The following is a 56,238-nucleotide window of genomic DNA, read 5'->3' on the forward strand; positions in this document are numbered from 1 at the left end:
AGTAAGTTTTCTTCTTTTTCTTTAATGTGTTTGTTTAATTAGACTTCTAGTCCAAAACAGGAAAACACTATTGTAGTTATATTATTAACCTGCTAAACTGACGATCATACTTTGTTCGAGCACTCTATTGTAGTTGAATGCTTGCCATACAAATAATTGGACATTAACCAGGGTACCTCTGAGTTCTTCGTACCTTTGAGTTCAGCCGTTAAGGCCTTATACCTGCATTGTCAGTAGCCGTCATGCTGAAACATGTCGAGTTCTATGTGCAAGGTTTTATGTCTAGTTGTTATAATGGTCATCCGACTATTTAACTGGGCCTACTTCGCGAATTTGGTATCAGAGCCAAGTTTAGCATTTTAATAGTATAATTATAATAGTAAAGTACATGGAGGACGGAAGTTATTAATATAACTGATATCACACTTGTTTATTTTGTATGAACAATAGATATTATTGTTTTTGTAGACCTTGTCAACCACAACTACCAATCATTTATTGGGTGCCTAAGAGCCCAACTATAACTTGCATAAAGAGAAGATTAGCATATAAATTCAAAAGAATTAGCAGGACTTTGAAGAAGCATAAGTTTTATCTTGGTTATGTTGAATATCCTTCATTTATTAGTAAATATAATAATACAAAAGTGCATCATAAAGTTTTAGAAGCAAAAAGAGCAACATATCAAGTTTTAGAGACCTTGAGAGAAGAAAGAGAGTTTCTAAGAAACCAGTTAGCCGTAACTTTAGAGAAAGATAGACTGTAGTTTATTATAGATTATCTTAAATTATGAAATTAGTGAACCACAAAAAAGAAAAATAACTTTAGACCAAAATGGTTTAGTTTGTTATTTTCCATTGAGAAAGTATAATCATATTTTGCATAGTGAAGAAAATTCACAAACCAATAGTATTGTAGATCTTATTATTAGTCAAGCAGAAAACATAAAATTAGAAAATAATAAGTATAATCATTTGTTGAACCAGTTGTTAGAGCATTTTCAGAAAAATTCCATAAAAACAATTAGGCAAAATTTATATTATATTACATCTCAGTTACAAGATAATAATAAAAATATTCAAAGGTTTCCTAGCAAAAGAGAGATAAAAGAGCTTGTTGACCTCATAGATAGTAAGCTTAAGCAAGTAGAACTCAGATCATTAGAAATAGTTGAACAATTAAAATTAGAAGTTCAAAAAAAATCAACTAGTGTAAAAAGAGTTGAGTAAACAAGTAGATAAGTTGCATTATAAAATAGATAGATTATTAGTTTAATGACCCATTCTAGAACTAGCAAAAAATATATCCAAGCTTTGAAAGAAATTAGTAAGCTAGATAAAAAGCCACTAGGTTTAACAGATTTTTCAACACAAATAGCTAGTAGTAATATTTCCATTAGGCAAAATAATTTAATTATTCAATTAGTTTTAAGTTTGGTAGAAAAATTAGATAAAGCTGAAGAACAAATAGTAGAAACAAATCAAGTTTTACATAACGCATCTTCATCACTTTCACCATCTTTGCTAGAAAAATTAGAAAATTTAACTTTAAGTGCAAATAATCATATTAGAAGACCTAAGATAAATCCTTTTGATAACATAAAATGGAACTCTTTAGGAGAAAAGGAAAAGAAGTAGTTAGAGTTGAAGATATTTATCCAAATGAAGAAGAAGCATAAGAATTTATTAGAAGAAGGTTTTGAGAAAACACAGAAAAATAAATACAATTTTTATCAATTAGGTTTATTTGAAAATAGAAGTAGAATTGTAAGTAGCAATAGTCAATATGAAATTCGCTGTATTGATAAAGAAGTTACACTTAATTTACTTAGTAAAGAAGCCGTTATCCATTTGAGAAAATCACATTTCAGTCAGATGCACATAGGAAAAATATTAATTGGAATAGTAGGATTAACCATAGCACAAGTAAGCACAAAAGCTTTAGTATACATATATGATGATAGATGAGATGATCACCAACAAGCAGCAATAGTAACAGCTGAAGTAGACTTAAGTTCAAACTTAGCAGTTATAGAATGTATTCCAAATTATATTATGACAATAAATGAATTTAATAAATATATTAAAGTGAGCATAAGAACAAAAAATTATAATATGAAAGGAGAGTATAAAAATTTGTGTATTAGCTTAATGTATATTGGTAGAGTGTCTGATAAATATAATCATAAGTTTAATTTAGAATTTCAAATTTTAGTTCAAACATTTGGTAGTAAGCATGTAAATATGATATAAGCAAAACCTGTAGATAATAGTTTTTTTAGAAGGAACTCAGTGGACATTATCAAATTTACAAGTAGCAAAAAATAGACAACCAGATAGAGTACAAATATATGAAATTAGTACATGTAAAGCAACAATTAGGTTTAATAATTACAAGCAACTAGAAAATATAGAAGAGGATGAAAGTGAGATAAAAAAAATTAGAGTATTCATACGGCTTTTGATATTTAGATATTAATTTAGTTGAACAAAATTTTGATCATACTGTAGATAAACTCATAGAAGTTATTGATCACTTAGATGAAGAATAATATTTAGAAAAATATAAGACATATGATTTATAACTACATAGAATTTTAGATGAAGAGATGAAAAAATTAATTTTAGAAAGAAGAGTAGAACATATTTTAGGATCAAAATAATATAATAATTTATTAGAATTGAAAGTAGAATGTAATCCAACAAAAGAAAGTAATACATCACGAGTAGAAAATCTAAGATACACAAGTAGAATTGATCAACAAATGAACAATATAAAGAACAAGCTAGAGTAGATTACATAGAAGAAAGTATGATAAAACCACCTAAAAAAAATAGGATTCCTATTTTAAGAGGATTAAAACAAATTAATATAGCATGAAATATATTAAATTTAGATAATGTAGATCAACAAGATTGGGAAAGAACGATTAAGAGATGGGAGAAAGGTTGCGTACATGCAGCATTAATGTTAGATTTTAGTAATTCACAAAATATGTTAGATTACTTTGAGCATACTTTAGATGGTTTAGTTTTTTATTAATGCAAGTTATAGAAAGTTCAAAATCCAGAACAACATCAGGTACCTAAAACACATTTTAATAATGATGGTTTTGTTACTTTGATTAAACAAGGATTTTAAGATTATAATAGGTTATATAGTAGAAGCGAAGAAGAACAGATAATAGCAATTAGAAATTTAGAACAATTACAAATTTGTGATTTACAGTATATAGTTGAGTATACTATAAATTTCTTTAAATATTTAGAAATACCATGTAGAATTAGTGATATTAATTTATTAGATACTTATATGACAAAATTAAAAGGACCAATAGGAGAAAAGATTTGGAATGAATGACAAAAGCATCCAAAGAAAAATGATATTGCAATAGGACCTAGAATTCAATATGTATATGATATACTTAGACAAGAGTGTAGTCAAATAAAAGTTAAGAAACAAATTAGGAAGCAATTTTATATGAGTTGTAAAAATATAGATTTACCACAATATTATGGTTGTCATAAGAAAAATAAGTATAAGGAAATATATAAAAAGAAATATAGGTCATATAAACCATACAAACAACATAAGAATTTTAGCATAAGACCTTCAAGAACATATAGGAAGAAAAAATATATTTCCAAACAATTTAAGAAAAGAAGTGGTAGACATTGGATTAGAAAATATAAAGCACCAAAAGATAAGAGTAGTTGTAAATGGTATTTATGTGAAGAAGTTGGACACATTAGACTTAAATGTCCAAAATTAGCTAAACAGTTAAGAGTAAAAGTACATTTAATAGAGTTGTTTAAGTTAGAAGAGGATGAAGATATACAGTCAATATATAGTTTAGATGATTAAAGTGATAATGAGAGTATTTATAGTATATAAAGTATAAATACGATAGATTCAGATTCAGAAGATTCAAGTAGTTCAAATAATGATTCAAAAGAATATATGTGTACATTCATAGATAGCAACATGAAGAAGAGTAAAAATATATAAATTTAGGTTGGCTAGAAAAATGTTATAAGTGTAGCAAGTTAGTTGCCAATAAATACAATAATACATATTCAATATTATGTGAAAAATGTTATAGTAATGGGTTATTAGAAGTTAATTTAGCAGAATCACAAGAAAGTACTAAAATATTAGGAAACACTGTTCATAGTATAGAAAAGCCAAAAAATAGTTCTTTAGTTACCATAAATTGTGAAATAGAATTAGCAAAAAAATATAAGATACAAACAACGGCTATGATAGATACAGGAAGCACAACGAGTGTAATAAGAGAAGAGTTAGTACCAGAAAAATATAGATAAAAATTAGCAAAATCAGTGAGAATAACACAGTTTGATGGGAGACTAGTTTATTTAACACATTGCATTAATAATGAGTCTATTAAAGTAGAAAAACAACAATTTAATTTATCATTAACATTTGTTTCACCAGTAGGATCATACCCATTCATTTTAGGTTTAAATTTTTTGAAATGTTTGTAAGGTTTTTTATTTATGAATCCTAACATAACATTTTTCAAAATAAGCATTACAATAACTTATTAAAGTAGTACTGTAAAAGCATACAAAAGTATAAGTATAGAAGAGTCTAGTGGCCAAGATAATTATTATTTAGAAAACTCAAAAGAAAATGAAAAGCATAATAATATAGAAGAGTTTGATGAAAAGATATTTGAACATGAATATTCTATTTTAGAAAAAGAAAAACCTCATATAGGTCTATCTAATTGTAATAGACCAAAAATTAGCAGAACAAACTAGAATTATAGGAGAAGACCCATAATTACATTGGAATAAAAAAAAAATATTATCAAAATTAGATATAATTAATTCAGATTTAACCATAAAGGCAGCTGATATGTCTTGTAGTTTAATAGATAAACAAGAATTTGAGTAGCAAATAAAAGAGTTGTTAAATTTAAAAGTAATTAGACCCTCTAAATCTAGACATAGATCAACAACATTTATTGTGAGAAAACATTCAGAATTAAAGAAAGATAATGCTAGAATAGTTTATAATTACAATAAATTAAATGATAATACATATGAAGATAGTTATAAGCTATCAAATAATGATGAGCTTATAAATAAAATTCAAGAGAGTAAATATTTTAGGAAATTTGATTATAAATCAGGATTTTGACAAATACAATTAGCAGAAGAATTAATTGAGTTGACAACTTTTACTTGTCCATAAGGACATTTTGAGTAGCTTGTTATGCCTTTTGGACTTAAAAATGCTCCATCGATCATTCAAAGAAAAATGGACCAAATTTTCAATAAATATGATAATTTTTATAGTGTTTATATGGATGATATTATAGTACATAGTAAAAATAGAAATGAACATAGTAAGTATTTAGAGATAGTTTTACAAGAATTTATCAATAATGGAATTATGATTAGCAAAAATAAAATAGTATTCGAAAAACAAGATATGGAATTTTTAAGAATGCATATAAAGTCAGGTACAATACAATTACAAGATCATATAGCTAAAAACGTATTAGAATTTTCAAATAAGTTAGAAGATAAAAAATAGTTGCAAGCATTTTTAGGATTATTAAATTATGCAAGAAATTTTATCCCTAATTTAGGAAGAAAAATAGTAATATTACATAGTAAAACTAGCAAAACAGGACAAAAGTATTTTAATAGTAAAGATATTAAACTAGTTCAAAATATAAAGGAATAAATTACTCAACTTAAGCCATTAACATTACCATTAGATGATAGTTGCAAAATAATTAAAACAGATGCTTCATCATTAGGATGGGCAGATATATTGTACCAGAAAAAGCATAAGGAGTCACCAAAATCTGACGAACAAGTTTATAGATATTCATCAGGACAATTTAGTAATGTACAATTAAGATTGCTATCAACAGATTTAGAAATTTTAGGAATAATTAACTCACTTGAAGCATTATCTTTATTTTTACATAATGAAGTATTTACTATTAGAACAGATTGTCAAAATATAATTTCTCATTATAAAAAATACACGCTAATAAACAGACAGCCCGAAGATGGATTAATTTTATTGATTCAATTACAGGAAATGGTTTTAAACTATTTTTTGAACATATAAAAGGTAGTGAGAATACATTAGCTGATATCTTATCAAGATTAATTCGTTGAACAAGAATGGAATATCGTGGACCATCATCTTCAAATGGCACAAGACCACAATGCAGAAGAGCGCCTTTCAATAGCATAATGATGTATCATGGACCTCTACCATTTATTAGATTCCAAAATAGCATAAGCAGATCAGCATCACCACCAGTACCCACTTTCAACTTTAATGGTAATATTGTTGAAGGAATCAGAAATCCAACTTTAAGATATAGGCCAAGAATATCAGGATTTTCTGATAGGTAACAGGTTCTCTTAGACAATTTTTGGAATATCCAAATCAAACAGCCAAACATGAGGTTAGGTCATGAAAAATTAATTAAAACCTTAGAACAAGAGTTTGATAGTTTCAATTTTAATTTCCATCAAAGCCAGCATCATGTTCATTCTCTTGAACACAACCTCCAAGTCATTTCTAGAGACTATGAGTCATTACTTAGTAAGTTTACCAAAATGAACCAAAAACTCCAGTTACTTATAATGCAGCAAAAGGCAAGTGACACTTTGAAAAGAAAATTGAAAATAGGTTTGGAAACTGATCAGCATAAGAATAAAGAAAAAGAAGTTATTGAACCCATAGAACAAGAGGTTAATGAGTCCATAGAAGAGATTAAGATTGAGCTCTTAAAATAAGACATTGAAATGCCGCACCATCAAAATAATGAGCAGCATCAGCATCTAAGTGATAAAGAAAATCAAGAAAGATATGAAAGTTTTCTTAGGAACATATCTTCAGACTTAATAATAGATAATATCCTATTAGAAGAAATTTCAAAAGCAAAATTAAGAATAATGCCACTTGATATGCAAAATGAGATAATGAGCAGAGCATTACAATCCGTGAAAGAGTTATAATTACAATGTACTTTGTATCAGTCCATCTTTGATCCAAAATCAGGGATGCATATTATTACAAAGATGTATCCATCATGTCTTTATGATAATACAGAGAATTATATTTGTAAACCAAATGTTAACATAGTTGTGGCCAGGATTAACATAAGAGATTATAAATCATGGCATTTTAGTTATGAGCATCAGAAAAAGCATAATGTGGTAGAAGTTACCCTAGCCTTACTATTAGAGTTTGGCTATCTTGATAAAATATTCATTGATCATATTTCCCAACTATAATCATTTCCTTAAAAACTTATAAAAGTAGCAGAAGATTATCTAGAACAATGGAAACAAATTTGCATAAATTTTATTAGTAGTCCTCCAGATTGGTATGAACATATGCATAAGGAGAAAGTTAAACATATAACCATGAGTAATGAAAAGTCTTTTAGAATATCATCTATTTCCCCACATAGGTAGTCTTCTTCATACAAAAATATTCTAAAATTTCGAGGAATCCAAATGTTAGCCTTAGATAAGTTTGAAGATTTTAGGTATGATATGATATTAGTGGCAGAAGAAGAAGAAGAATTGCATATTTACAGTAAGACAAAAATCAGTCATCAGCCATACTTGAAGCCTCAAATTTTCAAAGGAGAAACAATAGACATGTACTACAAGGTTAAAGAAAATAGAGAAAGAGATGCAGAGCTAGTAGAAGGCGATGAACAGTACTGGAATAATTTGACAGAAGAAGAGCTGCATAACATTGACAACATGATGAAAGCATGAAGAGCTAGCATCAAATTAGCATAAATTGAATAGCATCATGTAAAATAATGTATTTCCAGACAGAAATATCAACATCATTGTGGACCGCGCTACAATAATGAAATAATGACATAAGAGTAAATAAAGAAAAGAGTTTGACTCATTGTGGACTTTTCATACACAAAATGTCATTTTGATTAAAAATGAATAGTGCTAGGCCCTTTTCATTAAAACTTTTTTTTTTTTTTAGTGACACCGACACTTAATAGCTAAGTGAAATGCTAAGAAGACTCTCTTAAAGTGGGACTCTCCGTGTACTCTTTGTCACTTCACAATTTAATATCAATTTCAATGCTAATATTATTAAACATTGTGTCATGAAGAGTCCATGAGTTGGTGTATCCTTAGCATTCTCTAACAGAGATGGATTGTCTGCCCTCCTATTTCCATACTCTCTTCATGCCCTCCTCTGATGTGTGGTCACGATTAAGTCACGCCAATATTTTATATTAATTTTTTTATAGAAATAATAAAACAAAAAGTAATAGGAATATAAAATGTTCACATGGTTTAACCATGATCACACAAATAGGAAGACATGAAAAGAGTATGAAAATGAGAGGGCAGACAATCCACCTCCTTCTTTAACAGTTAGGCCTAGTTTGGTACGGAAATGATTCTGAAAAAAACTGGCACAAAAAAAAACTGGGAGCTATTTTTGTGTTTGGTAAACATTCAGCTTCAGCTTTTTTTCACAGTTTTGAGTGAAAAAAAGCTAAAAACAAGAAGCTGCAAAACCCAGCTTTGAAAAACTGGTTTTTTTCACATCTGTTTTACATAAAAGTTTACCAAACATTATAATACTACTTTTTTTTTTTTTTTTCAAAAGCACTTTTACAAAAAAGTTTACCAAACACTCTGCTGTTTTATTTCACAGCTGATTATTCTCACAACACAGCAGAAGCAGTTTTTTTTCAAAATACAGCAATACCAAACTAGCATTTAATTCGTCAAAAGGCGTCAAATGTGATGGAATCCCTGCACTTGAGGAAGGTGTTTATCAGTCCATCAGTCCATCAGTCCTTCAGTTGCCGTCACCTTCTGTTAAGATGTCCATCGATCAGTTCATTTATCAAAATGTTGGAATATTAATCGTATTCCAGCGCAGCCATGTGGCTCTGCGCTCTGCATGCTAAGACTCAAAGTTATTTTGAATGGCTTGTCTATAAGTTTATAACCTCCCCCAGAAAATAGTACCTGAAATCCCAAATTTAAGCATTTTCTTAAACTTTAGTAAGTCATATAAAATAATTAGCATTTTTAATTAAGATTTAAGAGAACGTGTAAGATGTTTACAAACACCAAGAAATTTCTATACTCTTCGAGTTTATGGAATTAATATTGCCAGCCCAATATCTATTGTTTCACCTCGAAGATTTTAATTATTATGTGTCTTTTAAACCCTATAATAGTGTACTATTCCAACAATAAATTAAAATTTGGCTATGTTTTCAAATAAGATGTTTGAAAGGGGTTTAAAAGAAAAACTGCTGGAACTTATTTTTATTTCTATTACCAGATCAACACTAATCTAAAGTACTAAGGAGATAAGAAAATTTTGAACTCGAAATATAATCTATACAAGTTTATTCTTTTTAACCTAATCTGAACCAATCAATCACAAATAATTAATATTAGATAGAGATAATTAAGAATATTTTGTTAGTGTCTGCAGGTGTAGCGTTTTTTCGGTGAAAATTTGCCTGGGCAATGGGTTTTTCTAGATATGGACCACCCCAAATTAAGCAAGAGTTTTGTAATATACGCATGTTTTGCAAAATTCGAGGAACGTGGTGCGTAGCCAAAAGATACTTCCAAACTCAGAGGCTTTTCATGGAGGCCAGCAGTATATAAACCGCTGCTCACTCCCTGCGATCTCAACTCAATCCCTTCCAACCCTTTTCTCTCTCACGGATAAAGACTCTGAGAGCCACGATGAATAACAAACTCTCAGTGCTGCTGGTTCTGCTATGTGCAGCCAATTTCCACGCCACCTTATCATTTGTCACAGATGGTAAGCTCTCCTCTGCCATTTACGCTGTTTTTATCTCTTTATTTATGGACGGATCGGATAATTGAACTGAGTTATGAGATAGTTTTAAGAAGGTGTTTTTGCGGTTCGTTATTTTTAATGAGGAGTACTTTGAAACTTATACGTATATATATGACTCTGCCCAGGGAAATCCATTCCTAGTACTTGGGTTTACCAATTTCAAGTCACTCGGTCATGCTGAAAAATAGATTCTTTTTATTTTTTGTGATCACTATGCTCAAATACCTAACAATATTAATATGTAGCCTTTCAATTTTATATTTTCATACAGCTCCTAGGTAGGTTGTCATAAATATTGAAGTCTTGTTTTTTAAGTGATCTCCATGTGCCTGTAAGTCCCTATGCAATAAATGAGAGATTTCTTCAGTTTATTAGAAAATTGTGAAATATACCCTTTGAAGTTATGTCATTCATTTATATTAGAGTTCCTTAGATATAAGCCCGGACAAATTACATTTCATAAACAAAAACCCATATAAATTTAAATCTCTAAATAAAACCCAATTTTCAAACAAACTGACATGTAGGCAAAAAAGTGACCTATTATTACAATATATTTACAACTCATGCCACAACAAGCTCCTATACTGTTAATATATTATACCAACAAATTTACCTATATTTTGTTGATTAAATAATAAGTATATTTATCTAAGAAATATCAATAGTATGCCTAATAAGTGTATTTATATGAGAAATACCCATAATATGCCTACTAATAGAGGCTCAGAATGCATGATAAACATGTATGAAGTATTATCCTAATTTACCTATATTTTGTAGATTCACTAATGTAAATAATAAAATATATTTTATTATTTACCTAATAAGTATATTTATATGAGAAATACCAATAATATGCCTACTAATAGAGGCTCGGGATGCATGACAAACATGTATGAAATATTATACTAATTTACCTATATTTTGTAGATTCACTAATTTAAATAATAAATATATTTTATATGAGAAATATTAACAATATGCCACCTAATAGAGGCTCAGGATCCATGATAAACATGTATGAAATCTTATACTAATTTACCTACATAAATTAATTTATCTATATTTTCCAGATTCAAAAATTTAATAACAGGTGCATTATTTTTCAAAATGACCAAAACTGTTAGTACTAAGTAGTACACTAATCTTTTCAAAACAAAAAAAAAAAATAGGTACATTGATGTTCGAAAAATAAAACAAAACATACTAGACACATCATTTTTTGCCCCTTTTGTTTTAAAGAAAACAAAAGCATGGTTATTATTAAATCGCAATAGGGTACATTAATATGAAAATTTATTGTTGAATTCAAAACGTTTTGAATTTTTATTCCTACGTCAACTAAAATTTCAAAGCCATTACACACGTTACAAGAAAATTAAAAAAGCTTTCCATTTTAATTTTGATATCAAAATAAACTGCTATAATGAATTAACTGAGGGTAATTTGGGGAATCCAAATAATATTAAATATGCCGCACAATCTCGATTAGGTAATTTGCTTACGTGGAGCCTAGTCATTGGGTTTTTGTTAGAAAAATATATTATTGTGGGTTTTATGTAAACAAAATTGAGTTTGAAGGGATAAAGTCACATTTTCAGTTTATATTATAATACATGGTATACTATCTTATATTTTTAGTATACAAAACTTCTTACAGTGAGTTCAAACATCTTTTAACTCAATGAAGAGGTTGTTTTCATTGATTTCTTACTTGTCTAGTCTTGCGAATAATAAATTTCGTCTAAGTTTTTAATAGAGCAATAGCATTCAGATTAAGTCACATGAATGCTAAGAAATAACACCAAAACGTAAGATTAGTTAGTAATTTCTTTTTCTAATTTGAAAACACAAAATATAATTGAAAGAAAAAGTAATATGAAAATGGCCTTCTATATGGCTCAGAGTCTAACTGAATTCTCATCATATCATGATCGGTCGACACATAACATGTGATCCTCTCGTGGCACCAATGATATGATTTAATATTAGGAACAAAGGCTACGTACAATCTAGCATGCTATTAAAACTTATTAACTTTCGGTCTTCCTTTTCTTTTCATATTATTTCATAAAATATGTCATTTTCTGATAATTACTTGATATCAATAAATGTCGTACAAACAATATTACTTCAAAGTCGTTAAATTTAATTTTGTTAAGACTTTTTGCCTTTAAATCATGCGGTGTGTGACAATATGCGAATAAATCAAATATTGTCATGCCAGTCAGCAGTCACAACCGTAAGATCTGTTGAATGAATTTACCTGTTATGACACTAACCCTATTCATTTCGCAGGCTTATTACCCAACGGCAACTTCGAGGACGGTCCAAAGCAATCAGAACTCAAAGGCACAGTAGTGACGAAACCTCATGCAATTCCCAACTGGGAAATCTCAGGCTTCGTCGAGTACATAAAATCAGGTCAAAAACAAGGTGACATGGTGCTGGCAGTCCCCGAGGGCGGCTTTGCAGTGAAGCTCGGCAACGAGGCCTTGATCAAGCAGAAGTTGAAGCTCACGAAAGGCGGCTTCTACTCCACCACGTTCACCGCTGCTCGGACTTGCGGGCAGGAGGCGAAGCTGAACGTGTCCGTTAATCCCAACCTTGAAGAAAATGACTGGGGAATAATACCAATCCAGACAATGTACAGCTGCAATGGATGGGATTCGTATGCATGGGGTTTTAATGCAGATTTTGATGACGTTGAGCTTGTGATCCATAACCCTGGGGTGGTGGAAGATCCTGCTTGTGGCCCACTTATTGATTCTGTTGCTTTGAAGCTCTTGGAACCTCCTAGACGTACTAGAGGTAAAAAGATGTGGTCTTTTTTTTTTTTTTTTTTTTTTTTTGGGGGCTCTTGGTAATTGATGAGTTTATTGAGATTTTGCATTAAAAAAACCGTAAATTTTTAGCCAACAAACAAAACCCATTTCAAATTAATTAATTTGCCATAAAACCCAAATTTTCTTTTTCCAACTCTCTTATCTATACTAATTAATAAAATACTCATTGTCAACCAAAATCCTATGAAATTACTAGTTTAACCCTCTAATTAAAACAGAACATGAATTAAGAAATATAGGGCAGAAATGTAATTTTACACAACCAAATTTTGCTTTTTTTTTCAAAGCATCACCTACATGTAATCCTAATATATCTCTAATTAAAAAAAATTAAAAAATTAAAAAAACTTCCCACTCCCACATTCTTTATCACTCTCTTCCTCTCTCATTCTATTTCAAAAACAAAAATATTTTTTTTTCACACACTTTGTGTGTGCCCATATGTTAGTATATATGACATGAGTGAATCCACGTGGTCTCACCCACTATTCAAAAAATTCTCGCCTAATACCGCATAGGCCCCACCTAAGCGTTAAGTAGCTGACCATCGTCCCGATTCATTTTTAGGCGTTTGAAAATTAAAAGAGGGCACCTAGGCCTGTCTAGACACCCGCTTAGGTTGCGACTCTCACTTAACCAAAAAAATAGATAACTTTCATTTTGCATTTTATTTTTCAATAAATTACAAGAGACCTGTTAAATACTTGGGTGAACTTCCCACGTTTTCAATATGTTATAATACATTATAATCTATATGTTATCTATTTTGCAATTATGTATCCCAATACAATTATGTAATTTTTAAAGTTTACTTTATGTTATACAATAAATTTAATTAGAATTAAAAAACTGCCTATGCCTGTCACATCCCGACCCGGGCCCCCACATCCCGGGCTCGACTCCACTGTAGCACGATATTGTCCGCTTTGGGCCCCTACCACACCCTCACAGTTTTGTTTCTGGGAACTCACACGAGAACTTCCCAGTGGGTCACCCATCGTGGGATTGTTAACTTTGGAGTTCCGATGAACTCCGAAGCTAGTGAGCTCCCAAAAGGCCTCGTGCTAGGTAGAGATGAGAATATACATATAAGGCTTACAAGATCCTCACCCTTGGACTATGTGGGATGTTACAATCCACCCCCCATAGGGGTCCGACGTCCTCGTCCACACACTTTCGGCCAGGGATTGGCTTTGATACCAAATTGTCACATCCCGGCCCAGGCCCCCACCACTTCCCAAGCTCGACTCCACCGTAGCATAATATTGTCCTCTTTGGGCCCTTACCACACCCTTACGGTTTTTTTTTTGGGAACCCACGCGAGAACAATCCCTGACCGAAATCAAGGCATGCTGGCCATCACGCCGTGATTTCGATCAGGGTGTGTCAATGCCCCCTGTCCACCGCCTAACTATTGTCTAGCGCCTAGCACCTTTTAGATCCTTGTTCTCACCTAATCGAGAAAGTTGTTAATATGAATCATTCAAAGCATCAAGTATATCGTCCAAGTGATAATTTGGTAACATAACTTGTCAGAACTAAATTATTATTTTTTAAATATCATAACCGAATTTAAGAAATTTTTTATTGCTGCTATATTAATACATTTTTTTATTGAGCCATATTAATACATTACTAACCACATTATCGATTTATCTTCATTCTGAGATTGAATTAACTTGTAACCCAAGTAAATTGTTCGTGAATATGATATATATGACACATAATAACAATATGACCTATACATATGCTACAAACGTTTAATGTTGTCACATTTTGTACCAGAAAAAGTTACTTATCATGTTTGTTCAATTATTATTTTTCCAGCCAACTTGTTGAAAAATGGAAACTTTGAAGAAGGGCCCTATGTGTCGCCCAACACATCATGGGGAACCCTAATCCCACCCCGCATAGAAGACGACCACAGCCCACTCCCAGGCTGGATTATCGAGTCTCTCAAGGCCGTTAAGTACATCGACTCCGAGCACTTCTTCGTCCCTGAAGGTCGGAGAGCCATCGAGCTCGTCGCCGGCAAAGAAAGCGCACTGACCCAAGTCGTCTTCACCAAGCCCGGCAAGCTCTACGCCCTCACATTCTCCGTCGGCGACTCCAACAACAGCTGCGAAGGCTCCCTTGTCGTCGAGGCGTTTGCCGGCAAAGACACCCTCAAGGTGCCGTACCAGTCCAAAGGCAAAGGTGGGTTCAAGCGCGCGAGGCTCATTTTCACCGCTGTGGGGCCGCGCACGAGGATCATGTTCTACAGCACGTTTTACACCATGGTCGCCGACCACTCTGGGTCTCTGTGCGGGCCCATCATTGACGACGTGAAGTTGCTTAGCGTTCGTAAAGTACGCGTTTGATTAAATGCCTATGAAAAAAAGTTATGCGGCTGGTTTGGTCTCTTAGCTGATTAAGTTATATATGTTATGTTATACAGGAAGGAGGGTTTCTGAAATTTTACTTCTGTTGTAATAGAGGTATAAGACAAACTTTACTACACGAACGCTATCTATATATGTGATGTGGACCAATATTTAAAATATGGACGAAGTTGTCAATATTTATGTCCAAATATTCGAGAAATAAAAAATTGATATGCAAAGCGGGTGTGAAATGCAAGCTTCATTCTTTACCAGCTAGATATTATAAATTTATGAATATCAATGATATTGGTCAATTCCATTACGGAAATTTCACCATAACTCATTGCAGATTTAGAACTTTTGAAATTTTTTTCTTTCTAATTTCGGCTAAATTTGAATAAGTTGATGTGTCCAACCCAAATTATAGCTTTCCATCTTCAAATTGGCACTTGATCTCTCCATCTTCAAGTCTGTGCGTTAGTATCCTTCGTCGCTTATCCTCCATCTCTAGAACGTGTCTATAATCTATATCACCGACTCAGAATTTCAAATCTTTTAACATCTTTATGTATTTATTTAATATCTTAATCGCTATCCCTTATTACAATTAATATTGTTTTATATAATTACCTAATTAAATGTGTTGAATTGGAATTTTCTGTTGAGATTGTTTTGGTTTAAATTAAGTTATGTATTATTTGAAGATTATCTGAATTGTAGATCAATGGAATAAGATTCAACAAAAGAAAAATGATTAATTGGATAAGGACACCACTAAGCCATCTCCAACCGAAGGGTTCAAAGGGCCAGAGGGCCGAAAATAGTCCGAAACCCATCTCCAACCGAGGGCTAGGCCAGAGGGCTATGGAATCTGAGAGGGCCCCATGGAATCGGAGAGGGCTAGAGAGCTGGAGGGCTAGCCCGGGGCTGGCCAGAAAATATAGCTTTTCTGTCGGTTATAACCGACAGGATTGATTAAAAAAAAAAATTTGAATACAATGGCTAGTCAACTAGCCGTTGTATTCAATTTTTTTTTTTTTTGGGTTTTTTGGGCCAATTTTTTTTTTTTAAATTCTTAAAAATTCTATTTTTTTTTCTTATAAATACCTAAACCATTCATTAAATTTTAATTTTAATTTTTTTGGTTTTTTGGGCCAGTTATCGTTGTAATTTTTAAATTTAAGTTGTTGGATTTGAATTTAAGTTGTTGTAGTTTTTAAATTTAAGTAATAAATTATGTTTGGCCCTATGACTCTTTGGCCCACGGTTGGAGACGGTTTTTTGTGACAGGGCTAAAACGAGCCCTTTGGCTCTCTAGCCCTCAGTTGGAGACGGAATCCTCTGGCCAGCCCTCCATTAGAAATGACCTTAGTCTCGTATCTGTCAAAAGATGGACATGATATATGGTAATTAATCATTAAATTGTTATTAAGACATGTATTGTGGTTTTTTTTTTAAAACAAAAGACATGTATTAGGGTTGATATTGTTGCAATCTTATTAGATTATGAATGTGATTACGTAAATTTTAGTGTATCTAGCAGTACCTTTGAATATTCCTTAGGATTAGATATTATCCTATATGGTTCGTTTGTTTGGTTTCACTAAGTTTTATTGGATTAGACTGAACTAACTCTAGTCTAATATAAGGATTAGTCCAGTTCAGTGTTTGGTATCACGCAAGACTCATGTTAATGAGATTAGGTAGAATTGGCATAGACTAAAGCCTTCATTGTAGGTTCTTAGCGAGAGTCCCCAACAACCATGGGACTAGCTAAGACCTGCTTTGTTCCTCCGCTTTGCTCGTCTGCATCGCTTCGTGAACTCTCTCTTCTTCGCTCGTCTGCTTTGCTTTACGTCGAATTGCCGACCCAACACGCCAACTCCCCCAACGGGTCTCATATCGCCGGACTCCCTCTCCGAGAAGAGTCTAGGTCGGCCGGATCTGGAAGATGACTGTGGTTTGATTTTGTGTTTCTCAACAATCTGATCCAATTATCTCTCGAAGCCTCTTGAGCCTTTCAAAGGCGTGGTCTTTCTGTCTTATTTCTTGGTAATTACGTGTTTGTTTGCTAGGAAAGTGTTGGAAAACTGATTGATTTGGTTGATGTTTGAGATTTATAATCAATCAATTAATTTGGTTGTCATCTATTTAGATGCGAAATCAGGAACTTGGAAAGAAAGTTTGCCTGGAATGTGATTTTTATTTTCAATTTTTATGAATTATGGGTTGTTTGGTATTATAACTCATGGATCTGCATATCTTTTCAAATTGAAATTAAATTAAGCTTTGTATCAATTTTGATATGTAGATTTTATTTTGCATCCGATATCTGATTTGAGATTTGTGGTTGATCAATCAGTTTGCTATTTATTTATTTTTATTCCGCAGGGAATTGTGGGGACAAAGTGAGTACTTTTGGAGGAAATTTGTGTTTTTTATTTGTAATTTTTAAATTTTGAGAATTTGGGTTTTGAAAATCAGAGGCTGTGTGGTTGGCGTTTTTTTTTTTAAGGAGGAGAGAAATGGTAGGTGTTGAGGAAGAGGACAATTGGACAGATAGATGCAAATTATCACAATTTAGTTCCATTCAAAAATGGATAAAGACACCAATATTGGATCTAAAATATGTTAGTTCGAGGTCTAGTTTAGCACTGCACCAAATACTTCACTATTTTTATCATGATTAGTCTAAGCCAGTCCAGCTTAGTCTCTGAAGCTAGTCCAGTTTAACAAACGCATCTTTAAAGTTGTAATCCTCTTAGGGTAAGGATTTAACCTTCCCTACTACATATCTTTATCTTCTTTCTCTGTGCCGTTGGCCCCTCTCTCCCTAGCCCTAAATACAGTTCATTAAATTAGGCCTACAACATATATGACATTTTCTAAAGTGTCATTTTAAATTTCCACGTTTCTAGCAAATTTCCATCATTTCCGTCGATAGCAACCGATATTGATATTGATATATCCACGATATTTTCATAAATTTGCATATAAATATTTCCACCAATATCGATATTTTAAACACTAATGTGTACGCAAATTTCATCTTGGTTCTCATATATTTCATCTTCATAATGTTTTCCTCAATCTTGAACTCCTGAAAAATCTCTTGTTTGTTGCTCGTTTTATTGAGGAAAATCATGCCTTTCTTATTTTCACTCCTAATGTCTATCAAATTTACGACTTGCGTACTATTTTGTTACTTTTCAGGTCCCATGTAAGGATGGACTTTATCCGTTGTCCCTATCATTTAGCCCAAAAATGTCACTCACCAATCCAACTAAGTCTCAAGGCCCAATTGTCATGCAAAGCCTACATTCAAGCCCAAACACATGCCAAGACGCGAGATCGATGAGAAACATATTTACAAACATGCCATGCCATATAGATTAAGTTGGATATTCATGTCATGCTCAAACCCATTCATCACACCATGCTTCCTCATGATAGTCACTATTCATGCCAAGCCCAAGTCATACATTCAAAGCTTGTCAAGTGGATTGTGGTGTGGATGGTTATGGAAGGTTATTGGGCCTGTTTAGAATTGGGGTTATGGAAGACTTTGGGCTACTTGGGGGCCCAAAAATCCAAGCCCATACCCTTCCTATTTCACGCAGTTATCATCGAGAGAAAACTAACCTAATTTACTATTTCCTAGCAAGCCAACCCCCTTAGTTAGAACTAAACTAGATTCCTGCATTAAATGCATACTAAACCTAGCAAGTCAAGCGTTTAATGCTGACTTTTCCTTCCCAGCTTACACAAATAGCCAACGCGCAAAAGCCATAAAGCGCACTACCAAAAGTAGCGCTTGCGAAAAGTCGGCCTGGGAAAGCCACGCCTTGGGAATAAACAAACTGCATGTCTCAATAGTGCGATATCTTACACCAAAAGGGAAATAATATGGTGGCTAGGGAGAAAGGAATGTAAGACTAAGCAACAAAAAGAGATTCATTTGAAGCCTAGAGAAGAACCCTTCATCTAAAAAATGAGGGCGAAAAGCCATTAGAGGGGGTGACAGACATGAGGCAACACAAAGAGATAGAGAGAACGTTAGAGAGAGAACCATCCGGGAAATAAGTCCAGAGAGTTCCATCTAGCCCAAAAACATACTTCAAGCCTCAAGCATCATAATCCATGTAACCTTAGTAATTTCCACAGCCTTCCATTAAACATACTAGCCATTAGAAGTCTTACAATCCCCCTGGGCAAGCCCAAATTATCCAGTCAAGAATGTCATACAACCATGCAAATCCCTCATCTCTCATGTTAAATTGATAATCTTCTAGCTTCCACACCATGCTTCACTTAAGCAAGTTATTATCTTGATCAATAAATTTATGTTCGAGCCGTTGATGTTACTAAGATATTTCCTAAGACAAACTAACTTTTTCGATATATCCGGGGACTTGGTATGAATCCACACTAAGAAAGAGAAGAAGATGTTCTCAAAGCCCAAGTTCACCTCGACCTAAAAGTCCCCCACAACTACCTTCACTGTTCCTTACGCCTTTGCTACTATCTCTTCTTCCACTTAGCATCAACGACTTGGCCATCTTTCATCTCCTTTCTCATGTATGGTCTAGCCCAAGTTCTGATGTTAAAATTGTATGGTTTTTTTGCATGGGGTTGGGCCCTTAGCAAGTCTACCAAACTTCAATTTATTCTAATAATAATAATAATAATCATTTATCTTCATTATTTAATATTATTCTCCTTGATGTATGGATGCCTTCAGTTACTTCTACTAGTAGGTTTCAACATTATGTCATTTTTATCGATGGCTCGTTGTTCCTAGATATATCCCATAAAATGCAAATTTGAAGAGTTTTACCACTTTCAAAATTTTGTGGCTATGGTTTGCAACGTTTTTCTCGCCACTATTATGGTTCTCCAAAGTGACAATGCAACAGAGTATGTGAATCAATATTTTTTTTCCACATTGTGTCATGAGTTAGGCATTGAACAACGCCATTTTTACTCTCATACTCCTCAACAGGATGGGCTTGTTGAACGAAAACATTGCCATATTGCCGGCCGCTCTCACTGCGTTTCACCTTATTGACCGTTTTTCCCACCTCGTCTCACATTAAGGTTTTCGGTTGTCTCCGTTTTCCTCCCCTCAAACCTTGTCTCCCACAAATCTTAGAATCAGTCCAAACCCTGTGTTTTTATAGTTTACTACAGTCGTCACCACAAAAGTTATAAGTGTTTGATCCATCCACATGTCTAGTCTATGTATCACAGCATGTTATTTTAACGAATCATGTTTTTCTTATAGTGAGTTGTAGGTACAATATCCTGCATAGTACATTGATCTCCTATTACACAACTCTCTACTCCGAACTCATGTACAAGTCCATTTTGACAACCTTGCTCCTTGTGCAACACGCCACCAATTTAGCCTACACCCAATGTTGCTATTCTTCGTGTGTATGAATCCCTAATTTGTGCCCAATTGTTAGGCCCTTATTCCACTTCTGTGTGCCCTAGCTCTGTTATGGACTTTATTTCATCTCAACCTATTTCCATGACCAACTTAGATCAATCTCAGCCTAATGCCTCGTCCCTCGTCCAACTCTATGCCGGCTTCTCTAGTCGTTTGGTGTGCCGAGACTACTGCATGACTCCAGTTTAATCTCAACCATGTCCACCTACTGCACCACTCCAGTTTGATGTGTCTCTTACGCCCAACCACCATCTTTCACGAATTCTCATGAATCAATTTCTCCAACAGCAGTCAACTTCTTGTCAACTCATCTAATGGTGGCATCTCCAAACCTAAAACCCAAAAAAATGACACAATTTGGCACCATCTTCCTCTTGCTCTTTTAGCTTGTATTGACTCAGCAAACCTACATGTTGGTCTCAGGCTTCTAAACATCCTAAATGGTATCATGCAACGAATGAGAATATCTATGGCCATATTTGCAATCAAACATAGTTTCTTGTTCCTGCTCGCTCTAGCCAAAACACATGGTTGCAAGTGAGGTTTTTGCATTAAGCGAATTCCTAATGGTTTCATCAAACGCTACAAGGCTCATCTTATTGCCAAAGGTTTTCAACAATGTTTCGGTATTAATTATGTTGATGCTTTCAATGCCATCTTCAAACTAGGTATTATTCACAATGTACTGGGCATGGTAGTTTCGCGTGGTTGTCGTCTTTCGTTAGTTGGATGTGAAAAATGCTTTTTTTACATGGTTTTTTTTTTAATTCTATTTTATTTTTATGAGGATGTTTATACGCCTCAACCTCTTGGATTCATAGATGTCAATTGTCTTGAATATGGATGTCGACTTCATAAGTCACTTTATGGTCTCAACCTCCTGGATTCATAGTTAATTTTTTACTAGAGTTACTTGATTTCTCCTGGTTATTTTTTGGCATTCCTGTCACGCCCCGGATCCGAGGTCGGTGGAAAAAAATGGACCTACCTCGATGCGTGAGTGTAAAATTAAAACGACAAAACTGGACCTACCTCGATGCGTGAGTGTAAAATTAAAATGACAAAACTAACTTCTATTATTCAATAATCTGAAAACCCTTACAAGGTGTACAAAATAAATAAAAACTCTTAAATCCCTCGTCTAACACAAACTCAGCTCATCTACCCTTCATTAGTCTTGTAACAAACATGCAAGGTCTAAAATGTATAAGGTGAGCGAAACTATAGCTTAGTGGGGGTACATATGTCTTGTCAAAGATAATTGTCAAGGCTAAACCGAGTGTCAGGCAACACTTACTGAATCATAACATTATGACTAGAAACCATTTAAATGATAAACATGAATGCAGCTTAACTTCAATTACTCAACCCATTAATTTATACAACAAAACACGCAGACCTGCACGTCTCATACCATGCATTTTACCATTAGAGTAGTGGTCTATAAGCTTTATCATATAAACTAACACCCATAACTTTGTCATTCCGAATTTCCCCTTTTGTTGTCATCTTGTTCTTCTCTCTTTCTCCAGAGTCCCCACTACTCGTACTACTCCTATAATTTTACTTTTGTCACCCTTGATGGTTCTTACGAGAGCCGAATTCAACCACACAAAAGATAGTTCTATTTCCATATCCCAATCTCTAATATTCTAATAAAGTCCATCCAATCCAATATACAATGACATATGCATGTAACAAGCATTATAATGATATCCACATTATCGAAAATTAATAACAATAATATGTCAAAGTCCCAATATAAACAATTATATCAATTATACACATACCAAGTATAACACATACTTCTCAAAGCTTAAACAAGACAAATACCCCAATAACGATAAGTTCACTGAAAAATCCTTACCCCAAATCCAAAACTAGAGCCTAACTTTGTGGAACAACCCAAGCTCCAAGATCTACGAACTTAATCACAACTAAAAACATGTATTTCTTCCACTCCTCTTTCTTTTCTAATCCTCTATACTCTCACACACATATAGACACAATTATTGGAGCAATATTAGAAAATATGAAAATGACACAAGAATTACAATAATAATAATTATAAAGAAATTTAAAACATCAATTATGTATGAGATTAATATAAACAACTAGAGAGAAAGTTAGAAAAACTGACAAATTTGGAGATTGAGGCTTGCATAAATGCAATGTCCTAAAGACAAAATTTTGCCCTGCTCTTGTGCTTGTAGTTCGGTAGGTGTCCGTCTCCCAGGATTCAACAATCTATAATATGAGGTCGAAGCACTTCAATCTTCGGACTCTGACAAACTTTATATACTTCGTACTCTCAAAACACGACTCGGAATTTGACAAACGAATAATGAGAGAAATAGAGTGGGAAAACCCTATTTCTCAAGAGTAAAAATTAACTCTAATTTTCTATATATTCTTAATTATAATGGTTTCATGAGTTTATATAGAACCTAAGTACTTCTTGTTAAAGAGATAACTTTTCATCTATAAGCATACATCATTTGACAAGGAAATGCACTTAAATAACATAACCTTGCTAAAAAATATGGTTAACACTATTTTTCCTTCAATTATTGAAATTATATATTACAATATTTTATACTACAATATATAATTTCCAACACATATCTCTATGCATGAATTGCATGCTAACTCCATTTGTAAAGAATGAAATGTAGCTTCTACTATAACCCTACGCTCTAATTGGACCAAGTGGACAACACAACAAATAAGTAAAACTCTTTGATAACCTAAGCTATTACTTAGACGGCTCTTACTATAAAATCATGAGTCATACACACATATATATAGATGGCATGCAAATTCAATGCCACCTCCAGCTTGTGCATGCAAACTCAATTGTCACCTCCATAATTTACATGTAAAGTTTAGGCCACCTCCTGCTTAAGTTGATAACTATATTGCATGTAGCTTTAGTTTGTCATCAACTGTAGAGTGCTGATAAACCTAGGACCATTATACACTGCCACCTTAACCTAAAACTAGATAGGAAGCTATGAAGATATATATATATATATATATAGATATATAAAATAACAACATATATGCAATACTTACAAAAACTCAATAAAAATCCTTTTAAAATGGTAATAATAATCAACAAATATATAGGGTCTCACAGTCCCACTCACTATTTGTTTACTACTCTATATTGATGATATTGTGATTACTTGTAGCTCTTCAGACCTTCTCACTCGCTTACTGCACTCTTAGGTAATCTGACATCAATGATTTTGACCCTCTTAACTACTTTTTGAGCTTACAAGTTGCCGGTGACTCCACTGGTTTCTAACATCTACCAGCTTAAGTATACTCATGATCATCTTCCAAAGTTTGATATGGTATCCTGCAAACCAGCTTCTGCGAATGATTGCTCTCTTCTTGCCTCGTCTACTGTATTGCGAGTTAGTTGGCTCTTTACACTATCTCACTCTCATCCATCCTAACATCTCTTTTGTTGTCATCGTTGTTGCCCAATATACGAGCTTCCTTCACGCTTCTCACATGAATGCTGCCAAAGAGATTCTCTGCTACATCAAAGATACTATGGATTTCAATATCTCTACGACTCCTCAAGTCTTTTTCTCCTTCATGGTCTATTCTGATGCCAACTGGGTGGATTGTCTGAATACTCGCCGTTCTATGTCTGGCTATCGAATCTTTCTCGCCATCAACTTGTACCTGGTGCCCTAACAAGCAGCCAACCGTTGCCCGCTCTAGTGCTGAACCTGAATATCGACCTCTTGCTCACGCCTATGAACAAACATGGCTTCATTGTGACAATTATAATGTCAATTGCCATGTTTTTGTCGTAGATCATCTTTGATCACTTTGCATTTACGTGGAGGAGCATTCCTAGAACTAATCCGCGTGGTGCTTTCTAACAAAAGCTACGTGGCATCTTGTGGACCGGTCTAATGTGTCCAAAAGTAAAGCCTTCCTTCCAATCAACCATTAAAGCGCGCCAACCACACAGACGGTTTAAACTCTCCGACCTTCTCTAGCTTCTCTCTATCCGAACCCGACAATGTCATCCGGGTCAAGTTCTCTAATGTGGTTCCGGAAGGGCCTCAGGATCCACGACAACCCGGCCCTCGAGTACGCCTCCAAAGGCTCCGATTTTTTATATCCGGTATTCGTGATCGACCCGCACTACATGAAGCCCGACCCGGACGCTTTCTCACCCGGGTCATCGAAAGCCGGCCTGAATCGGATCCGGTTCCTGCTCGAGAGCCTTTCGGATTTGGATTCGAACCTCAAAAAGCTCGGGTCCAGATTGTTGGTGCTCAAAGGTGAACCCAGCGAGGTCCTCAATCGTTGCCTGAAGGAGGTAATTAACTCTCTCTCTACAATTTCTAATTTTTTGAGTTTATTTTTTACTTTTGGGTTTCTGGTTTTGGTTACGTTTTGAGCAGTGGGATGTGAAAAGGCTTTGCTTTGAGTACGATACAGAACCATATTATCAAGGTCTAGATGTTAAAGTTAAGGTATGCAGATTTGGATTCTTGTATTTGGAAATTATATTATAATACCCGTGTAAAATTATATGATTGATTGTAGAAAAGCTTGAATCTTTTGTTAAATGGTGAACTTACACAATTGTATGCTAAAATCTCGAACGGGGTACTTTAAGATGATGTTAATTAGTAATGTTCTGGTAACTGGAAGAGGTTTTGTTTTGTTGGTATTGACAGGGGTATGCATCTGCGGCTGGCATTGAGGTTTTTAGTCCCGTAAGTCATACGCTCTTCAATCCGGCGGATATTATACGAAGGGTGAGTTTCTGAATTATTTTGTTATTCTTTTTGTTATTGAGAATTTGAGAGTGTTTTTAAATGCTTCTTTGAGGGGTCTGGATTTTCTTAATTTAAGTACTGATGATTGGTTAAATATATTTGTTGCCTTGAAGAATGGTGGCAGGCCACCTTGACTTATCAATCATTTGTGAAGCTTGCTGGGGATCCCTCATGGGCATCGTCCCCTCTTTCTATTACCCTTTCTTCACTTCCTCCAATTGGGAGTTTTGGAAGATGTGAGATTTCAGAAGTTCCAACAGTTGAAGAACTTGGCTATGAAGAGGCACAACAGGTTTGGAGGAGTAATTTTTTCAACGGCACGTCGTTAGCACCCCTTTTCTTAAGGAAATACTTTTGTGCAGGACGAACAGTCTCCCTTTAAAGGTGGTGAATCAGAAGCCTTGAAGAAGTTACGAGAATCAATTGAAAAGAAGGTGCAATGCAGAACTTTCTTTTGGACATTTATTAGGCTTTACATCCATGGCTTGCTGTGATATGTCCTTAGCAATGACTATATACATCAAGTCATGTATGCTAGGCTGAACCAATTTTCTCACTGTTCAGCGAATGAATTATTGACACTCTGGTAGTGCATATACTTCTCCATGATGGCTATCATGAACCAACATTCTTCCCTTTGGTTTTGATGATTTTTACCTGGTTCATGGATGCCTATCTACTCTTGTGATTTTATTTTAAATATTGGTCTGCAGCTGAATTCAACTTGTTAGCATGTCAATTTTGGTGTCTGACTCTTTTTGTTCCTTAATTGGTGTTGTAGGAGTGGGTGGCGAATTTCGAAAAACCTAAAGGTGATCCATCAGCATTTATAAACCCAGCAACTACTGTTTTATCGCCTTACTTGAAAGTGAGTTGGAATTAACACGTTTTATATTTCTTTGAATTGTTTGAAATATAAACTGTCTTGGCAGTATTTCTTACTGCTTGTTACATTGTTTTCACCTTTATTTTTTTGGTCTTTGGAAGTTTGGTTGTCTCTCTTCGAGATATTTCTACATATGCCTTCAAGATTTATATAAAAATGTAAAAAGTCATACTTCACCACCGATATCTCTTGCTGGACAGGTCAGTCATCCTTAACCAGTTATATTGTATCTTGGAATTCCTTATTCTAGCTTTAGAAATTTGAAACAATGTCTCAACCCTTTTAGTTATTATGGCGAGACTTTTTCTACACGGCTGCATTTGGCACTCCTAATTTCGATCAGATGAGGGGAAACAAAATATGCAAGCAGGTAAACTCATGGTTGGTATCCAATCTACTTCTATAACTTCACTCCTTTTCTGTATTGTTCAGAAATTGTTATCCTCATATAGTAGGATACTATTTAGACAACTGACATTTATACATGAGAGTGAATGATACATATGTTGAGAGAGAATGACAAATCTAAACGATAGGGTTTTTGTTAGAAACACTGGTTTATTATGTGTTTGTGTGATAAAACCTTATAAATCTCTTTATAGTTATCAAATGCTCTGTACTTTTCAGCAGTAAAGTTAATCACATATCTTGATAAAATGAGATGATTTTTTATCTTTATGAAACCGATGAAGATGAAGTATCTGTTTGCTTCTGTATATGTAATATATCTTTGGTGACTGATAATTCTTGTAGATACCTTGGAATGATGATGATGAACTGCTGCTGGCTTGGAGGGAAGCTAGAACAGGATTCCCTTGGATCGATGCCATCATGATCCAGGTTGGTCTGTGGCATGGTGGAACCGGTCTTCTTAGATATGATTATATTAATTCCCCTTGTATTCAAATTGTCTTTTTCTTCTTATTTAGCATTCTATTTGGTCCATGTATGTAATCTGTTGTAGCTCCGTAAGTGGGGTTGGATGCACCATCTAGCACGACACTCTGTTGCATGTTTTTTGACTCGGGTGATCTGGTAAGGATTCCCATACTCTTCTCGTCCAGTAACCTTTATTCAGTTTACTAATAGTATATTTTATTTCTGATACTATTTGTTTCTGCTGTAGTTTGTTCACTGGGAAAAAGGCCGTGATGTTTTTGAGAGGCTTCTGATTGATTCAGACTGGGCAATTAATAATGGAAACTGGCTATGGCTATCGTGCTCATCATTTTTCTACCAGGTGTGAAGCATCTACCACCATTATTTGCTAGTTCTTATAGAGTTGCATATAAGTTGGGTAGTGAGTGACATCTCAGCTTTTAAGATATAAATGGGTTCTTTATATTTTGCACTTGATTGATATATGATTGGCAATGACTGTTGATTTCAACATAGACTTATAACACTGTGCTAATGATGATACCTTTTCTGGATACATGAGTTGTGATTCTAACGGTGAGCATTCATCTTAAAACTAAATGTGAAAGGTTGTTTTGGTTTGAATATATGTATAAATGTTTATATGCAATTCCATCTTTCACATAGTGCAACGAAGTAAGCTTTGTGTGATTGGGTGCTGGGATTCATGATTTTCTATTGTGAATATTGATGGTTTTGCAGTGATGTTTAGTGACCCTTTGATGAAGATTTTTTCATTTGAATTGTTTCCATTCTGACCAGTATAACCGCATCTACTCTCCAACCTCGTTTGGAAAGAAGTACGACCCAAATGGGGATTACATTAGACATTTTCTCCCCGTACTTAAAGGTATGTTTACATTCCTCTCATTTCCTGCATATTCACTATGCTGACCACACTGTCTTGCATGAAATGTATAACCAATTTTCATTTACCAGAAATGCCAAAGGAGTACATTTATGAGCCATGGACGGCTCCTGAAAGCATTCAGAAAAAGGCAAAGTGTATAATCGGAAGAGATTATCCAAAGCCAGGTCAGTTCTGTTAACCTTCTGTTTGCAGTATGATCAGTGCTTAAACTGGAGATTAATATGTCAGGTTATGTCTGAACTATATACTCATGGAATGGATTGTACTTTTACCTGTTGCAGTTTGAATAATCCCGTCCTTTTTCCTTTGTGAGAATGAATGCAAAATGAGTACTATTATGGAGTATTTGGAGGATGAAAGTTGTCGAATTTTGGTCATGTGGGAATCAACCCATGGTTGAATGCTGCGTTGCAATTTTTTACAAGATTTTATTCTTTTGGTCATGGGGCGATACAGAGGGTTTTTAGAGGCCTAAAAACTTGGAAGACTCTGATGAGCTTTGAACTTTGAATAATTTAGAAACACAGTATCTCTAACTTCATTGCTTATGTCGTTGTAGTTCTTTGTTTTCTTACTCTGCACCTATTTGTATTTCAGTGGTTGCTCACGATTCTGCAAGCAAGGAGTGCAAGAGGAGAATGGCTGAAGCATATGCATTGAACCAGAAGTTGACTGGCTTGGTGAGCGAACAAGATTTAAGAAACTTGAGGAGAAAACTGGAGGAGGACGAAAAGCCCGAGGTAAAAAATAAACGGCAAAGATAGCTAATTGGCTGAGGGCTAAATCGAATCTTTGATCATTTGATGGCAATCCTTGCATTGCAAGACGGTGATAACATGAGTTGTAGGAATAGAACTATCTACTTAAGCAGCAACATTTGGTGCTAACCCTATCGGTTGTGAAATTTCTGATCCTAGGACTCCTCTTTCAACGATGCCGGCATCACAACATCGTGTGAATATGGTTTGCCGTTGTGCATGCCAGACTTCTTCATTCGACCCTGTTTGGTTACATTGGAGAGGATCGATAACTCCTAATCTTAACCCTTTTCTCCGCCATGCCTCGCCACTAGGAGATCTTTGAAATATGTACCAAATTTCGCACGAGTTAATTTTCTGATGTGCAGTTGATCGTCAATCATTGATAAGTGTAGCTCTTACACTGGAGCCTAACAGATTACAACTGCCATCTGCATGTTTTGATGTCTGATGCTCGAGCCACGTCGAAACATGCAGATGGAGCCTTAACAGATGTACGATTGCCATCTGCATGTTTCGATGTGTGCCGCTCTTACAGTAGTGCATAACCCTATATATTTACTTATAGGAACTGTTATTAGCACTCAAAATCTCTATTTATAAAAAATTTTGAGTGCAAAATAAAATTTTTAGAGTGCTAAAGTTTTTTGGGTTTGGATGCTCGAGCCACGTCAGGAGTCCGACCCTCCTCATAGAAAAAACGGATCCCTTGTATTTAATCTCACCCAACCCCACATTTCTCATGCCTCTTTTGAGTTTGATGATACGGACGCTTGCTGACAAGATTCTACTTAAATTTGGTAGGTTTTCAAAAGATTAGGGTCGTAAATGAGCCAACGTAGAAACTGAATGTCATTGTGCTCAAATTTGGCTTGGGTAATTTTTCCCCAGCTTGAGCTAGGCTTGGCATGCTTCTTATACAAGTTGAGCTCGAGTGAGCTTAAAATTTTCAAGCCTAATACTGAGCTCGAGCTGTTTCGAGTTATTTTAATACTAAGTTGGTTTGATTGCGTAAATGTTTTACCCCTTGGCAGTGCATGTCAGTAAAAGAATCTAAACTACACATTAATAGAACTCTCTTTATCAACCAAAAAAGGGTGAAACTATTATTTAGTCTACTATCAATTCCTACGTTCTCTCTCACTTTCTTTCTCTCTTCTTCAATTTTAAAAGCAAAAATAAAAAATTTTATACACATTCTGTGTGGGCATATACTAATATTTATAACATAAACAATGCAACACAAAAATTTCAAACATGCTAATTGAAGTAGAACCCGATAGCAGGTTAGGTCATCCCACGTGGTTTCTTTTGAAGTAAAAGAAAACTGGAGGATACGATGTTTCAAAAGCAATATTTCAACACCTTATCTTCATACAAGGAAACATCTTGCATAAAATAAACGTATGGCAATATCTTACCTCTACAAAGTTTTGAAGTAGATACCAACACAAATGAACAATTCTGCAATGAGCTTTGGTTTTTCAAATTCTGTATGTGATTTAAGCCACGATTTAAAAGTCTCATTTGACTATTTTCACCACATTCCACAGAAAAGAAGAAACCCTATTAAACTGTCATTTCTAGGTTTATCTTTTTGTTTTGTTAGTTGAATTAGTTGAATTTGTGTCTCTAAATACGTCTTAGACAAGAAATAGGAAAAATAATATTCTTGTAACACATTTAATCAGGAGTTGATGACATGTATTTTTCAACTTATTACTACGTCTCAAGCTTGAATGATCGAGCCGAGTTCAAGATTATTTTGAGCTGGTAAAAAAATTTCGAGCTGCTCACTGCTAACCACGACCCAAACCTGGTGCGAGCTCGAAGTGTTTTGAGCCGATTTATGGCCTTACACGAGTTAGTCAAACTACTTTCATAAATGATGAGATCATATGCATTGAAAGTTGTACTTACGTAAGGTCAAATGATATCTAAATATAATAAGGCACTTTCTGTCTAAAAAATGCTCATCCTTACGTCGGGTCCAACTGCTCTACCCAAGTTTCTTTCAATTGGGAAGAAATGGCTAAACAATCTTCATTGGAAACCTAACCAATGGTCCATTTTACCGAAAGTAAAAATGACAGGACCGTAAACATCCCATCCCAAATTGGCAAATTCCAGCACGTGTACACCAACTTTCCCACGTGCGAGGTGAATCCTTACCCGTATAGACCCGGCTCAATCATCCTTTCTTCCGGACAAAACCCGAAGACCCGTTGGACTCCTCCCACCCAGCCTCCCACCATTTTCCCACCCCTAAACAAATCCCCATTTTCTCGAGAAACAAACAGAAAATTATCACAAAAGGAGATCAAGAGATCCAATCTCTTCGTCTCCAACACCAAAGGGGTGGCCTGACATCAAAACACACTCACCTCCACAACAATCAGAACCATGTGGCGGAGACTGCTCTCTTCCTCTCAGCTCAAAACCCTAACCCTAGCCGCCGCCGCTCCATGCCGATCGGCTCCTGGACCCGCCCGATCCCTCCTCCACAAGCCCCTTCCTCTCCTTCCTAGCTACTTCAGCACCACTGCCGAAGCTGGTAAACTCTTCTTCTTCCTCAACCCTTGTTTGTCCTCTCAGATCATTGTCCGATGAGCGGGATTTTGATTTGAGTGTTTTATTGCAGCGTCGACTGGTGTTAAGAAGGTTGAGGACGTTATGCCCATTGCCACGGGCCACGAGCGAGAGGAGCTTGAAGCTGAACTTGAGGTAACACTTTTTTTTAATTAATGTATGATTTTGATAAATTTTTTTTTCTGAGGAGACCGTTTGACTGCTGAGAAAATGTAGGAAAAAAGGAGTTAGTGAGGGAAGTGACAAATTGTACCTATTTCTTTGGTATTAACTTAACTAGTTGAAATCTGATTGACGATTTACACTTTTCTGTGTCATTTTCATTAACCAATACGCGATCGTTTATTTTGGGTTTTAGAAGTTTATGCATTTTCTTGATCTTTTTCCCAGGGAAGGGATGTTCTCGAAATCAACTATCCTGTTGGTCCTTTTGGCACAAAGGTCAGTGCTATCTCGTGAAATTTAGATTGCGTAACGGTTTCAAAAGTTATCTGTCACTTGATTTGTGGAGCCTTCTGCTATATGCTATACGACGGTCAGCTAGAAATATATCATGTGGAACTGGAAACGGATTATTCCTGTAAATTGCTTTAGGAATTTCGTTTTGGGTTCTGTGCTTCACACGTACTTGAAATGCATTTTTTTAAACACAATTGGATTTCACAGTAGCAGAATCTAATTAAAATTTAAACATTTGCACCCAATTGAGCATAACTGGCATTTTGGTCACATTTGCACCCAATTGTTGGGTGTAATACTTTGTGAAAATGGAAAAGCTAGGTACTTTACTTTTATCAATGTTCCAAAAGTCCCTGCCTAGGCGCTAAACGGCTGGCCACCGCCCCGATTAATCTCTAGGCGTTTTAAAAATAAAAAAGGCCACCTAGACTTGCCCAGGACCCTACCTAGCCCGCCTAGGTTGACATAAGCGGGCTAGGCAGACCTAGGTATGCCTAGGCTGTCTGGGTGGTTTTGTGACTTTTTTTGCTTTTTATTTATTTATTTAAGAAAATGGCTTCGGGTCGCGACTCTCACTTACAAAGAAAATAGATAACCTCCATTTTGCATTTTATGTTTTCAATAAATTGTAAGATACTTGTTGGATACATGGATGAACACTCATTATGTGCTTGTTCCCCATTTTTTTACTTTTTACTATGTTCTTGTACTTTATAATTTATATATCATTCTATTTTGCAATTTATGTTTCTCAGTACAATTATGTATAGTTTTTTAAATTTAAGTAAAAACTTATTTGTAAGTTATATAATAAATTTAATTAAAATATAAAAAAAAACCTCCTTGGCGCCTGCCTAGTCCCCTACCCGCCACCTGATTAGCACCTAACGCCTTTTAGAACCTGGACTTTTATAAAATAGTTTCAGTTCTTCTATTTAAGCATATTCTTTTATTAAATAAAAAGATATGCATACCTGTTAGTGTTAATTTTCATAATTCCTAATTGGACTTGTCTCCACATATTAAGATTTTTACTTTTGTAAATAATAAATTATTTACATGTAAATTGTTCCGGGTTGAACTAAGGAGATAATATAAAAAGTTAAAAACTGAAACCTCAAAGCATCAAATGTGGTAGTGGCTTAAATGGACCAACCAATAGGGCTTCGGTTCAAAGTCCAAACATCTACAATCTGAGGCACATATCAAAATCATATTTTTGAAGTAAGTATGAAGTCATTCTACTTTAATTCTGGTTTTGTAGCTAAAGACCAAGCTGTTTCTTGGTAATGGGTTTGGACTGGACTGGACTGATTGAGTCTGGTTTCCGGAAGCCATGCAAATGAATAATCCAGGATTATGCAATAGGTTATTTCAAATTTGTGTGGGAGGTTCAAGTCCTGACAACTTTAGAATACCAAAATAAAATAAAATGATTGTTTGGTTTTGGTAAGGTTGCTATTTGGTTAAAGTTCATGCAGCCCTTTTAAGTGCGATATTGATTGTTGTTGTGCTAATTTGTGTTTTGTTCATTTTTTTTTTCTGAAGAGAGAGGGAGGGAGGGAGAGAAAGGGGGAGGGGGTGTTGAACTAGTTTTGGAGTATACACACGTACTGTTTTTGTAAAACATATAGTTGAGCACCATCACAATTTTCTTTTCAGATAAATTAAATGAACACATACTTTGTATAATTACATAATGTAAGCACTGTTTGGTACCACTCTTTCTTAATTTTTGTAAATGTCCCTAATTTGTCCCAGTTTGGCTCTTTACAGAGCAATGCTCAATTTGAGTCTATCGGGCATGGACTGGAAGAGAAAAGAGTACTAATTGTTTTCATATATTTGATTTTATGATGGAATAATGAGAATTGTTTGTCTCTGAAGAAAAATGGAAACAAATCTGGATTTGATTTTTGGTGGCGGGAAACTGAACTAAATCAGTTTCTATCCTTATCAATAGGTTGCAATTTATATGTTCTTAACCTTCTTTAAGGGAGGGAGAAGGATTGCTTTGCTCTTGATTTTGCCACAAATGTTTTGATGTGTATACTTGTCTCTAATTTTATTATAAAAGGGGGGAAAGAGAGATGAAATTGCAACTTATGTATTTTTGGCTTTTAGGAAGAACCTGCGGTTGTCAAGTCCTATTACGACAAGAGAATAGTTGGATGCCCTGGTGGTGAAGGCGGTGGGTACTTCTATCTTCATTGTTTCTCTTCTCTCTGTGTGCATATGTATTCTTGCTCACTGAATCTTGTAAAAAAAATCGTTTGGGTTATGTTGCTATCAGTTTGATGTTCTTTTTTTTGTCGGTATTTTAATTGCAGAGGATGAGCATGATGTTGTGTGGTTTTGGTTGGAGAAAGGCAAGCCGCATGAATGTCCAGTGTGCACACAATACTTTGTGGTAAGTGGAGGCTTAAACTTGATGAGATAATTTTTTTCTGCTCCCTGATCTGGACCGGATGGAAACAAATCTAAATCCAGATTTGGACTTTTACGTTGTTACATGGATTATGATCCAACGGCATGTGGGTCGACATGAAGACACGTGCACGTGTGAGATGGGTCGGGGGACTGCAACTCCACATAGTGTGATGTCATGGAGATGGTAGCTCTAGAAATAGAAGTGTTTGAGCTCAGGGGCATCTATAAGCTGAGCTTCATAGGTTCATACCTACCAGGGTTGGAACAACTGGTAGTGTTTTGTTCCACAACCTTTGTTATTGAAATGCTAACGATGGTAGAGTCAATCAGTTCCATGCAACGCAGGTTATGCGTGAAATACTTCCAATCAAATCCTATAGGGAATCATAATGTTCTTACATCATTTTTCGTTGTTCATGCAGAGCTGCTTATTAGCTTCAAGTTATGCAGAATTGGTCTAATTTATTTCATCTGATACTTCACAGCTTGAAGTTGTTGGACCCGGTGGATCTCCAGACCATTCCGATGACCATCACTGATTTGAATTGACCCAAATTCAGGGGGAGATGGAGAGACGATGTCCAGTATACGCTGCAGTTTTGACTTTCAAAATTGGAAGCCTTCTGTTTTTGTCTGGTTGATTGATGTTTAGTTTTGTAATTTGTGGCTGTTGCTTTTGCAACATTTGAGATAGAACCTCTGTGATAATTTAGACACAGGGAACACCAACTTTTGGGAACACTATCGATCCTCTTGTAAGGACGCCCTTCGACGCATTTTCCAAAATAATTGATGGGTATTGCTTGTTCTTTCTTGAACCAAAATTGATTGGTTCAAAAGAAAATTAATCAAATAAAAATTGTCAAAATGCAGAGCCTTCTGATTGATTGACATGATGTATATGCTGATGTTCTGAGCATACTGAAAAATCTCTTGAATTCATATAAGAAGGATGTGTAGGTGCAGCACTCTCATATAAGAGAGTCCAACGTTGGAGAGTGCCCGCAAGCTCTCGGGGAAGCCATGGCCGAACCCTCCGAACCAACTGCCTCCTTGTCGTGTTATTGTCGAGGTTTATGGTCATTGTCACGAGCTTAGGGGTGACCACTGGAGTACAGAATGCAAGAAGCATCCCCTTCAACAAAATAAGGTTTTGGGATTGAGTTGCGGGTTCCTTTTGAGGATGGTCCGTCATTGTCGTCAGCTGTAAGAAATCAAGGCGTACTCAGGTGAAGGGGGAGGGGACCTGCAGAGCATGTCAATACAATATGTTTATTTATAGGATGATAATGTATTGTGCTCCGGGAGCACTTACGAGCGGAGCTTTCCCATTGACCCTGGCAGGTGCAGCTCGGAAGTGGTTCTGGAGGCTGAGTCCCGGGACTATTGAATCTTTTGATCCACTCAGCAAGAGCAAGTTATTTATCTCTCAGTTCATGAGTCCATTGTATGGCAAGAAACCAATAACACACTTGTTTCCAGACAAGCAGAGGAAGGATGAACTACTGAAGGACTCCGTGGTTCGTTTCAATCACGAGGTTGTGGCTTACTGTGATGACGAGGTACTGGTCAAAGCTCTGATTTCATGTCTGCAGGCAACCCATGGAAATGTATACGAGGTACTAAATCGAGAACTATTGGTTTCCGTTGAACGCTGACCACCCAGAATCGTACATTGAGCTGCTCGACAAAGTGTGTAGACACTCAATGCTTTTGATCAACAGGTTGAGGAAATTATAGCCAAGAAGCATACTGAACGAGTAGAATCCACACTAGTCTTACATATGCATATGTAAGAATGCTATGTTCTGTGGTTGGCTTATTTTGATATTTATGTTGGTAATCCCACAACGGAAATTTAACAAAACAAATTACGAATTATATGCAAATGGTTTCATTCTTAATTATCAGAGGTTTTAAGGTTAAAATTCCACATCCCACGGGCTACAAGTGGTTAAGTTGGGGGCGATATCAGTGTTGGACCTCGTCTTTAACCTAGTATCAGAGTAGGTTTTGTTTGGGACTCTTTAACCTAGTATCAGAGTAGGTTTTGTTTTGGGACTGAATACTAGGTCAGTATTCTTTTCGAACCCCATTACTAGGTGTGTTCCAAGTTATAATATTAACATGCTTGTCCTTCTTTTCTGATGTGATTCTCTTCACGTGTGACCCACTAAAAATATGATCTCACATGATGGGGCATGTTGGGAATCCCATGTCGGAGATTTAACAAAACAAATTATAATTTATATATGTCACTTAATATTCCTCTTCACTTGTAAATGAGACGTTTTAGATTTGATTTTTACCAAAAACGAATTCGAACCAAATTATTATGACTAGTTCATGGTGAGATTCAGCTGACTCCCTCATCCTTTAGTACAATATAATATCGAATGTATTAAAAAAATTACGACTTATATTCAAATGGTTTCATAATTACACTAAGGACAAGTAAGAATATTTTTCATTCGAACGCGTGACCCAATAAAGTAATTGTTGCGAGTTGACTTGTAATTAGGGTAATATATTTACTTACCTTTAATAGCTTGACTGTCATTCAATACATATTATCCACGTGTTAGGCTTTACATGTCTTCAAACGCAAGTAGGCAATTTTCAACTGTTAATGCATATCTTTTGACATCACAGGCCCACAATCATATGATTCATACCTTTCCTGAGTGTTGATGGTCGGCCGCCAAAACGCGTAGTAATCAAGTTTAAGAGTAGTGATTTTGCGGATAACACTCATGGAAGAAAAGAATATTACCGATCTTGATTCTATGAATCAACTAATCATGTGGAATTTGAAAGCCATATATGAGCGCAGACTCATCAACTTGGTCTAATGTTTTAGATCCACTTAAAAACAGTGATCTAGGAAAAGTGCAGAATACACAAGTATTCATGCCCGGCGCACAACGACAGATTGAGAAATTTGTCATATAAATAAAAAAAATATAATAAAAGTTTTAATACCATATATTTATGCAAGAAAAAGAATAAAAAAAATCTTGTTTATTTTATCCTCAAAATGAAATTAAAGCAATATTAAAAAAGAAATACATTTGTTTTCAACAACAATACAAATAAGTTACATAATATGGCATTCAACTCACTATGTATTTTTTGAAAATAAACTTGCCCCACTAATGAAACCGTTAACCCTAAAAAGAAAAACTAAAAACGTTTAAATGGGTTACAACTAATTGTGACAAGCCTAGTAAGAAGCCTAAATGGGCAAATGCATTACTCTAAAAAAAAAAAAACACCACAAGACCAAACCCACAAATTCACATCACAACCCACGTAGGTCCCAAACTCACGAACTCACACCATAGGCCATGTTTACATAAAAGAAATGGCAATTTCGTATTAAAACCAAATCCTTCCCCCACCACCCCCCAAAAAAAAAAATGCACTGTAGCCGCCCGTCTCTAAGTTTAGAATAGAGTAACACACACACACACACATACACACAGATCCTTTATACAAAGAGATCTCTATTTGTTTTTTTTTAAAAAAAATAGGGATTAGGTGTGGGGTCCGCTCAATATCGAACTTTAATGATCCGAACGGTCTATTTTGTTAGTCTCGATTCATAGATCATCCTTGAAAAAATTCAATTCAATCCGAAATCATTTGCCTATATAATTATCAAGATAAAATTTCATTGTTTCTTATATAACAAAGTATTCGTTAATTTCTTTGAACTCAATTAGATGTCTTAAACATTTTTGATTTGACTAATATTTTGTAAGGATGATCTATAAGGTGCAACTTGAAAAATAAACAGATCGGATCGTTAAAGTTCGAAGTGGTGTGGACCTTACAATTAATCCCCATTTTTATAAAAAAAAAAATGAGATCCCTTCTCTTAAAGGTTTCCTATATATATATATATATATATGTACACACAGTTTCTAAGCAGGAATCCTGCTCAACTGTAGCCAAAATGGGATATGAATTTTCATTGTTCTTCCATTCTTTTTGTTCAGAACACGAGTTTTACAAAGTAAATACACGGTCTCTACCAGGGAAAACACAAAACCTTACAACTTAGATTGCATAGACACATGATACATATACGAAGACACGTGACACGGCAATACAGGAACATGGCAAATCTTAAAAAATAAGATACGGAGACGGCTAAGATACGATGATTAAAATATAATAAATGTATAGTAGATATTGCATATATTAAAAATAATAATAAAAATCATAATATAACAAAATAATCGTGTTCATCAAATTCATTCATTATACATAATAACTAAAATAACCACAAACATAATAATTAAAACAACACAAGGACTGAAGTTAGGTTAGGTCGGGTTGCTTTTAGGCTTTAGTTTTTGGTTTTCCAAATTGCCCACATGTTTCAATGTTTCCAAAATTGACTCAAAATATTTTTCAAATTTATGAAAATGCTCCTGCCGTATCTTGACTAGTGTTTTGGCTGTGTGTTGACCGCGTCTAACCCGTGTCGTGGACGCGGCAGAGTTTCCAACTCTTCAGGATTTTGAGTGTCCATGCAACCTAGTTACAAGAACAGCAGGGCACTTCGACACTTAAGAATTTTGGAATGTCCGTGCAACCTAGTTTACAAGAACAGCGGGGTCAGACAAAATTAACCTAGCACAAAGCTAGGAGCAAAACCCCATAGAATTTGAAGAGAGGCTTCTATTTGGTGGTCTGTGGATGGAGGTTTCTGGAACTTTGCAGAGAAAACGAGACAAGGGAGTAGAGCTGACAATTAAGACATAATAATATTAGAACGGAAAATATCTCTAAACAAACATTAAAATAACCTTATTACTTCGTCATTTGGCATGACGAAGTCTTAATTTGTCAAGTGAAGTCTTTTTGGACGAAATATGCTTCGTCATCTAAAGTTTTGTTATGCAAGCATTTTTTTACTAGTTTTGAAACTTACCAGTCCATATGAATCAATTAATATAACGATCATTTCATATAAGAATAAAAAACTTCACGCTTGTTTACAAGGAGGCCGACCTAAACGAAAGACAAAAATCCTTCTTATGCCACAAATTTTTTATGTGCGGTGGCCCAAATTTTTTTCTTATATTGTGACTCACTAACAAGTATTGCTATTGTCACTGAATAACATGTAGTGATAATAGTGTATTATCAGTAACATTCGACGTTCATGTTATCATAAGTGCTATATAAATTACAAGTGTCTTATTGCACGATGTGTATTGTATATGGAGTTTGATGAATTTTCTAGACCTTCAAATTCAGATGCATTCAAAATAAACTTTTATAGAGTCAATAAAATGTAAGAACATGTTTAAACCCTCAAAGATCAAAGGTAAGTTAATAAATCACAACACTTAACGCACACTAAAAGGGCTCTATAAGAGCACTACAGAAAGAGCGCACTATGAAAACGCTATAAGAGCACGATAAGAGCTCTACGACAGCTCTAAATCTAAACCTTGTAATTCGAAGAAGAATGAAAACATACCTATAGAGATCGATGAACTTTGAAGCCGTAGTCGATACCGGTATCTTTTGTGAGAGCACAGTACAAACAATTCATGTGATTCTTCTATTAGAATCCATGTATGTATGAAACTAATAATCCTTCTCAAAATAAGGACTAAATAACCGGCCTAAAGACTTGGATTCATGATCAAATTCTAACATACAAGTCACCTTAATCACCATTTCAAATAATAAAAATTTGAATGCATTAATAAATTGGTCATTAAAATACCATAAAAATCAGCATAATTCTATTAAAATCCATGATAAAAGTTTCACAAACTTCATTAAAATCCACGCAGGATTCAATTAAAATTCACATAAATTCATGTCTTCATATAATTCTATTAAACTCCATCAAATTCTAGATATGATACACCCCTTAAGGTTGTTGGAGTTTGTTTTAGTAATTTTTCAATAAACCAAATTATATACAAATATATTCAACAACAAATTCTCATTCATTAGAACTTAGGACCTCTTCTATATGTCGCCAAAACAAACGATAATTGACATATTTAACTATGTTTAGAAAACAAAGTAATACTTTAAATAAATGGTATGGTTCACAATTCGTAAATGTCCAGTCAATAGAGGAGAACCTGCTTCTTGCCTAGATATACTTGATGCTTAAACTTTTTTATCCATTAACTTATAGCTAGGCTGAAGTTCCTCAAGAACCCTGGACGTCCCTCGTCGATTAGACTTCACTAAGGGCCTAAGTAATTAATTTTTCTAAATTATGCTTTTGGACCTATTTTTCAAGGTAAGTGAGTTGTCTCCACTTCAATCTGGTATTACATTACACTACTTTAAGTCTATGACATATAATTTGTCGTTTACTCATATTGTAACACGTCAAAAACATCATGTGAAGCAAATGGTGAATTGCCTTGTTGGATAAGGTTTCTCTCTTTAATCCATTGCATATTTCTGAACTCCCTGTTTTTGACATAACGATATGTTTTCACTAAGTCCAACTCCAATGGTTGGATTAAAATTCAAAATTTAAGTTTTAAACTTACCCAAAGCTTCTCCAATCATTGGGCTAAAAAAAGGTTTTGGGTTAAAACCTATTTTCGAGCCAAATTTAACCCATAAAATGAGCCAAGGTTATGTCGCATAGTAAGAAGCAGAAAGTGGTGTCAAGGTCATCTACTGAAGCTGAGTATAGAGGAATGGCACACGAAATACGTGAAACTTCTTTGGTTACGTAAACTTTTGAGATGTCTTGGTTTTGAACCAAATTAAGGAGGCTATGACTTTACATTGCAGATCATCTGGTAGAATATGACTGTACAAACATATGAGGTTAATCAACATTTTGTCAAGGAAAACCATAAAAGGAAGATTACATCTATACCATTTGTGAATTCAAAAGAGCAGCTGGCTGATGTTCTTACTCATGGAGTAAGTAGTAAAGTTTTCCAAGACTCAATTATCAAGTTGGGCATGTATAATATCTATGCACCAACTTGAGGGAGAATGTTGATTTGAGTCTTAATTGTGAATATTCTAGGAGTCATATTTTAGGTAGGATTAGAATTTGTAATCTTTATATTTAATTTCAGTACCCTTGTAATTGCATTCCTTGTATAATAAGGAATATGTACCTATATATTGTAACCCTAGAGGATGACTAAAGTAATGAAGTATATTTACCATATTTCTTCTTAAAAGCTACGACAGCTCTAAATCTAAACCTTGTGATTCAAATAAGATAGAAAACATACCTGTAATCGATGAACTTGAAGTCGTTGTCGATTGCGATCCTTCTCTCTGTCAAAAGCTCAATGCTTAACCAATATCTTATGTGAGAGCACAGTACAAACAATCTATGTGATTCGTCTATGAGAATTCACGCATGTATGAAACTGATAATCCTTCTCAAATAAAGACCATGTATAACTCTTTACATTGGAAACTTTTCTATATCAGTAAGAACAAAATAGCGGGCCTAAAGATTTAGAGTCATGATCAAATTCCCAACATAATAGTCACCTTGCCACGGTCATAATCAGCTTTTCAAATAATAAACATTTGAAATAGAAAAGCATATTAATAAATTGATCATTAAAATATTCATGACAATATATCCGCATAAATCTATTAAAATCTATGATAAAAGTCTCATAAACTTTATTAAAATTCATGTAGGATTCAATTCAAATTCACATGAATTATATGGAAGTAAAATAAACTTTCTCAAAATTCATATTTTCATATAACTCTATGAAACTCCATCAAATTCTATATACCTCTAAGGTTGTCGGAGTTTGTTTTAATAGTTTTTCACTAAACCAATTATATACATATTTATTTATTTATTCAACAAAACAAATTTTCATTCACGAGATTAGAACTTAGGACATCTTCTATATGTCGCCAAAAAAACGATAATTATTTAACTATGTTTCGAAAACAAAGCAATACTTTAAAGAAATGGTATGGTTCACAATTCATAAATGTCTAGTCAATAGAGGAGAACCTGCTTCTTGCCTAGATATACTTAATGCTTAAATTTTTTATCCATCAACATATAGCTAGGTTGATATGTTCCTCAAGAACCCTGGATGTCCCTCTCGTAGATTAGACTTTTGTTTGTGCAATCCAGCCTTGCAAATGAAACAAGCAATCATAGGTAACTTGTGAGCTGCATTGGTTTCTAAAAGTTCGAAAGTTGCTGCCTCTCCAAATTTTATACACATATTTTAGTAGGATACTTTGTCCAAAATTTCAAAAGTGGCAATTTAAACCATTTGCAGCCTTCAATAAATCTATAATGAACCGAATTAAATAAACTCCAATAACAGATCACTAGTGCCAACAGCATATTGTTGTCTGTTTAAACAAATCTGTAGTTAGTATAAACCCAGTTGTCTAATCGACAATGATTCTTCCTCTATGGGAGTGTGGGAAAAGGAAGGAGTTGACAAGGAAAAAAGTTGTGCTGCTAATCTAAAATTATTTCCATAAAGTAGGGAAAACTTGTACTAATGCATGTTGACCTCGCAAAGTTTTTAGATGCTGCCATTTTCCTACGGCTGTTTGCCATGTTAATTAGTAGTATTTCCAGAGATGTGTGGTCAACTGTTTTAATATAAAAGAAAATCATTCCTACAAATTGTCTTGTACGTTCATAACTCTCAACAATTTGATAGATGTGCTAATGATAATTTGGTATCATAGTTTAAATTTTGTGAACAATTGGGCGATACAAAAACTTTAATGAATCCAAATTAAGTTTATTTAAAACTCTACAATTGCATGCATGCATAAACAATTGACACTAAAGTATTATGTTTTTCCTATTTGTGATTTCTCTTGCTATGTAAATTGTACATTAATCTATGCAGAACCTAAAATGTTCTAGTTATCAAATTTGCAGAAAATATTCACAACGTTAAAGAAAGAAAAAAAACAATTTAAAGGAGAGAAAGTTAAAAGAAACCTTCATACACATCACCATGCTGCATGGATGCTGCAACTTAGTGGTGCATAATGTGCTTTGGACCCTAACCTAATTCTCTATGGAGTCTCTTAGTAAGTAATTGGTGCTTTTTCTTTTTATCAAATGTATCACATTGAAACCAGGATTTATTCCTGGGCCACTTTCTGAGTGACCAACTACAAAATAATTTGGTTAACAGAAGGAGAAGCGAAAAAAATAAAAATAAAAAGTAAAAAATGAAAAAAAGAAGTTAGAACTTCTGTTTGGATAACAGCATTTGAGGTTAAAGTATTGGAATATGAGTTAATCCTAATTAAACTTCTGGTTTTAACTTGCTTGTTGCCAAAGGAAATAAACGACGATGTGACAACAGTTTTTGGGTGTTTTATCTGAGGTTAAAAAATTATTTTCAATGTTAGAGTTAAGTCAACAAACATTTCATGATATAGGAAATCTTTTGAAAAATGATTTTGATCTTAGCTGAAGAGTAAACATGAAATAGGGGGACACGTTCAGAGACCATTGATTTTGATCATGATGTATTCAACTTTGGACTTATTGTTTGGCTCCTTATATGTACGTCCTTGGTCATTTTTCTTTTCATAAGTGTTACCAGAGCATCTCCAAGAGCATTATAGCTATATTTTTCTTGATTTAGTTAGTCTTTGATTGCAAATTGTTTTCGCTAGTCAGTTTAAATTAGCATCTTACAATACTAGCTATTACGAATATTATGTAAAAGTATCACATTTTACCTATCATATTTGTATCACCTCTTTAAGGCCTGGTTTGGTACTGAGATGATTTTGAAAAAAGCTGGTATCAAAAAAAGCTGGGAGCTGTTTTTGTGTTTGGTAAACATTCAGCTTCAGTTTTTTTTCACAATTTTGGATGAAAAAAGCCAAAAACAAGAAGCTGCAAAACCTAGCTTTGAAAAACCGGCTTTTTTTTCACATCTGGTATACATAAAAGTTTACCAAACACTATAATATTATTTTTTTTTTCAAAAGCACTTTTACAAAAAAGTTTACCAAACACTCTGCTGCTTTATTTCACAACTGCTTATTCTCACAGCACAGCAGAAGTAGTTTTTTTCAAAGCACAGCAATACCAAACTAGCCCTGATAGAGATGAAAACTGCTGATATTAGTGCGCCCTATTTATGTTAGGGATGTGATACAAATGTAGGAGGGTATGGGCCAAAAAGAGGAGATAGAGTGCAACTGGTGAGTTTTAACATTATTTAATGTTTAACATTTTGCTATTAGCATAAAAATTGTTTAACGTTTTGCTAAACTATATCTCCTCTTAGCTAAATCATGCAAGTTAGCAACTATTCGCATAGCTATTTTAAGATGAAATATAACCACTCTCTTGGAGCAAGGTTTTAGTTATTTTAGGTTAAATAGCTAAGCAATGTGGTTTAGCTAGTCCCTTGGAAATGCAAAGAAAGATGGACTTCAGTAAGGGTCTAAGTAATTTTTTTTTTAATTATATATGTTTTTGGACCTATTTATTATTCAAGACGAGTGAATTCTTTCCACTTCAATCTGGCATTACAAATCCACATATAAATATGTGTGTTAACTAATTAACACTACCTTAAGTCTATGACATATACTTATGTTGTCTATCATCATATTATAACACATTAAAAACATCATGTGAAGCAAATGGTGGATCGCTTTGTTGGAGAAAGTTTTTCTCTTTAACCCTTGCACCTTTCTGACCCACTTCCTCATTTTGACATAACGTATATTTTTACCAAAGGAATGTGGAATAAATTGGTATCGAACTCGTCATTTATGAGATTTGAACATAAGACTTATCAATCAAATAGTGTCACTAGACTGTAGTACTAAATAACATTTAATTTTAGCTTAATAGTAATATCAGTGGTAATAAAATTATAAATTAGAAACGTCGCTAAAAAAATTCTAGTGATTTTGGTTGTCTTCTCTAATGAATATGAACAAAAACTCTTAAAAGGTGGGGGTTCAATTGTAGTGGAAAGTAAGAAAGTTGGCAATTGGCAAAGGTGATAGACGGAGAGATCGTTTACTTACTTTTCCCTTTGTCTCTTTCATATAACAAATCCAGGTTGGTAATCTATGCACAAATCTTTTTGGAAATATAAGTTATTACAGCATAGTGTTTGTGTATACATAAATACAATTTTATGCCAATATTATATATATATATATATATATATATATATATATATCTCCGTATCAATATTGTATAGATACAATAAAAAAAAAAGAACATAAATTTTATAAGGGGAAAGGAATACAAGTGAGAGAGATCACCTGGAGGCTGAATGGAACCCAGTTCGTCAGTTTCTTGGCTCTTTTCCACAGGTGAGATTTTTCACTAGTTTATTTCATATTTTGAAACTGAGCACTAGAATGTAGATGGGAAAAAAAAAAAAAAAAAAAAAAAAAAAAAAAAAAGAAAACTGGAACACTAGAAAATTTTTAATTGTGGTTAATGGGTATCCATCAAATCAATCATGAAAAATTCGCTAACTAATGATTGGAAAAAATATATTTTTCTTGTACAAACTTGTGTTATTCTTTCTCTCAGCAATATTCTTTTCGGTTTATGGTGTTGCTGTTGGGTTTTTGCTTTATTTCTGGCTGCTACCCACAAGCAAGAAGCATAGATTCTTCTCTCTCTCTCTCTCTCTCTCTCTCTCTCTCTCTCTCTGTGGATGTTATCTGTCTGTCTTTGTTGCAAGAGCTCTCTCTCTCTTTCTAAAGAATGGATGAATGTGCTCAACCTTGGCATGGATTCTCTCTGCTATCTTCCTACTTTTGTCCCTTTATTTACCTCTCCTTTTCATTGATGCTTTGCTTTGCTTTTTCTCCTTTTCAGTTTCGAGGCAGTTTTTGGCGTAGCTGGTATGCATTGCACACTTGTCTTAATAGTGATGAATGATGCATATTCTCACATGTTCTATTCCATTTTTCTCACTCTTCCCCCCAACCATTTGCCTATAAATACACATTCACATTCTTGGTTTTCTACATTGCAGTGCCTTCTTCTAGCTTGTTGCAATAGGCGGCCTGTTTAGCGCAGTTTACCCAAAAAACATGCAATGATGAGCTATACGCATTCTAACATGTCTTCTGGTTTGTTTCTTGCCCAGCATAGCATTAGCACTTTCATTGTCTCAATTTGTTCAAGTCTATATAGATAATAGATATTCCTATATTTCATTCAATTAGGCAACTCAATTTTCGGGTTTTCGCTGTCTTAAGTTTTGTGTTCTTATTATTGATTTCTACAGAGGGGGGAAAGGGTTGTTCTGGTTAGTTGAGGCATCTTAAACTTGTATAGTCGCTGAGTAGCCACTTTATGTTGACAAAAATTTCAGGTAGCAGAACTGCTAGAAGAATTGAGTTTGGTAGGACACATGTGGTGAGGCCCAAAGGAAGGCATCAAGCAACAATGGTCTGGCTGCATGGACTTGGGGACAACGGTTCAAGGTATTCTTGCTTTTACCCTTTTTGTTTTTGTATTCCTTCGCCCATTTTCTGAGTGATATATCATGCATTGCTGTGGTTCTGTATCCGGAAGACTTTCTCTTGAAGCCCTACTCTATCTAATTAGGGAAAGAAAACCTCAGCCGACTAATCTTGTATCACATCAGAGACGACAACATGAATAGCATAATGTTTCGTACTCAGCTGCTTGCAGCAACATTCCTCAGTTAAATAGTTAAGGTCATAATTGAATTTGAGTATCAAGCGTGATTTGTCATAACACCACCAAACTTGTCTTCCATAACTTTATCATAAGACAGATTTTTTGAATTTGGTGTTTATAACCTGACTTATCATGAACAGTCGATACAATTCTTCATTCCTTCCCTTTTGTATCAACTATATGTCCTGCACTGCAAGGATGGACTTTTTGGTTTTCGTTTAAGAGAAAAAGAAAACGTGTTCAAGAATGTCAACACCTGTACATATTCTATAATTTTACAAAGGAGGGTTCCATTATAGATCTTTTCAGCATCTTTCCGGTGAGATTATCAATCGAATAAATTCAATTAAGAGAGGAGGGCCGTGAGATTTATTGATATGATAGTTGTCCCTTTCACCTCTAATCTGATCGATGGCAAGCTTAATTTGATAAGCCTTGATTTGGGAAATAGTATATGCCAAAGTCATTGCTGGGGGGCCGCTAGTTTACTTTGTTCTCCGAGTGGGGAACCAGAAATGCACTTAATTGGTTACAAATATGCTTTCTAAGTATGGATTATTCTTGCATAATCGACACATAAACTGGTTCGGTTCCTTTTATCCTCGATACAATTGTGGACTTTTTACCACAATTGTGGTTTCGTTGCTTGTGTCGTTGCCTGTGTTGGTGCACAGGCTCCACCTGCAATTTCAGTTTTAATTTTCAGCCGTTGAATTGCATGCGTGATGAATAATCTAAGACCTAAAAAGTCTCATGTTATGCTCCTTCTGTCGGCAGCACATCTCAAATGTTGGAATCTCTACCTCTTCCAAATGTAAGCATACATGTGTATCCAACTATTTCTAAGTTAAGAATTTGTATTTCTGTTACAACTTTGTTCAACCTGTATGAAAATTAACTTTCTAACATACAATTATGAAACAGATTAAGTGGATCTGCCCAACTGCTCCTAAACGTCCTGTGGCTATGCTTGGTGGATTTGCTTGCACTGCATGTAAGATTATACTTCGGTTAGATGAAATAGTATACTTTGCACTTCTTCATATGTTGGTAATAATCTTCTGAATTATGTGATTCCTTATCAGGGTTCGCAGTTGGAGAGCTTTCAGACGATGGTCCAGATGATTGGGAGAGTTTAGATGCTTCAGCAGCGCATATTGCAAACTTGTTGTCAACTGAGCCAGCTGATGGTACGTTCAGTCCTAAACGACTAATAACTTTGTGGGATTCTTTTTCCTCCGTTTCTTACAGACCATCATCTTTAAAATCTGCACAAGTTTTCAAGAAATTATTCAGAATTTATGATGATTATTTTCATTTCTGAATGTCTGAAATGTATATCACGTTTTCTTGTGGCAGTTAAAGTCGGTATTGGAGGCTTTAGCATGGGTGCTGCAATGGCCCTTTACTCTGCAACTTGTTATGCTGCGGGTAGGTACGGAAATGGGAACCCATATCCTCTCAATCTGAGGGCAGTTGTTGGACTAAGTGGCTGGCTTCCAGGAGCGAGGTATGACTTTGTACGTGTTGATCCGAGTATCAATACCAAAAGACTTACATGTCCAATAATTAAAAGGCTTGCAACTTTGTGCAGGAGCTTACGGAACAAAATAGAAGGATCACATGAGGCTTTGAGGCGTGCCGCATCATTACCCATTTTGCAATGCCATGGAAGCAGTATGTCTCCATATAATTTTTTGCCAATACTGCAGTCTGCATTTATTTGAACGGTATCTAGGTCACTTAATATACGTCACACCAGAAGCCATTATGCTGCACAGAAGATCATCAACAATAGTATGCGAAACTGATCACATATTTTTTGTAGGTGATGATGTAGTGCCCTACAACTATGGAGAGAAATCAGTCCACTGCTTGACTTCAGCAGGATTCCGATACCTTTCGTTCAAACCCTTTGAAGGGTAAAAATATCTCAAGCAATACATTTTGTTCAAACCCTTTTAAGCAAATTTTCTAAGTATGTGGTTCGACATTGCAGGCTCGGTCACTACACTATTCCCAAAGAGATGAATGAAGTCTCCAGTTGGCTTTCTGCAAGGCTGGGGCTTGATGGGTATCGCTTGTAAATCTGACTGTTTCTGCGTGGAGCTAATGAGGAAGTAGTACGTAGCTAACAATAACGGGTGAGAAAAGCACATGTACAAGTAGGTGTTATACAAAATGGGGCATGGAGTATATGGGTATAGCTAGACTGACCTTTCTAATTCCCTTTTGTGTTCTGTTGTTTCCTACAAATAAAGTTTTGGGTGTGCTTTTTGTATTCCACTTGGAGGGAGTAGAGTGAGTAATGGTTGAATTGATACCGTCTGTGATCCATGGATCTCCGATCGGGAAACCGTATCCTAGCTCCGCGGCTGGTCTGCGCTCTTGTTTTGGTATTCGTTAATGTAATATAATTATTACTATTTTCTGAGTTCATACTTTTCCAGATACAAGCAATATTCTACACTAATTTCATTTAAACTAAGAGGAGTGTTAGTGTTTCTTGAATCAACGAAGGTTTTGATGTAGATGGAGCTGAACAGAAAGCAAAATAAACCAAGACGGAAGAAAACGAATGGTTTCTTGTTTTTCACTCTGCAGAAACTCTTGCAGAGGAATATTTCATCTCATTCCAAAAAAGAGCACTAACTTGCTTTTACATTAACTGAAGGCCCTTAACTTGGGACCACAATAACCACTACAATTCATCCTAGACACACATCTTTCTAATCTCATGGATCACTCAACACATGGCACTCATGGCCTTTTTACAAAACTAGTCATTTACACTTTGCCTCATTCTGCACAAGTGGATACACCAATTTAAACAAAACTTATTCTAAATCTTTTCAGCTCAAATACTTATAGTTCAACACTCCCCTTTAAGTTTTGAGCTGATTTCACACCAAGCATATCTCGAAGATAGTTGAACCGATCCTTAGACAAAGCCTTAGTGAATATGTCTGCCACCTGCTCATTTGTTGGACAGTACACCAAATCGATTATCCCTTCCTGGAGTGCATTCTTGATAAAATGATACCTTCTGTCAATGTGCTTGGTTTTCTGATGGAAAACAAGATTTTTAGTAATTGCAATTGCTGCTGTATTATCACAGTGTACTGGAGTCGCTTCAGTTTGCATCTGACCAAAATCTTCAAGAACAAATCTAAGCCAAATGGCTTGAGCAGTTGCTTCAGAGGCACTGATGTACTCTGCTTCTGCTGTAGAGAGTGCTACACAATTCTGCTTCACTGAGGCCCACGAGAACACTCCACTGCCAAAGGAAAATGCATAACCAGAAGTACTCTTGCTATCATCAACAGATCCACCCCAATCACTATCACAGAATCCGATTAGCATTGCATTCTTTCCCTTTACATACTCTAAACCATAGTCTAAGGTTCCCTTGATGTACCTAAGCACTCTTTTGGCTGTTCCAAGATGTTTATTTGTAGGGCAGTGCATGAATCGAGCTAGAAGACTTGCAGCATACATTATATCTGGTCGAGTTGCTGTGAGATACAGCAGACTTCCCACAATTCTTCGATACTGTTCCTCACTTGCTGAACCACTGCCATCATCTTTACATAGCTTCTCTGATGAAACTAGTGGTGTGAACACAGATTTACATTCATTCAAACCAAACTTATCTAACAAAGAGACAACATACTTCCTTTGATGGATAAATATGCTTGTGTGAGTTTGGATCACTCCCATACCAAGGAAATGATGAAGAAGCCCCAAATCTGTCATCTCATATTTTGTCATCATGTCTTCCTTGAACTCCTTCAGCATCTCAGTGCTATTCCCAGTATACACTATGTCATCCACATAGATTGAAACTATCAGAATTTCTCCTCCCCTTGCTTTGATGTAGAGAGTAGCTTCACTCTGACTTTTCACAAACCCACAGTGAGCAAAATAGGTATCAATTTCACTATACCAGGCTCTTGGCGCCTGTTTTAGACCATACAAAGCTTTATAAAGCTTGTACACCTTGTCTTCACTCCCCTTGATCACAAAACCATCTGGTTGTTCTACATAAACTTCTTCTTCGAGTACTCCATTCAGAAAAGCAGATTTCACATCTAGTTGGTATAATTTCCAACTTTTCTGAGCTGCCAAAGCAATTAGAGTCCGAATTGTATCCAGTCTAGCTACAGGTGCAAACGTTTCATTGTAATCTACACCTGGTTTCTGAGCATATCCTTTGGCTACCAGCCTTGCCTTATGCTTTTGCACTGTCCCATCGAGATTAAGCTTGGTCTTGAACACCCACTTAACCCCAATTATGGGTTTATCACTTGGTCTGTTCACCAGATCCCATGTTGCATTCTTCTCAATCATTGACAGTTCATCTTTCATAGCCTTCATCCATGCTTCATCTTTGGCTGCCTCTTCAAACTTTTCAGGTTCCATAATACAAAGGTTGCATTGTGCCAAAACATCATCTAGATTCCTCCATTTCAATGGAGTGTGATCAAAAGCTTGAGTCCTTCTTATGCTGCTGTCCACATCACTTACAGATTCATGAGAGAATGCCAGATTTGGTGACAAAGCATAATCATTTTCCTCTGAAGTTGTCTCTGATGAGATACATTTAGGCAGCACAGATAGCTCACTAGAATTAAACACAGTTACATAGTTCTCAGGAGCTGTCTTCCATTCCCAGGCTGCATTTTCATCAAACACTACGTCCCTTGAGAGTATAAGCTTTTTACTAAGAGGATCATACACTCTGTACCCCTTTTCACAGGTTGCATAACCTACAAATATGCCTTTGACACTCTTTGCATCTAGTTTCTGTCTCAACTCATTTGGTGTGTGTACATAACACAGACAACCAAAGATTCTGAGATGTGCAATTCCAGGTTTTCGACCACTGAATGCTTCAAATGGAGTTACTTCTCCAAGAGCTCTTGTAGGACACCTGTTCAATATATATACAGCTGTGAGTACAGATTCTGCCCATAAGAAATATGGTAGTCCTTTGTCATGGAGCATAGCTTTTGCCATCTCAACTACAGCTCTGTTTTTCCTCTCTACCACTCCATTCTGTTGTGGAGTATAGGCCATAGATAACTGTCTTTGAATCCCTGCATCTTCACACAGCTTGTTGAATTCACAAGATGTAAATTCACCCCCTCTGTCACTTCTCAGACATTTTATCTTAAAGCCACTTTGTAATTCCACCATGGACTTGAACTTTCGAAAACAGATCAATGCATCTGACTTGTATTTCAGGAAATAAACCCACATCATTCTTGTACAGTCATCTACAAGAAGCATGAAATATTTGTTACCCGCAAGAGAATCATTCTGCATAGGACCACACAGATCCACATGTACCAGTTCTAGAGGTTTACTAGCTCTCCATGCTTGATTCTTTGGAAACCACTCTCTATGCTGTTTTCCAAACTGACAGCCTTCACAGACTTCATCCATTTCTTCTAAAACTGGGAGACCATGCACCATTTCTTTATTCTTAAGCTGTTGAAGACCTCTAAAATGCAGATGGCCTAGTCTCTTGTGCCATATCCAAGTAGACTTAGAAATACCTGCTCTCAGTACAACCTGATCATTTGGTATCAGTGTCAAAGGATAACACCTGTTCTTTTTCATTTCAACTTTGAGAACAAGACAATCCAATGAAGGTCCATCAAAGATACTACACATCTTTCCCCCAAATAACAGATAGTAACCGTGTTCATCCATCTGCCCCACACTTAACAGATTTTCTTTCAACCCAGGTAAGTACATTACTTCTTTGACATATTTTCTGCCTTTGCTAGTGTCTATCACAAGTGTACCAAAACCTGCCACATTCATGAGTTCCCCTGTGGGCATTTGAACCTTGCCAACTACATTTGTCTTCATGTCTATCAACAACTTAGAATCCCCTGTCATATGGTTGCTACAACCACTGTCTACATACCATTCTCCATTCACTTTTGATTCAGTGATTGTGCTATTTGCATAAAACAGGTTCCCTGTCACCTCTACCTGATTAGCACAATTTGCCTTTTGCACTGATTTACCTACTGTGCACTCTCTAGCCCAGTGACCAAACCTTTCACAGTTATAGCATTTAGGTTTCCCTTTATACCTACACTCTCCAAAGTGAAACTTAGAACATACCCTGCACTGTGGTTTGGTACCTATCTGCCCCATTGACTGTGCATTATGTGCAGAATTAGCAGGAAATTTCTGCTGAAACTTAGGTTTTGAACCCCATTTCTTACCCTTATTATTCCAATTTTTCTGAAACTGAGATGAACCAGGTTGACCTTCACCCCTATTCTGCTCTTTTGGACTCACTGAGAAAGATGAGAATGCTTTCCCAGTAGTATCAACAGTATGCAGATCAAACCGTTGCTCTTGACTCTTTAAGATTGCAACTACTTCCTGCAACTCTACAGTCTCTAGACACTTTGTGTTTTCTATAACCAAACAGATAGAATCATAAGGTTTACTAAGACTGATCAACACTTTCTGCACAAGTCTCTCATTCGACAGAGATTCACCAAATGTTCTCATTTGATTAATTAACTCATTCAGCCGTGTAAGATAGCTAGATAAAGACTCATCATCTCTCATCCTAGCATATTCAAACTCTCTCCTAAGATTCTGCAGTTTCACAGATCGTACCTGATCACCACCGTGATACTCCCCGTACAACAAATCCCATGCCATCTTAGCTGACTCGGCATTGGCGATTCGTGGGAAGATCTGATCCGAGACTGCATTCTGAATGATTCCCAAAGCCTTTGCGTCTTTCATCAGAACAGCTACCATTCCTTCATCCTCCTCCGATGCTTCTCCAGCTTCCTTCTTCTTCGGATTGGAGGTTGCAATCCCCTTCTCTACCAGATTCCATAACCCAAGAGATTTGAATATCGTTGCCATTTTAATTCTCCAGAACTCGTAGTTCTCACCGGAGAAAACTGGAGTTCGCACTTCCGAGCCTCCAGATCCAGACATGTTTTGATCTGAATCGACAACTTCACCGAGCTTCAAGAGAGCTTCGATTGAGCTCAAAAATAGCTTCACAGATTTACGCCCAGATTTTAGACCCAACTAGGCTCTGAGGCCATGTTAGTGTTTCTTGAATCAACGAAGGTTTTGATGTAGATGGAGCTGAACAGAAAGCAAAATAAACCAAGACGGAAGAAAACGAATGGTTTCTTGTTTTTCACTCTGCAGAAACTCTTGCAGAGGAATATTTCATCTCATTCCAAAAAAGAGCACTAACTTGCTTTTACATTAACTGAAGGCCCTTAACTTGGGACCACAATAACCACTACAATTCATCCTAGACACACATCTTTCTAATCTCATGGATCACTCAACACATGGCACTCATGGCCTTTTTACAAAACTAGTCATTTACACTTTGCCTCATTCTGCACAAGTGGATACACCAATTTAAACAAAACTTATTCTAAATCTTTTCAGCTCAAATACTTATAGTTCAACAAGGAGGAGGAGGATTCGATCGTGGGTGCAAAAGTCTGCCTGAGTTCACAAAAGAGTAACTGCATGTTTGCATCTCAAGTCAATGTCTGCTTGGAATTATATGATAACTGAAAAGAATTTTGATGATTCGATCGTGGATGCAAAAGTCTGCCTGAGTTCACAAAAAGCCACCTTTGTAGTTTTCACAAAATCCAACATCAGTATAGAGTGATATACAATCAAGAGAGATGAAAAAGAAAACGAAAGAACCTGCAAAATTGCCCTAAATCTTATTGCAACTGATAAGTACACCTTTCCTCTCACCATGGACACCCAAACATATCACCGAGCTTTGCAATGACATCACGAAGTAGCACTGCCTTTGAGAACAAGGCTTACCGAAATTCTGGCAATACAAAGAGGTAGTCTTTGGATGAGTTTGCGGAAGTGGGAAGCAGATCAGTAGCTTGTGTTGTCCAGTCGTTCTTGTTGGTAGCTTTGTCCGATTATTAAGCAGATTGTCTATAATCAGCTCTAAAAGCAAACCAGAATCATGCATTATTCGACTCCTTCTGTGTTGTCCACTTGTTCTTGTTGGCAGCTTCATCATCATTCCCAATTTCATCACTGCCTTCTTTAGAATTGCGGTATGGAGGAGGAGGGAAAGAAGGCACAGCATGCAAAAATGAATTTACGGCCACTTCCTAAGCCTGTTGGAGAGCTTGACCTCAACCTGGATCGGGATTGTGGAGGTGACATGCGTTTCTTTTTTGGCGATGGTGAGTGATGAGTCAAATATTATACTATATATTTTACCCTTATCTTAGTATTAATTTATGAGTAAATTACAAAAAACTACTTTAACTATAGGTCCAACAACAATCTCATACCTCATGTTTGAAAAATGACAATGTCATACCTCATCTTACAAATTCGTATCAATGTCAGACCTCTATCAATTTTTCTGTTAATTTTTTTGTTAAATGCTGACGTGGCTTAAGATGGGATCCACTACTTAGTCCAACTAGATTAAAAAATTTATAAAATAAGGGACCCACCCCCTAAAAATTCATCACCCTCACCAAATTTATCTGTAAATAAACACCCCCACAATCCCCCCTCTTCTCCATCTCTAGACCAATTTCAAACAACCCCCCCCAATTCCCCCAAAATCCTAACCCTACCTCGTCCCGGATCTTCCTTTTCGGACCCATCGGTGCCCAGACGTCTAGAATGTCGAGCAACCACTGGCAATTTTTGAGTAAGAACAACCCGGTGTTCAACCCAATCCAGTTCTTGTCATCGTACACCATTTTGTTCCATCCGTGCATAACAAAATTGTGATCCTTGTATCGTTCCCAGGGGACCTCGAATGCCATGTCGGTGAACATGGCGTCGGAATCCATCCACCAGAGCAACTCCACCTCCGGGTGGGACAGGAAGATCTTCCGAATCAGTGGCAGAAAAATTAAAGAAGGGGAGAGAGGCGGTGAGAGACGGCGATGGGAGACGACGATAGTGTAGAGTGTAGATGAGAAAGAAAACAGAAAAGTGTTTGGAGATGGTGAAGAGACCTCTGGTTGTTCTGTTTGGGGATGTGAATGCTGCCTCTGGTTGTTCTGTTTGGCGATGCCGCAACAACTACGAGTGAGGTAAGGGTTTTGGCACTAAAGGCGTCACGCTGGAGGCGGAGGTGGAAGAGTTGGGTGAGGGTTTTGTTAAGCACCATGGCGTCAATGTAGCGTAACTATAAGCAGAGAGTTTAGGGTTGTGGCGGCGGCGGAAGAGGAGGATTGTGGGGGTGTTTAGTTACAAATTTAAATTTGGTGA

The 56,238-nt window shown here is 35.5% G+C and overlaps 4 protein-coding genes across 6 annotated transcripts; all 4 read left to right on the plus strand.

Moving 5' to 3' along the window:
* Window positions 1–9,673: 9,673 nt before the first annotated feature.
* LOC125477181 lies at window positions 9,674–15,326 on the plus strand. The gene is made up of 3 exons (XM_048584145.1): window positions 9,674–9,843; window positions 12,184–12,696; window positions 14,559–15,326. The coding sequence occupies exons 1-3, from the start codon at window positions 9,765–9,767 to the stop codon at window positions 15,089–15,091; spliced, it is 1,125 nt and encodes a 374-aa protein (XP_048440102.1). The 5' UTR covers window positions 9,674–9,764; the 3' UTR covers window positions 15,092–15,326.
* Window positions 15,327–24,512: 9,186 nt separating this feature from the next.
* LOC125476997 ((6-4)DNA photolyase) lies at window positions 24,513–29,223 on the plus strand. Its single transcript, XM_048583715.1, is given in 15 exon segments — window positions 24,513–24,894; window positions 24,980–25,051; window positions 25,259–25,339; window positions 25,474–25,489; window positions 25,492–25,652; window positions 25,723–25,794; window positions 26,142–26,228; window positions 26,348–26,446; window positions 26,533–26,616; window positions 27,000–27,086; window positions 27,211–27,273; window positions 27,373–27,486; window positions 27,927–28,014; window positions 28,104–28,199; window positions 28,633–29,223. Coding segments are annotated over 15 exon segments (1,602 nt in total). The 5' UTR covers window positions 24,513–24,591; the 3' UTR covers window positions 28,812–29,223.
* A 1,936-nt stretch (window positions 29,224–31,159) lies between these two features.
* On the plus strand, window positions 31,160–35,080 carry LOC125477153 (cytochrome c oxidase subunit 5b-2, mitochondrial). The gene is made up of 6 exons (XM_048584100.1): window positions 31,160–31,347; window positions 31,435–31,517; window positions 31,773–31,823; window positions 33,966–34,032; window positions 34,172–34,251; window positions 34,757–35,080. The coding sequence occupies exons 1-6, from the start codon at window positions 31,197–31,199 to the stop codon at window positions 34,808–34,810; spliced, it is 486 nt and encodes a 161-aa protein (XP_048440057.1). The 5' UTR covers window positions 31,160–31,196; the 3' UTR covers window positions 34,811–35,080.
* Window positions 35,081–45,465: 10,385 nt separating this feature from the next.
* LOC125477160 (acyl-protein thioesterase 2) lies at window positions 45,466–49,389 on the plus strand. Of its 3 annotated transcripts, XM_048584114.1 has the most exons (11): window positions 45,519–45,599; window positions 46,117–46,142; window positions 46,277–46,373; window positions 46,619–46,730; window positions 47,728–47,764; window positions 47,875–47,944; window positions 48,036–48,140; window positions 48,310–48,460; window positions 48,545–48,627; window positions 48,779–48,872; window positions 48,950–49,389. In XM_048584114.1, exons 3-11 carry the CDS (start codon window positions 46,340–46,342, stop codon window positions 49,035–49,037), a joined length of 774 nt encoding a protein of 257 aa, XP_048440071.1. In that variant the 5' UTR covers window positions 45,519–45,599; window positions 46,117–46,142; window positions 46,277–46,339; the 3' UTR covers window positions 49,038–49,389. The 3 variants fall into 3 exon arrangements, with proteins under 3 accessions (XP_048440069.1, XP_048440070.1, XP_048440071.1); XM_048584113.1 differs by lacking the exon at window positions 46,117–46,142 and having other exon boundaries at window positions 45,510–45,599; XM_048584112.1 differs by lacking the exons at window positions 46,117–46,142; window positions 46,277–46,373 and having other exon boundaries at window positions 45,466–45,599.
* Window positions 49,390–56,238: the final 6,849 nt, after the last annotated feature.

The sequence above is a fragment of a genome, unplaced genomic scaffold (genome assembly GCF_019419815.1).
Source record: "Pyrus x bretschneideri cultivar Hongxiangsu unplaced genomic scaffold, Pyrus_bretschneideri_v1 Contig20, whole genome shotgun sequence".
Classification (NCBI taxonomy): Eukaryota; Viridiplantae; Streptophyta; class Magnoliopsida; order Rosales; family Rosaceae; genus Pyrus; species Pyrus x bretschneideri.

Coding starts and splice junctions, on each gene's coding strand:
- LOC125477181 (XM_048584145.1), top strand. CDS start 9,765: ATGAATAACAAACTCTCAGTGCTGCTGGTTCTGCTATGTGCAGCCAAT. Junction 9,844..12,183: donor CTTATCATTTGTCACAGATG/GTAAGCTCTCCT, acceptor TTCATTTCGCAG/GCTTATTACCCAACGGCAAC. Junction 12,697..14,558: donor ACCTCCTAGACGTACTAGAG/GTAAAAAGATGT, acceptor TTATTTTTCCAG/CCAACTTGTTGAAAAATGGA.
- LOC125477153 (XM_048584100.1), top strand. CDS start 31,197: ATGTGGCGGAGACTGCTCTCTTCCTCTCAGCTCAAAACCCTAACCCTA. Junction 31,518..31,772: donor AGCTTGAAGCTGAACTTGAG/GTAACACTTTTT, acceptor TCTTTTTCCCAG/GGAAGGGATGTTCTCGAAAT. Junction 31,824..33,965: donor TTGGTCCTTTTGGCACAAAG/GTCAGTGCTATC, acceptor TTTGGCTTTTAG/GAAGAACCTGCGGTTGTCAA.
- LOC125477160 (XM_048584112.1), top strand. CDS start 45,560: ATGGAACCCAGTTCGTCAGTTTCTTGGCTCTTTTCCACAG. Junction 46,731..47,727: donor CTTGGGGACAACGGTTCAAG/GTATTCTTGCTT, acceptor TTCTGTCGGCAG/CACATCTCAAATGTTGGAAT. Junction 48,461..48,544: donor GGCTGGCTTCCAGGAGCGAG/GTATGACTTTGT, acceptor AACTTTGTGCAG/GAGCTTACGGAACAAAATAG.